The sequence below is a fragment of the Elaeis guineensis genome, chromosome 6 (assembly GCF_000442705.2).
Source record: "Elaeis guineensis isolate ETL-2024a chromosome 6, EG11, whole genome shotgun sequence".
Lineage (NCBI taxonomy): Eukaryota > Viridiplantae > Streptophyta > Magnoliopsida > Arecales > Arecaceae > Elaeis > Elaeis guineensis.
In genome coordinates this window covers 33090628-33162716 of record NC_025998.2, presented here as the reverse complement: position 1 = coordinate 33162716, position 72089 = coordinate 33090628, and the positions used below count along the sequence as shown (strand labels likewise).

Genomic DNA, 72089 nt, shown 5'->3' with positions numbered 1-72089 from the left:
TTTTGATTTGCTCCTTGGGATGCTAGACACACCTGCAGGCAAAAGTCAAGTTTTTACTTTAGGTACCCAAGCTTTCTTGGGTCCTTTTTGGTTAGTCACAATGGTTCCTTTTAGAACCCATATTTTCTTTACATTAGAATTTATGGATTTGTTAGAGAGATAAGTGTGTGACTTGTGACCTATTCTACTACATTTGAAGCAAGTAATGTTTGAAAACTTGTTGCTTGAAGAGTTTATATAGATATTTTTTAGAAATTTTTATTTCTTTAAGGGGTTGTAGCCAAGACCAGTCTTATCATAAACGGCCTTTTGATTTTCAAGAATCATATTAAGTTTATTTGAACTTAAGGTAAATTTTTCAACTATTGGTTTTAGCTTGGCAATTTCATTCTTTAAATTCAGATTTTTTTGAAACAGGATAGATTTTTCATTTGAAATACTCTCATTTTATTTTAGTAAAGATTGATTCTTTGATTTTAACTCTTTGTTCTTTACCCCTAGCTTTTTAGTTCATCAATTAAATCATAAAAAACTTTATGAAGTTCTTCAAAGGTAAAATCAATAGGAGTTTCAGAATTTATCTCATTTTCATGTGCCATAAGGCACAAGTTGGCTTGTTTATTTGAGTCTTCTTCTTCGAAGCTTGACTCATCACTTTCACTCCATATAGCCATCATGGCCTTCTTCTTATACTTCTTGGGATCCTTCTTCAGTTGTGGGCATTCAGACTTAAAGTGTCCCGATTTCTTGCATTCATAGCAAATGAGGGGTTGGTCTTTATCCTTTTCTTTACTATGTTTTCCTTTTGTGGCTGGCCTCTTTCTCATTCCTTGTTTCTTTTTCCTCAGAAACTTCTTAAACCTTCTAGTAATGAGAGCCATTTCTTCATCCTGCTTTTCATTTTTCGTATCATCAGTTTCTTCATCAAGTTGAGCCGTAGATTTGAGGACGATTGTCCTCTTCTTTTTGACTTCTTTTTGTTGATATTGTTTCATGCTCAGCTCATGTGTCATCAGTGATCCTAGAAGCTCTTCCAAGGATAGGATGTTCAGATATTTGGCTTCTTGGATAGCGGTCACTTTGGCTTCTCAAGTTCTTGGTAAGGACCTAAGAATCTTTCTCACGAGATCACTGTTAGAATAAGACTTATCAAAATTTTTTAGACCATTTATAATATCAGTAAAATGAGTAAACATTTCAGTTATAGATTCATCATGCTCCATTTTAAAAAGTTCATATTTATGCACGAGCATGTTAATTTTGATTCATTCACTTGATTAGTTCCTTCATGAGTTACTTCTAATCTATCCCATATTTTTTTAGTAGACATGAATATTGAAATACGATTGAATTCATTAGTATCTAGAGCACAATACAAAACATTCATGACTTTAGCATTTAGTTGAGCCATTTTCTTATCAACCTTATCCCATTCTTTTTTGGATTTGGTTGATTTTACACTATCAATTATTTTAGTAGGTGTGTGTGCTCCATTTACTATGATACTCTACATATCATAGTCAAGTGCTTGAATAAAGATTTTCATCCGAGCTTTTCAATAGGTATAGTTTGATCCATTGAAAAGTGAAGGTCAGTTTGTGGACTGTCCCTCGGCTAAAGAAGTGCCAACTTGAGTTGCCATAGATCTTTAGCTCTTTGATGGTTAAATCAAAATAGGACTAAAGTATCGGACTCTGATACTATTTGTTGCCCAGCTATGGAACCCAAGAGGGGGGTGAATTAGTTTTTTAAAACTTTAAAATTAACTTTCAACTATGAGGATTATTTAACAATGAACAGGATAAGTTTGGAAAGTGAAGTTTATGCAAGGGGTAGAAGTTGGATGCAAGAATGCAAGAGAATAAAGAAGTTTAAAAGGAAAGCAAGTAAGCACAACATAAACAAGAAGATTTATAGTGGTTCAGTGCCAACCTTGCACCTACATCCACTCTGCAAGCTCCTACTTGAAAATTCAAATTTACTAAACTGTATTCAACCCGAATACAATCGTCAGAACCTCCGACTCTAGCTATCCCAAGCTAGAACACTTGTTTTCTGAGTACAAACCAACCCAATACAATCCGATTCAAGATTCGGATCAACCTTTCCATGTTTTGAAACCATTCTAAAATAAAAACAACAACTCAAAAAGAGTATAACAGTTAATTGCACAGAAATACAGATGTAGCTCCTTTAATGAGCAAATAATATTTTAAATACACTTTACACAATTAGAAGGAAGCTCTTTCTGATTTTCTCAAGATGGTTGGAGACTTGAATGAGCTCTTGAGAAGTTGGTGAACTTGAAATAAAAGCTTCTTGAACTCTTTAAGTGGGCTCTTGCTTAGGGTTGAAATGAATGCTTAAAGAGCCTTTTTCAAATCTCTTTTCTTATTTTTGATTCCCTCCTTTAAGTCCCTTTTATAACTTCAAATAATGGTGAAGAGTAATCTGGACTGAAATAGAGCCATTAGAGTACATTAAATGAGCATTAAATACAATCAAAATAGATTAAAAATTAGCCATTACGGAAATTTTTCGTCATAGGGGTCGACTCATAGGATCGACTCATGCTCATGGGTCGACCTCTGTGGAAAAGAGCAGAAAACGACTGTTCTATAATTTTAGCCTGCAGAGCAGCAGAGGTTGACTCATGCCAAGGAGTCGACTCATGAGGTCGACTCACAGAGTGTGTCAGTCAAAAATTTCGCATACCGTTCAGTCCTTTTAGCCATGAGTCGACTGATGGGGTCGACTCAAAAATATAAACCCGATTTTCTTACAAAATATACTTCCAAAAATATTCAAATTACCTCCAATAGATTACACATCTTTTGTTCTTGCTTTGAGGCTTCCGAATCAGATCTTGATAAATTTACGATTTTGCCCATGAAATACAATAAGTCTTTTTCCAAACCAAAATCATTAGTAACCCCCTCAAATGCTTTGTAATCATCAAAATCAATTCAAGAAGCAACAAACATACTATTGGAAGAGCCTAAATCCTACAGAAGTATTTTTCCTTTGGATGCATGAACTATACTTTCTATAAACATAGAATTCTCTCATTAATATCAAATATATCAAGATAAACCTCAAGACAAATAATAGGAATCATATCAACATTTATCCATTGCACTGTTGTTTTCCTTTTGATCTCTTTTTCTCGTAATAAGAATCATCAATAATTGGATGCACCTTTGATATATCAGCATTTATTTATGCTTATAGAATGCTATTTCGTGTACCAAAAAAAAAAACACTTTCATAGGGTGGTGTGCTCTTCTCAGCAAAAACTATATAAATGTTGGAAAAGAGCAAGGGTATTTTAGTAATTCTATTAATTAGGGTTCAACGAACTGATGAAATCCCAAACGTCTTGTTTTTTCCATCCCAAATAATTTAGATGGAAGGCTACAGCAATCAGTAGAAAGAGCTTCTCCAGTGTTTGTTTTAGGTAAGCCTTCCCACCATTTCTCTCCAACCATCTGTTATTTAGATTCCATCCATATAAAACTCTCTCTCTCCACTCTCTTTCTCTATCTATGCTCTCTGAATTCACTCATTTCTTTGCCATTAATTGTGGATTTGGGTTCTCATCAGGATGGCAAAGTTGAAGAACTACACGACTGAACCAATCCTATATGACCCATAAGAATGGGATCAAGAAGCCATGGAGGCACATGCAAACTTCCACCAAAGGGGTAAAATTTATTTCCCTTTCTCTCACCTTTTTCTACGTATATGGTATCATGTGCCTCATTGCTTTGTATCATTGTTGATGTTCCCCCCTTTTTTTACTTTTGATTTTATTGTTGATTAGCTTGTATATCCGAGAAAGAAAAGAAGCATCTTCTGCTGGTTTTTTTGTGGACATGGATTTGGTTCCTTAGTAATATTTTTATGTTATTTTGTGTCTATGAGTGTACAGATGAATCCCAAGTTTTTGAGGAACTAAATGTATGCAAGGAAGCACAACAAGAATGGTGAGGGGTCAGCAATGAGGGAAAAAGGAGTAGATGAAGAGCTATGGCAATTGAATTGGGTCTTTTCTAAGATTTCAAAAGATTACAATTTTATTTCTTGTTTTGATTTGCTTGAGGATTATTTGATGTTGTATTGGCTACAATTTTGATCATCTTTTAATTCAACTTATAAATAAGTAGTCGATGCTATGGAATGAACTTTCCCTCATTTTAGAATAGAACGAAATATTTGTAAGTGCCAATTATTGTTGTTCTTGATTATTTTATGATCGTGATCTCATGTAACATTCTTCCTCTAGGTCTTATCATCCATTCTAAATGAAAAGTAGGATACTTCCTATCATATCCTGAACCCAGCACTCGGATCAGATATGTGATGGCCGCACACTCTTTAGGATGCTTTAAAGAATATGCAAGGCCTATAATAATTTATTACAATATCTCAATATCTATAAATAATAATGATCTATTTTCATAATAATAAGCAAAATTTATATAATTACAAATTCAATTCCTTCTATCATCCGACTGGATATCAATAATGCTCTATCTATTCATCCGCTCACCTACAAATACAAACCACAACCAATCATGAGCATTCTGTAACTCTAAGAAGAAAAAGAGAAATGAGGGAGTGCGAGCTTTATAGTCCCGTAAGAATTCTGCATATCACACTAATATAATAATATAATATGAAAATAAGGATAAGCAATAAAATATAAAATCTCATGTTCAATATCTAGAATACTGCAAACATCTATAGATTATCTATCTTGTCAAAAGAGATGCATCATTATATGTTAATGGATGAAATACTTTTATTCAGCATTAGTTTCATATCTTGTCCTTTATTTCTCTTTTCATATCACATGATCTTTAACATTTTTCTTTCCGGCTCTAGACTAATCAAGATCATGCCTCAATCTCCATCTAATCCAAATGTCTCACTTAAGTCATGCAGACTATCCCAGGCGTAAACACCAAGCGAACTATCCTAGGATGAGCTCCTGACTGGCTGTCCTACGTATAAAAGCCCATGGAGGCTGTCCCAAGCATGAGCTTTTGGTGGGCTATCTCAGACATAAATCTTGATCGACTGATCCACATATAAGACCATAGAGGCTGTCCCAGATATAAGCTCCTGACAGGCTGTCTCAAACATAAGCTCCTGACGGTGTCACGCCCCCGACCCGAGATTGTGAATCGAGGGTCATGGCAACCGCCGCATACTTATAGAATACTTTTTCCATAAGCATGCAAGGCATCTCATCATGATATCTTCACAAACAGTTAAATAAATTTTTCTTCATTCAATAATCAAACCTTGGTTCAAATAACAAATCAAAACTAAGTGTTCAAAAAAAAGTAACTGTCTGACAATGCCAATACTAAAAGCAAAACTAAAGGTCTTGAATCAATTCTGAGAAAATCCTAAATCAATGAGTTAACTCCATCTCTAATCGCTCTCCCAACCGAAATCCCGCATCATGCTAATTTTCTGGATCTGTAAAAAAAAACATAAAACTTATCATGAGCTAAATAGCCCAGTAAGCAGTGTATACCTTTAACTGAATAATCAAGCAAATAATACTATGCATAACAATTCAATATGTAATTTCATGAAATCATATTCATACTGTCAATCATATTTAGAAGTCAATTCATCATAATTTCCAATTATGCTTTTCTTCTTAATTTCATCAATTTCTTAAATTCTTCTTACCAACCATGACTATGACCACATTATCCCTGTGGCAGGGTCATAATACCGCGTATCTGCTTGTGGTGGGCTGCTTATCATCTGGCAGCCAAGTTCTTTGGAACCGCTGGTCTAACTGGCGGTTTTGTCGCTGGTCTATCTGGCGACATGTCGCTGGTCTTACTGGCGACGTAAACCCTCAGGACAATCAATTGCCAACGTATATGCCCCCATTGGCGGGGTCCTCAACACAGTCAGATTGTCAATTTCATATTGTCTTCCAATTCATATATTATTTTCAAGAATAATAAAATTAATTGATATTCGAATCAAATCAATTATAACATTCTTTGAGATCATATATCATCAAAATAATTGTTCCACAAATAACTTCAATCATAAATAATTTTCTACAATTAACTTTTATAATAAATAATTTTCAACAATTATTTCAATAAATAATTACAATTGCAAGCATGCATAAATTTATTTAATTCATAATTTATCAGATAAATTCAGTAAAAGTAAACACTACTTACCTCAAAAGAAAGTCCAACTAAAAATTCTAGGGATCTCGAAAATCCTTCTCGAACCTGATACGTCAAATATCATATTTTAAATCAAATTTTCATCAAATTAAAAATAACTAAATTATTAAAATTTAATGTCTCCACTAGGATCAATTCGTCGACAGCATCCCGATTTTCGAATTAACCCATGGACACCCTAATTTTTTTTTATTTTTATTGCTATATATATATATTTTTTAATAATAAATTAATTCCATAAATCCTATGATCTAGAGAGAGAAAGAGAGAGAGAGAGAGAGAGCAAAGAGAGTTTCTCTCTCTCAGCCCCCTTTTTTTTTTTCCTTCTTTTTCTTTTCTTTTTCTTCTTTTCTTCTTTTTTTTCTTTTCTTTTTTTTCTTTTCTTCTTTTTCTTCTTCTTCTTCCCGCGCCGGAACAGAGGACTCTTGTCCTCAAGCCTCAATCGGCTGTTCGGGCCGTGGCTGCCACGGCGGAGGCCGACGGCCGACGGGCCATCTCCCCCGATCATGGAGGAAACAGGGCCGGCGGTCAATTCCGATCGCCGGCGTCGGAGATTTCAAGGAAAATAAGCCAAAAAACAGAGTCTGTTCCCGACCAAAAATCGGCGACGCTCGTCGCCGGCCACCGCGCACAAACGCACGGGGGAAAGAGGAAGGAAGGGAGGAAAAAGTGAAGGACTTACCACGACCTCCTGGGACCTCGTCGGAGAGAAAACACGGCGAGGAACCAACTGCGCCCGCGGCTCTTCTTCGGGAAAATCGGAGAGAAAGAGGGGAAGAAAAGACCGATGAATCGATTCTAAAGAGAGGGGGTCTTCTTATAGGAATTCCTAGGACTCCGAGGGGTCTTAGGAATTCGATCTTTGCTCGGATTTCGCCGGAGAAGGAGACTCCTATCGGGAGTCTTCTTCCCGGTTTAGAATTCCTCTGTTTTTTTTTTTTTTTTTTTCGTTTTGGGCTTTGTGGGCTGAAACGGGTTTGGGCTATAACATTCTTCACCCCTAAAAAGAAATTTCGTCCTCGAAATTTTTCATACCTGTAGTCTCGAAGAGTTGGGGATATTTTTGCTTCATTTCTTCCTCTAGCTCCCAAGTAGCTTCTCTTTCTGAATGTCGACTCCACTGTACCTTGACATAAGGAATGTTGCGACGTCTCAGCACCTGTTCTTTACGGTCTACGATCCGTATCGGGTATTCTTCATATGTTAGATCCTTCCTGGCTTGTACTGGTTCAAGTTCCACGATGTGACTTGGATCTGGTAAATATTTCTTTAACATAGAAACATGAAAAATATTATGTACTCCTGCAAGTGAAGGGGGTAAGGCAAGTCGATAAGTCACCTCACCAATTCTTTCCAAAATCTCAAACGGACCCACATATCTGGGATTCAATTTGCCACGAATGCCAAATCTTGAGATTCCTTTTGAAGGAGATACTTTGAGAAATACATGGTCACCGACTTGAAATTCTAATTTCCGTCTCCTGTTGTCTGCATAGCTTTTCTGTCTACTTTGTGCTGCCTGAAGTCGATCTTTAATTAATTGAATCTTCTCAACTGCTTGTTGAACAAGTTCGAGACCCAATATTCTTCGCTCACCGACATCATCCCAGTGAATCGGTGATCGACATCTTCTACCATATAAAGCTTCGTAAGGTGCCATACCAATGCTAGCCTGATAACTGTTATTGTAAGCGAACTCAATCAAAGGTAGATGCTCATCCCATGAACTCTTCATATCCAAAATACAGGTTCTCAACATATCTTCTAAGATCTGAATAGTTCTCTCTGACTGACCATCAGTCTGTGGATGAAAAGTTGTACTGAAGTTCAATTTTGTTCTAATGCCTTGTGTAAGCTCTTCCAAAATTATGATACAAATCTGGTGTCTCGATCTGATATGATGGTCACTGGAATTCCATGTAACCTTACAATTTCTTTCATATATAACTTTGCTAGTCTTTCCAAGGTAAATCCAACTCTAATTGGAAGAAAGTGTGCAGACTTTGTCAATCGGTCCACAATCACCCAGGCTGCATCATTTTTACTGGGAGTCTTCGGTAGTCCAGTTACAAAATCCATAGTGATATGTTCCCACTTCCAAACTGGAATATCGAGAGGTTGAAGTAGTCCCGCAGGTCTCTGATGTTCAGCTTTAACTTGTTGACACACCAAACATTGAGCCACGAATTGAGCGATCTCTCTCTTCATATTATTCCACCAGTATATTTCTTTTAAGTCTCTATACATCTTGGTACCTCCCGGATGAACTGTATAACCGGTCTGATGTGCTTCCTGAAGTATTTCATGCTTGAGTGCTGAATCATTGGGTACGCAAATTCTGTTGTCGAACCTTAACGAACCGTCTTCATGTATCTTGAATTCAGATTGAACACCAGCTTCCACTGAATCTCTTATTTTCATTAGTTGTGGATCATTATTCTGGACAACTGTAATTCTTTCTATGAGTGTTGGCTGAACCCTCAAGTTGGCTAACCGTACTGTTGAGTCATATATTCGGATGTCTAATTTAATTTTCTTATATCCTTTAACAATTGACTTTGGTGGGTGATTAAAACTGCCATATTTCCCACAGATTTCCTACTAAGGGCATCAGCAACAACATTAGCTTTTCCCGGATGATAATTGATTGTTAAATCATAATTTTTTAATAGTTCTAACCACCTTCTCTGTCTCATGTTTAATTCTTTTTGTGTAAAAATGTACTTCAAGCTCTTATGATCTGTAAACACTTCACACTGCACACCGTATAAGTGATGTCTCCAAATTTTTAGGGCAAAAATCACTGCAGCTAATTTTAAATCATGTGTCGGATAATTTTGTTCATATGGTTTCAGTTGTCTTGAGGCATAGGCTACTACCTTACCATGTTGCATCAGTACACATCCGAGTCCCTTTTTAGATGCATCACTATAAATTGTGAAACCTTCATCTCCTGTTGGTATAGTAAGGATAGGGGCTGACACTAATCGTTGTTTTAATTCTTGAAAACTCTGTTCACAAACTTCAGACCACTCGAATTTAACCCCTTTTTGAGTAAGACGAGTCAAAGGTGCAGCTATGCGGGAAAATCCTTCTACAAATCGTCTATAATACCCTGCCATTCCCAGAAAACTTCGAATCTCAGAAATATTTGTAGGTCTGTTCCACTGCATCACAGCTTCCACTTTTGCTGGATCCACAGAAATTCTATCTTTAGATACGATGTGTCCTAAAAAGGCTATTTTGTCCAACCAAAATTCACACTTCTTAAATTTGGCATAAAGTTTTTCTTTCCTCAATATTTGAAGTACACACCGTAAATGTTCTTCATACTCCAATTTACTTCTTGAATATATCAGGATATCGTCAATAAATACGACAACAAATTTATCAAGATAAGATCTGAATATTCTGTTCATTAAATCCATAAAGGCTGCTGGAGCATTGGTTAACCCAAAAGGTATCACTAAAAATTCATAATGTCCATAACGAGTTCTAAATGCCGTCTTTGGTATGTCCTCGATTTTAATTTTTAACTGATGATACCCTGAACGAAGGTCAATTTTAGAAAAGACTTGAGCACCTTGCAGCTGATCAAACAAATCATCAATACGGGGTAGAGGATACTTATTTCTGATAGTATTTTTATTCAATTCTCTATAGTCGATACAAAGTCTCATACTACCATCTTTCTTCTTCACAAATAAGACTGGAGCTCCCCAAGAAGATACACTAGGTCTTATAAAACCTTTATCCAATAAATCCTGTAATTGATCTTTTAACTCCTTTAATTCCATAGGGGCGATTCTGTAAGGAGCTTTGGAAATCGGATTGGTATTAGGTGCCAACTCAATAGTAAATTCAATCTCTCTATCTGGGGGTAGTCCGACTAAATCATCAATGAATACATCCGAAAATTCATTTACGATAGGAATATCATGTAACTTCAATTCATCACATTCTTTATTCTTTATTAATACTAGGTAACCTCTACATCCTTTCTTATCATCTGTCTAGCTTGTTCAGGTGAAATAATACGTGGAGGGGTGGTTCCTGTACTTCCATCAAAACTAAAAGTTAATTCTCCCGGTATGTGAAAGTTCACTCTCTTTCCATGACAATCTACAGAGGCATGATAGGTAGCCAGCCAATCCATTCCTAGAATGACATCGAAATCATGCATATCCAGGACCACCAAATCTGTCGGTAATTCTCTTTCTCCTATCTTGATACTATATGACTTGCACACACTTTCGGTACTCAAAATACCGCCAACTGGTGTCTCAACATATAATTTGGTTTTCATGGGTTCACAACCTATATCATGCTGTTTAATAAAAGTAGTGGATATAAAAGAGTGTGTAGCACCAGAATCAAACAAAACTAAAGCATGAATATCAGATACAGGAATGATACCTGTCACCACAGCATTTGAGGCCTGAGCATCTTGTTGTGTGAGGGCATAGATTCTTCCTTGAGTTTTCGACCTTTGACTTCCGTCCTTTGCTTGTGTTGATCTATTTTCGTCCATCTGGGGGCAATCTGCAATCTTGTGTCCTTTCTGGCCACATCTAAAACACGAACCAGTATTCCATGGGCAATTAGAAGTCTCATGCTCTCTTCGGCCATATCTCGAACATTTAGCTGCCTCATTCTCACCATTCTTATCAGTTGCTGGCTTCTTTGCTGGAACCTTATTGTTCTGGTTTCGTCCTTGAGTTCCACTAAACCTATTTCTCTTCTTCTGATTCTGTTCACGCTCTGCATGAGCTTCATTAGCTTCTCTCTCAATTATTAGAGCTTTGTTCACAACTGAGGCATAGGTAGTTAGCTTATAGGGTACAACCTGTCTCCTGATTTCTGTCTTCAGTCCCATTTCAAATTTATGTACTCTGTCTTGCTCAATCTCTACTAGTCTCGGAACAAATTTGGCTAACTCCGTGAATTTGGCTTCATATTCTGCAACGGATCTGTTACCCTGTCTCAGGTGAATGAACTCCTGTTCTTTCTGTATTCTGACACTTCGGGAGAAATACTTGTCAAAGAATTCATCTCGAAATCTCTCCCAAGTGAGTGGTATCCCATCGTGCTCATATTTTTGTTCCAGTATACGCCACCAGTTGTATGCCTCGCCTTGTAACAGATATGCTGTAAAGCGGATCTTCTCTTCATCTTGGCATTCTTGCACGGCGAAGGCCTTCTCCATTTTCATAATCCAGTTATCTACTTCTTGTGGCTCGATGGTCCCTTTGAAGGCTGGAGGAGCTAGCTTCTTAAATTCGACGATATTGTTTCTCTGCATCGGATGTTCTCCATGTCCAGGTGCCGGTGGAAAATGCTGATGTGGCTGTGCATGTTGTTGTTGAAGTAACTGTTGTTGTGTTTGAACTACTCCGATCAGAGTTTGCATTAGTTGAGTCATGTTCGGCTCCTGTGCTGTCGGAGTATTTCTGGTAGGATCATGGATTCCCTCCTGCTGAGTTTACCGCTGTTTAATTGGGGAGTATTATCGCCAAGTGGATTTGATGTCCCTCCTACCGTTCTTGAGTATTCCTCGCTCGTCGCGGAGGCATATTGACCTATGTTAGATTTGAGATAATAACTTATCCTTAATAAGGTTATAACTTGTGACAAGTCAAATCATAATTATCATAACTTAACCTTTCAATTTCCTAATGTCTACCCATCACTCTCTTTATTCTACATGTCTCTATCTATCTACTTATGCTCTGATACCATATTAATTGTCACGCCCCCGACCCGAGATTGTGAATCGAGGGTCATGGCAACCGCCGCATACTTATAGAATACCTTTTCCATAAGCATGCAAGGCATCTCATCATGATATCTTCACAAACAGTTAAATAAATTTTTCTTCATTCAATAATCAAACCTTGGTTCAAATAATAAATCAAAACTAAGTGTTCAAAAGAAAGTAACTGTCTGACAATGCCAATACTAAAAGCAAAACTAAAGGTCTTGAATCAATTCTGAGAAAATCCTAAATCAATGAGTTAACTCCATCTCTAATCGCTCTCCCAACCGAAATCCCGCATCATTCTAATTTTCTGGATCTGTAAAAAAAAAACATAAAACTTATCATGAGCTAAATAGCCCAGTAAGCAGTGTATACCTTTAACTGAATAATCAAGCAAATAATACTATGCATAACAATTCAATATGTAATTTTATGAAATCATATTCATACTGTCAATCATATTTAGAAGTCAATTCATCATAATTTTCAATTATGCTTTTCTTCTTAATTTCATCAATTTCTTAAATTCTTCTTACCAACCATGACTATGACCACATTATCCCTGTGGCAGGGTCATAATACCGCGTATCTGCTTGCGGTGGGCTGCGAATCATCTGGCAGCCAAGTCCTTTGGAACCGCTGGTCTAACTGACGGTTTTGTCGCTGGTCTATCTGGCGACATGTCGCTGGTCTTACTGGCGACGTAAACCCTCAGACAATCAATTGCCAACGTATATGCCCCCATTGGCGGGGTCCTCAACACAGTCAGGTTGTCAATTTCATATTATCTTCCAATTCATATATTATTTTCAAGAATAATAAAATTAATTGATATTCGAATCAAATCAATTATAACATTCTTTGAGATCATATATCATCAAAATAATTATTCCACAAATAACTTCAATCATAAATAATTTTTATAATTAACTTTCATCATAAATAATTTTCAACAATTATTTCAATAAATAATTACAATCGCAAGCATGCATAAATTTATTTAATTCATAATTTATCAGATAAATTCAGTAAAAGTAAACACTACTTACCTCAAAAGAAAGTCCAACTAAAAATTCTAGGGATCTCGAAAATCCTTCTCAGAACCTGATACGTCAAATATCATATTTTAAATCAAATTTTCATCAAATTAAAAATAACTAAATTATTAAAATCTAATGTCTCCACTAGGATCAATTCGTCGACAGCATCCCGATTTTCGAATTAACCATGGACACCCTAATTTTATTTTTATTTTTATTGCTATATTTTTTTTTTAATAATAAATTAATTCATAAATCCTATGATCTAGAGAGAGAAAGAGAGAGAGAGAGAGAGCAAAGAGAGTTTCTCTCTCTCAGCCCCCTTTTTTTTTTCCTTCTTTTTCTTTTCTTTTTCTTCTTTTTCTTCTTTTCTTCTTTTTTTTCTTTTCTTCTTTTTCTTCTTCTTCTTCCCGCGCCGGAACAGAGGACTCTTGTCCTCAAGCCTCAATCGGCTGTTCGGGCCGTGGCTGCCACGGCGGAGGCCGACAGCCGACGGGCCATCTCCCCCGGTCATGGAGGGAACAGGGCCGGCGGTCAATTCCGATCGCCGGCGCCGGAGATTTCAAGGAAAATAAGCCAAAAAACAGAGTCTGTTCCCGACCAAAAATCGGCGACGCTCGTCGCCGGCCACCGCACACAAATGCACGGGGGAAAGAGGAAGGAAGGGAGGAAAAAGTGAAGGACTTACCACGACCTCCTGGGACCTCGTCGGAGAGAAAACACGATGAGGAACCAATTGCGCCTGCGGCTCTTCTTCGGGAAAATCGGAGAGAAAGAGGGGAAGAAAAGACCGATGAATCGATTCTAAAGAGAGGGGGTCTTCTTATAGGAATTCCTAGGACTCCGAGGGGTCTTAGGAATTCGATCTTTGCTCGGATTTGCCGGAGAAGGAGACTCCTATCGGGAGTCTTCTTCCCGGTTTAGAATTCCTCTATTTTTTTTTTTTTTTTTTTCCGTTTTGGGCTTTGTGGGCTGAAACGGGTTTGGGCTATAACAGACGGGCTGTTCCACATGACGAAGTTAGTCCAAACCATATCTTTTTCATCTAGTTATTTAAGTTGCTTTCATCATATCTATTTCTAGTTTACAGTGGACCAAATTGAGTATATCATATCCACATGCTCATATAATCAATCACTGATATATATATATATATAGTCCACACATAAGGCATTCACGCTGAAAATTAATAAATAATGGTATCTCAAACACGATAAATCCATCAACACGAGTTCAACAACATAAAATCAATGGTACAAATCCAACAATAAAAATAGTATATATAATGATGTATAAGGATTCTTACCTCTATCGATGATTGATCCAAGCACAACAATCAATGAACTCTTTGATTTATAAATTCAAAAAATAAAATATTTCTCTCGACATCTTATGTAGATAGTTACATCTCTACACTATCAGGATCAAATATAAAAATTATATGTGAAAAAAATTATGGATAAACGATCTTAATATCATAAATTCAAGATCTCTCCTAGGATCAACTAAGATCAGGATTACTTAAGTACCTAAACCCTTTATTGGTTCGTAAGACTCCCAGAGAGAGAAATCTACGAAGAAAGAAAATTTTAGAGAGAGAAAATCCAACATTTTAGAGAGAGAAAGTAAGGGTTCAGATTGAAGGGAGAGAGAAATTTTCTCTCTTTTTTTTCTTTTTCTTTCCTTCTTATTCTTTTATTTTATTTTATTTCCATGGTGAAATAGAGGACCCATGTCCTCTTTCGTCTTTTCTCTTCTTTTATGGAACAGGGGTGCTCCCCCTTGTTTCTGAACCAGGAGATATTTTTCCCAGTCAACAACCATCACGGTCGGAGGGGCAATCCCTGACAGTGATAATCGGTCAGGTCCAACGATCGACGGTAGCTCATGGCAACAGAAATCAGAGACAGAATGCAAAAATAGAGGAAATAGAAATTTTCAAGGGATTTTTCAAATATTAACTTGGTAAAATTCAAGATTAAAACCCATAAAGATTGAAGAAAGATAATGGAACATATTTATCTAGTTTTTGGATGGATTTGATTTGATTTCTAGTGGCAAAAAAAACTATGAACAAAATGGGAAAAAATGGGGGTTCTAAAATCAGATTTTTTTAAAAATTTTTGACTATAATTTCAGCAAGAATCCTAGCTTATAACCTATGGAGAACATAGGGAAGATGGTTAAAATGATTTACCTAGTGTTTGGATGGATCTTGATCTGACTTCCAATGGTGAAAACAAGATTAACCTCTACTATATCAAGAAGAACAAAGAAAAAGAAGAATGGCAAACTTCGGTGATTCTCAGTGAGGAAAAAAAAATCAAGGGATTAAAGGCTTTTATGAGGGAATTTGAGTTTGTTTTTAACTCAATTTTTTGGGTGGATTAGGACTCTTATCGGAGGAAGAACTCCCGAGGAGTTCTTCACGTTTTTCCCCCAATTTTCCATGTTATTCCAGCACGTGCTAGTCAAATAATTTTTTTTTAGCTACTTCAAAGATTGTGCAGGGGCTTTAGGACATCACATTCTGTCCTTCTCAAAATAATTTTATCTTCGAAATTAAGTTGTGTTGTTTAAGGTACATACTTCAAAAGTATACATTCTTCATATTATTCTTAAGCTTCCTATAATGTCTTATATATTATTTATTTCTCATGATATTGATATACAAAATTATTTGAAATCTCAAATTCATTTCTTTTATACTAATTTATCAATTTTTTTAAAGAATAGTAATATTTTGACCTTGTATTAAAATACTACAATTATTTATCTAATACATTCTACTCAAAATTCATAATTATCTCAGACTACCTATGATAGAAAATAAAGAAAGATCGAACATCGGACACTCTTCACAATCATCGATTTCTTTGTTCTTTTGATCTTCCAACAAATTTAACAGGTGGATTTTTATTTTAAGAAAACTTCAACCTTTTATATCAGTTCGAGTAACAATGTTAAATTTCAAAAAAATGAGATCTATATCAAGACATTCTAGGTTTGAACTAACAAAAAAACTATCAAGCTATTAACAATAAACTTAAAATATCTAAAATTTTTTGGCATTATCTATAATAAAATAACCTACTGGCAAAAATTATACGGCTATAATTAGATTAGATCAAAAATCAGTAGCATCCTTTTATTATCAATAAAATCTTCTTTATTTGCAACTAATGTATTCCGTCATAATATCTTTTGAATCAAAGGATTAATATTTCTAATCAATTTAAACCATCATACTTTTGCTACACACTTTGATCTTAATTTATCAAATTATATAGATTTATCGAAAGATAAGAATATCCTTGTATATTAGATCAATCAAAGATAGATTCAACCTTCAAATTTCATATAAAATTGAGAGCAAAACTTTAAGTCTCTTTATTTTTATTATCTCTTGGGTACAGCACATCAAAATTAAATCTTTATCCACTTTTTATATTTGAAATCATTACATAAACTTCACCACTCCTCAAGAATCCAACATATGTAGAATTAATTAGAGTTAACCTTCGATTTACGTTATAATTATTTAGATAATTTTCAAACTAATCTTTTTTTTATAAAAGAATTAACTCCAACTTGAACAAACTCGAAGAACTCAAGTCAATATCTTTGTAAGTAAAATCAACTTGGTTATTTCTTGCAAAGCTCACTTCATCATAACTCTTAGCATCAATCGATAAATCTATGTAAAATATTATCCCTATATAAGTCATTCAAAATTTAACAATAGTAGGATATCTTAGATCAGCTCAGAAATCTAAATTTTAACTTGAATAATTAGTACACTCTACTATCTTCAACAATCATAAAAAAAATTAAGAAATCTAATCCAAAGATGATAATATAAATTACTAAAGATTCCATCATAACATATATATCATACTCTAATAAAATTAATTTTTTTATTTAATTTAACAACAATAGCAAAATACCTTAGATCCAGTTAGAAAAGTAAACTTTTGACTTAAAATTCAATCCAATTCAAAAAATTAAAGAATCAGATCCAAATATGATATTTTGAATAACCAATGATTTTATCAAGTTATGTATCTTATATTCTCATAATAAAATTCAAGTATATTTATTTATTTATTTAATTTTTTTAAATTTAAATTTTATATGTGATCCTCTTATAGGTTCAATGCTCAAAATATTTCTTTCTCGTATGATGCAATTTTTTCTTAGACCATATCCTAACTAACTTCTTTATGATAAGTCCAAAATTTGTAATGCTCAGACAATTAACATCGAAATCAAAAATATTATCATGATCTTCACTAATATATGTTTAGCATTCCAAAATTATCTAAATAATAATTGAACGAGTATACTCAATACAACATATCAATACCTTTCACTTCATTTCAGGGTTATACTTCTCATACTTAGGTCAATCCAACTAATTGAAATCCAAGATATAACTCGTCAATTCTATTATAAACATCATATGCCACTTATGCATAAATTTTATCATAATATCTATTTATTTGAAATTTAAATATTGAATCTTTTCTGCTATGTCTATCATGTCTTTAATCATCATAGCCTCAAGTTCAAATATCACTAAAGTCACAATCCCAAAATATTATAATCTTAAGCTCAAATATCACTACAGTCATATTCCCTACTGATCATAATCTAAACTCTGATATCATTCAATCACATCCTTAGTGATCATAAGCTTAAGCTCCGATATTATCTATCATACTCTGTTAATCATAATCTCAAAGTTTCGATATCGCTTATGCGCAGTCCATAGTGATCTTAAATCTAAGCTCCGATAGCACTCTGTCAACACTCCGAACCCAGTATCCGGATCGGATATGTGATGGCCACATACTCCTTAGGGTGTCCTAAAGAATATGCAAAGTCTCAAATAATTCATTACAATATCTCAATATCTATAAATAATAATAGTTTATTTTCATAATAATGAACAAAATTTATATAATTACAAATTCAATTCCTTCTATCATCTGACTGGACATCAATAACGCTCTATCTATTCATCTGCTCACCCACAAATCCAAACCATAGCCAATCATAAGTAGCCTATAACTCTGAAAAGAAAAAAAAAATAAAGGGGTGCGAGCTTTACAGTCCAGTAACAATTTCACATATCACATCAATATAATAATATAATATAAAAATAAAGATAAGCAATAAAATATAAAATTTCATATTTAATATTCAGAATACTGCAAATATCTATAAATTATCTATCTTGTCAAAAGAGATGCATCATCATATGTTAACGGATGAAACACTTTTATTCAGTATTAGTTTCATGTCCCGTCCTCTATTTTTTTTCATAATCACATAATCTTTAACATTTTTCTTTCTGACTCTGGACTAACCAAGATCATGCCTCAATCTCCATCTAATCCAAATATCTGGCTTAAGTTATAAAGGCTGTCCCAAGCGTAAACTCCTAGTGAACTATCCCAGGATAAGCTCCTGGCTAGTTGTCCCACGTATAAAAGTCCATGGAGGCTATTTCAGGCATAAGTTCCTGACAGACTATTCCAGACATAAACTCCTGGCCAGTTGTTCCATGTATAAGCCCGTGGAGGCTGTCTCAGGCATAAGCTCCTGACAGGCTGTCCTAGGCACAAGCTCCTAACGGGCTGTTCCACATTATGAGACTAGTCCAAACCATATCTTTTTCATCTAATTATTTAGGTTGCTTTCTTCATATCGATTTCTAGTTTACAGTTGACCAAATTGAGTATATCATTTCCACATACTCATATAATCTATCACTGATATATATATATAGTCTACACATAAGGCATTCATGTTAAAAATTAATAAATAATGGTATCTCAAAAATGATAAATCCATCAACACGAGTTCAACAACATAAAATCAATGGTACAAATCCAACAATAAAAATAGTATATATAATGATGATCATATACAGAGATTCTTACTTCTACCGGTGATTGATACAAGTACAGCAATCAATGATCTTTTTGATTTATAATTTCAAAAAATAATTTGTTTCACTCGACATCTTATGCAGATAGTCGCATCTCTACACCATTAGGATCAAACATAAAAATCATATGTGAAAAAAATTATGGATAAACAATCCTAATATCATAAATTCAAGACTTCTCTTAGGATCAATCAAGATCAGGATTACTTAAGTACCTAGATCCTTTATTGGTTCGTAAGACTCCTAGAGAGAGAAATTCACGAAGAGAGAAAATTTTAGAAAGAGAAAGTAGAGAGAGAAAATCAACATTCTATAGAGAAAGCAAGGGTTCAGACTAGAGGGAGAGAAAGAAGAGAGAGAAATTCTCTCTTTTTTTTCTTTTTCTTTTCTTTTTATTCTTTTATATTTTATTTATTTTCCATGGTGAAGCAGAGGATTCATGTCCTCTTTTGTCTCTTCTCTTCTTTCACAGAACAGGGGTGCTCCCCCTTATTTCCGAACGAGGAGGTATTTCTCCCAGCCAACAACCACTCTGATCGGAGGGGCAATCCCTGACGATGACAACTGATTAGGTTCGACGACCGGTGGTGGCTCATGACGATGGAAATCAAAGACGGAAACATAAAAATAGGGGAAACAGAAATTTTCAAGGGATTTTTCGAAGATTAACTTGATAAATTCAAGATTAAAACCCATAAAGATTGAAGAAAGATAATAGAATATATTTATCTGATTTTTGGATGGATTTGATCTGATTTCTGGTGGCAAAAAAAACTATGAACAAAATGGAGAAAAACTGGGATTCCAAAATCAGATTTTTCTAAGAATTTTTTACAACAATTTCAGCAAGAATCCAAGCTTATAATCTATGGAGAACATAGAGAAGATGGTTAAAAAGATGTACCTAGTATTTGGATGGGTCTTGATCTGACTTCCAATGGTGAAAACAAGATTAACCTTTGCTATATCAAGAAGAACAAAGAAAAAGAAGAATGGCGAACTCCGGTGATTCTCAGTGAGGAAAAAAAATCAAAGGATTAAGGGCCTTTAAATAGGACTTTTATGGGGAAATTTGAGTTTGTTTTTAACTCAATTTTTTGGGTGGATTAGGACTCTTATCGAAGGAAAAAATCCAAAGGAGTTCTTCACATTTTCGCCCCAATTTCCCACATTATTCCAGCACGTGCTAGTCAAATAAGTTCTTTTTTTTTCTTTTTTTTTTTTTAGCTACTTCAAAGTTTGTGCAGGGGCTTTGGGGTATCACACTTCCATTTATTAATTATGTAAAGGTATTTTGCACAAACAGTTAACATGACAAACATTCCAGGCTTTTCTACCACCCAATGGATTTTTTCATAGCAATATGGTCAAATTAGCCACCACGCACGCTCATCTTTCATCGCATGATTTTTTTTTATCTGGATAAAGTGAACTAGTAAAGAAGATCTGCTTACGATGTACCAAAAAAAAAGAAATATGCTTATAGGCCTTAGTTTAAATTTTTATTTATTTTCCTCATTCCTATAGATTGATATAACATGATGTTGGTTCTAATGGCTTCAAACTCAGTTGTCGTAATTGAATATATTTATCAAGTAAGCACGAGAAAGAAGACAAGCACACATCCTCATTCTTGATATGTGATGCAAATACTAATACCAAACTCTGCTATACTTGATACCCTTGACCCCTCTACGATGAAAAGAAAGTTAAAATCTTTTTCTCACTTACCATAGCTCCCTTCCTTGACCTCCTTTTTGAAACATGATCAATGAGAATCGAGTCCTCCACAACTTCCAAATCATCACTAGCAAAGAAAAATTTCTTCGTGATAATATGGTCTATATTTCCTTAATAATGGTATTGAACAAGATTAGATGGTAAAATTCTGCTTCACACAAAATATTCCATATATGCAAGAGAGAGAGAGAGAGAGCTACCACCAAGGATACAATGGAAAGTCATTGAGATCCAAAAGCTACTTAATGGAATTAAATAGCAAAATATTTAGCCTTCCTCAATAACCTCACAACATTGGGCTAACATTTTCTATCATATAAAATATATCGAACAGAATTAGATATCAAGATTTTGCCCAACTAGAAATATTGTATAGATTTCATAAGTACTTTAGAGGGTATTTGGCATGGGGTGATCCAAGAACTATATGGATTGAGATGCTGAGATCATCATATTTGGTTACACCTCAATGATCCTACATGACGTTAATTTTAGATCATTTTCACTTCTCAAATCCCCATCCAGTCTCGTGATGGAAAATCTGTACCTCAGGATGGGCATCCAAAATCATCTCAACACAATGAGTTGAGATTGAAATATGATGACCATAATGCTCTTTATAAAACTCCATACGATGAAGTCTCCATATGAACAAAGGAGAGGAGTCTTTATGTGTCCTTCATAATTAACATCATTAGGAAGATGAGAGAAAGATTCATAACCATCCTTTTTCTCAGTAGCATAGAGATTAAGGAAGAGGAGATGAAGAGCAGGAGGAAGAACCATCTCCTTTTGGATGAAATTTGCTTAATTAGATGTGTTAATGCTAGATCTAAAATCATATTTGTTGCTTATTCTGGGGTTTTTGATCTATTATTATTTTGATGAAAAAGATTTTATTATAGAGGTTTTGATCTGATTAGGAATAACATTGTTCATGAGGTATACTTGTTCTAGAGGATTTTGTTCTGGATTTTCTATTGATTTAAATTGGAATTGTTGTAGGAGATTAGTATTTTATAAAAATCTTATTTTGAGTCATTGAGAAAATTGGTGACCTTTCTGTCACCCCATCCTCAACATGACAAAAAAGAATGAGGTGCATGAATGGTGTCTTTCTAGTATTTTCGATCTTAAGATGGAGTCAACGATTGGTGGTGAAGTTTGGATTAGTTTCATATTTTTGTTGTCGTCATTTAATTTTTTTTCTTTATCCGCTTGCATCTTTATTGTAGCATTACAAATTTATTATTTTTATAGTTTTTAGGCTGTGATACATCCAGCATAAATCATTGAATTGCTAAATTAATAGACATTTTTGAGAGAAATAATGGAATGAATTACCTGCTACAAATTCGTATAAACTATGCCCAACCTTACTAACTACTTGATTATGCATCATCTTTAGACCACTTGAATTACAATATCTTCTCAGTTTCTACTTTCTAATTTACTGTCATTCTCGTTGCAGTGATTATTGAAGTAATTAAAAATTAAAAAGATCTCAAGATGGGGAACTATTTAATAAAAATCATATGAAATTCTAACACTTCTCAAATTTAAGGAAAAAATACCTCCCATGCGTTTACTTAATAATTAGGTCACGAACATGGTCCATCATGGAAAGCATATACTCTACGTAATCAATTGAATGAGTTGTGCTAATTCTACTTCGAAAAGACCATCTTAGGCCCTACAAGCCCCACTAGTGACATAAGAGGAAACAATACCTTGATGTAGCTTAAAAAGAAAATGATAATAAAAAAAGTGAAACCCTATTGGTCAATCTCTTTCTCCTTCTTCGATGTTCCCGAAGCATATCATATAACTAGGCTAACATACCACCATGAGCCCACTACGCTAAATGCTTACTGCTGCATCAGGAGTATGAGACGATGTTTGCTCATGATATAGTAGAATGTAAATATTATCCTCCTCATTGACTATTGAAGAAACTCTTGATCTGGATGGATGCCAAGGTTTAGATAGTGGTTGTTGATGGTAGGGATAAGTTGGAAGCAACTAATAGAAAGAACCAAAGGATGATATGGTTAAAATGGTAAAATTAGAAGCAAATGTGGCACGGGGCATGGATATAGAGGCTTGTAACCAGTGTAGGAGTGAAGGGTCAAATATCTGGCAAGATGACATGGATGGATGGGTGGTTGCTAGGAAGTGGGCCATGAAAAAGGGGTGTAGGGGGGCAAAGAATAGGAGGTAGGCATCATTACTGGTGATGAGGTGATCGATCAAGATTCAGATGGCAAAGGTAGGCTTGAGGGAGGCATGGCAATGATGGTAATCGAGGTTGAAGTTGGTCATCGCTGAGTCAAAATCAAATATGGAGAGGCCAAAGGCTATGAATCTGAGGTGGGACGAGGTTGAGCTCCATATTAGGCATCATCGAGCATGATCACGATGGTAGTTAAGTTACTATTCCTCTTATTATATTTTTCTTTGAAATTTGATGAAAATATTAGTTTCTTTGTAATTCTTTTTAGTTATTAAATGGTGGGTCTCACAGCTACGTAGCCTAGTTTGTTTCCTATTCCAATGAAAATAGTTGAATCTAATTGGGTGGAACTGCAATTAGATGATTATCTCGGCCAACAAAATAACTGGCCATTTTCACGATAGCTCTACTTCATGATGTTTACTTCCAGGGAATCTAATAATATCCTAATATAAAATTATTAATAAAAGCAAATTAGTTCATGAATTTTAATAGAGTATTAGGTTAGTGAAAAGTGCCGTATTTTTTAAATCACACCCTCCATTTCCTGTTGCTTGAAGGAAACGCTAATTATCTGTTTGCCAGAAAAAGAACGCCAATAATTTCACATTTTTCTATTTTTAATCCATAATTAAACTTCTATTCTTAAACTCTTGAGCTAAAAATTCCGAAATTTTGCGTCATGGTCCCGAATTACCTGCCAAGCTGGCTGGCAGGCTCGAAGTTGAAGTCCATTGTCAAAACTGTCACTCAGCCTTGACTCAGTATGCGTCGATAGAACGCTAGGGGTATTATTTCCATCACCTTGAAGACCCCAAGCGGTCTCCCCACTCCGCAATTTTGTCGAGGGGTCGCGAGCCCCCTGAAGAGGCGGAGGGAGGGAGGGGAGTGGTGATAAAAAGAGAGGAAAGTTAAAAAGAAAGAAGAAAGGGCGAAAAAGGAAAAGGAGGCAAAACCGGTTCGAAGCTTCTACTTTTTTTTTTTTTTTTGTTTTCCCCACTTTCGCTAAAACCTCGCCCGCTCTCGAGCCAACGCGCACTAGAGCTAGGGTTATCTGTATTCCTTCCCCGCTTCTTCCTTTTTCCGTGCTTTTTGATTCGTCTTTGGCTCGAAAGAGCGCGACCTTGGCATTGCTAGGGTTTGCGCGTGCTATTTTTCGGGCTCTCTGCTGCCATGGCGGAGAAACTGAGGGATTTGAGCCAGCCGATCGACGTTGCTCTGCTTGATGCCACCGTTGCCGCCTTCTATGGGACGGGATCAAAGGAGGAGGTGAGCATTCGTTTTCTATCCCTCCATTTCCTTCTTCTTGGGTGATTTCTTTTGGTTTTTCTTTCGATGGAGTTCGGTTGCTCGTCTTGGTGGTTTCTTGGGAAAGTCGTATGAATACGATACCTATGCGTTTTCTCTGATTATTCGAGTTTGATCACTTAGTTTGGAATGGAAGACGACACTTTGCTTCAAATTCATGGTTCTTTTTTTTAATCTAATTCCTGTTTAACTATGGGTGTTTGGTTTCGGTACTATTAGTGATTCATGGGCCTTCCTGGAAAAGAAGCCTTTTGTTGGGACTATAGTTGGGTTTCGGATGAAAGAGAGCAGCTTTCTCGAAATTTATGATATTGTCTTGCACTTTTTCTTTAACTGATGTTCATGTTTCGTTTTAGGGTTGATAGTGATTCAGTGACTATTTTGGTTAGAAAAGGAAAAGTTTATTTTCCCACTCTTGTTGGATTTCAAATGATAGAAGGCTGCTTTTTCCGAAAATTCTAGATTTCTTTTTCTACTTTAACGATAATTGGATGTTTAGTTTTAGGGTTCATACTGAGTCGGGTTTCAATTTTTGGATGTGTTGTTCTTAATAAATGTTAGTTGAGAAATTAGCTAGTGGGCCCATGTACCTGAAAATTTATCTCTTGGTCACCTTGAACCTACTGTATAAACTTTTTTTAGTTTGGCGTTTTTTCTGTTCAGCATTGCTGGGTAGTTCTTTTGGAGCTTCCTGAAGAATAACATGTAAACGGTACTAAATCTTCTGTCTTTTCTGGCATTGATTTGCATCATATTTTATTTCAATATATGTGGTTGCTGGAGTACAGTCAAGCATATTATAGATTCTTTTCACTCTCGGCCCTTTTTTTTGGTTTATTTCCTTTCGCTTGTGAGCTCCTCTCCAATCTTTGGCTTTGCCCAAAGCTGTATAGATCTTGTGTTGACTGACACTGCCTTTTGATTTGTTGGCAGAGGACAGCTGCAGATCAGATACTGAGGGAGTTGCAGAACAACCCAGACACATGGCTGCAAGTGGTTCACATTTTACAGAACACACAGAACTTGAACACTAAATTTTTTGCTCTTCAGGTAAGTGCTGCACTTCATCATGGTTGATTAGTAATTGATACAAGTATATCACATGGTTAGATTGACTACTGGATTTGAATAGAAGTCGTAGTTTAATTTATACCACAACGTTCTTACAGTTTCCACTTACCAAACAGTTCCATCTATGGGTGGCTTTTGCCTTAGACTTTTTATTGTTTTTATTCATATAAAAAAACTGAATTGCAAAGTCAAATTGGATCTATGGTTTAAATACCCATTTATATGGTGGTTGAACTGTCCATAAAAGTTCTCAGGTTGTTGTCATCTCTTCCTATGGACCAAAAGATTTTAGGTTTATGACGCATGATTCAGAGGAGTTGGATAGGTGTAAGAGTAGATGCTTTGTCCAGTTTATTGGTTGGAATTTTGTGGTTTTTAATTTCCTTATTCAATGAAAGATGATTTATTTTTTTAATATATATCATAAATAAAAGCATGCCTGCCTTTTATGATTTGTTACATTAAATGATTCTAGAAATTCTACTTTTATTTTCCTGTAGGTTTACTTGTTTAAAAGAAGTATTTTCTTTGACTGAGATAAGTTTCTTGTAATTGTTGATTGGGAATTTTATTTTGCTTCAACCCGCTTTAAGGATGAGTTAAAAAAAGAGATGGCAGGAAAAGCTTCCAATTTTTTTACTTTTGAAAGCTGATGAGAAAAAGGTGAAGAACAAAAATAACGGAAACAACAGAACAAGCATTTGACGGAAAACTTATGAAGGTTTCTGAACAAGTTTTGTATGTATTCAATCTTACAATTTGAGAGCCACATTGATGGACCAAAAGTGCCATATCACTTTCTATACTGTATAATGTGTTTTTTTTGATTATATTCATTTGATGGATCCTGTTCGTTATGTCATCCTACACCTACATCACAATATGTGGAACCATGGTCCAACCTTCATTCTTCTCCTATAACCTTTGCTTCTTTATAGGTACTAGAAGGTGTCATAAAGTATCGTTGGAATGCTTTGCCAGTTGAACAACGAGATGGAATTAAAAACTACATCTCAGAAGTTATTGTGAAGGTATATGCTTATCTTCCTTACTCTTAGCCAATGCAAGTTTGCACCTATAAAATATAGTATCTCTTTATGTATTTCCAATCCACGTTTGCCCTTGTTAATGCTTGTTTTATCACCAGATATCAAGTAATGAAGATTCCTTTCGGCAGGAGAGGCTATATGTGAACAAGTTGAATATCATATTGGTTCAGGTAAATTGGTGGCTTGTAAACTTTTGGTTTTAGACATTCTATTTACCCATTATAGATAATCATGGTATTATAAGTTGGACAGTAAGGTGTTGAAAAGTTTTCTTTCACTGTTGTATTATTTATATTTATTCTTTTTACTCATTCAACCCAATGATGTTACAGCGATCGCTTCAATATTAATCATTTTATTATACCTTTCCACCTTTGGTTTAAATATTTCTGATCTTCTTTATTTTACCATGTGCAATCTCCGGAAATACAGGTTTTAAAGCATGAGTGGCCAGCCAGGTGGCAAACTTTTATTCCTGATCTTGTATCAGCAGCAAAGAGTAGTGAAACAATCTGTGAAAATTGCATGGCTATATTAAAGGTATACACCCTTATCCCTAAATCTTTGTTGTGGGGGCACACTTTGTCTATTTTAAAATATGAATCAATATCGATTGTTAACCATGCAGCTTCTTAGTGAAGAAGTTTTTGACTTTTCAAGAGGAGAAATGACTCAGCAAAAAATCAAAGAACTTAAGCAGTCGTTAAACAGGTAATATATTATGGTGACTATAAGCACTTATTTTCTTGTGTTATTTGTAAATTATGATCCAACTTTTTTGCGTTGCAGGCCAATTTTATTAACCTTATGACTTGAAATGCTAATAGAATTCTCTCTATTCCATTGATCAAACAAGGCTTAGATGCCTTGAAAATCGGCAAATGTTGGGCATTAAGTCACATTTGTACTATATATAAGGCAATCATTCCAGCCAGGAGTGAGCTAGCTGAAATTGTCTTTCACACGGTCCAGCATGAGATAGACAATGAAGCAATCTCTTTAGATGAATTCTTATGCTGCTTCTGCACAAAAAAAGACATCTTTAGTTGCCTTTTGCTCATGCGTGATACAATTCTGTCTTGTATAATGATTCACATGTAGTGCACCCCATGCCTGGTGAAGCAAGTTTAGATGTGCATTTATTGAACCGTATGTGTTTATAATTCACAAAAATTATACAAACAATAAAAAATAGCAAATAGTAATGGTACAATGTAGTATAAAATTGAATCAATCTGCCTGCTATATGAGAGTCTCCTATAATATTTCAAACACCTTCTATTACTCTAACTCATGCATCTAAAAGTAGATTTAAGATCAATTCTTGATAACCAGGAGCAAAGAAAAGCTAACAGTTAACAATGGCATGTCAAGAACTAGATTAGGAGTGCAGGTTGTGACCCATATGATGAGATTGGAAAATTCTTGATAACAAATGCCTAAAGGTCTGAAAGTTGTGAGCATGTGGAAGCACTGATTCAGCTGATAAGCTTATTCTGGAAGGTGGATTGCAAATGACAAGACATATTGATGTGGGTGGACTTAATTGTACAACAGGAAGGTTGGAAATGTTGTATGGCTCAGAAAGTTGGGCAGTAAGGAGGGTCCAAGAAAACAAATTAATTGCAGTAAAAATGAAAATATTGAGATTGGCAAGTGAAAAATCTTGGAAGATTACAATGAGGAATGAGTATAAACTTAGGTTAAGGTGATGGAGAGCCTATTCAAAAGATATGGGCATATAACAAAGATCCAAGGAGGTTCTGGTAAGGAGATGTACTCAAATCTTTGGTGAAGGCTTTAGAAAGTGGATATCATTTAATATAGCACAGCTAGAAGCCGTGAGAAAGGATTTTGAAGAGCTTGCAGTAACATCAGAGGTAGGCTTAAATAGAAATGGTTGGTGGGTGAGGATTTGCGATGGTGACTCATAATAGTTGGGATACTTGTTTTCCATGAGCATTTATCTGTTTTTATGCTGAAACTTTGCTATCATTTTGCTGTAGTGTCAACATTCATAATATTTTTTGGGTAATTGCACCTGATGGAAGCTGTAGGCCTGTAGCATGAGTGCGATGATATTTCATGGCAGGAGATATCTGAAATTAAACTTTAGTGCGATGTCACTTGCACCCTTAGCCCAATGAGTTTCTTTGCTTGCTTTATTTATTTAGTCTGGCTTCTCTACCAACTTCTACAGTTTTTTGAAGAATAAAATTTATTTGTCTTTTGAGACCAATGTTGCTTCTCTTGCCGTCTTCATGTTAATCTTTGAGCCTGTATGTTTAATCATCCTGATCATGTTTGTCTTATTTTCTGTTTATTCGGGTGACTTATGCAATATTTATTTGATTTGTTAAACAGTGAGTTTCAACTCATTCATGAGTTATGCTTATATGTACTATCAGCATCTCAAAGGACTGAACTTATACGGGCTACATTAGCAACACTGCATGCCTTCTTGTCATGGATTCCTCTGCGTTATGTGTTCGAGTCTCCTCTGGTTTGTCATAGGAATTCTTTTTTGATCAACAAGTGTGCGGTCAATGCATTGTTTGTTTCCCGAGTTCAGTTCAAAACTGACACATCTCTTTTTGTTTGATCTGTGATAGCTGGAGACACTCCTGAAATTCTTCCCTGTTGCGTCATATAGGAATCTTACACTTCAATGTTTGACAGAGGTATGTCCTTTTTACATCTTTCCTTTAGAGTACAGTATCTTTCTTTGCCCATTCTTCACACATTGTGCTATGCATTGGAGTCAGATAGCACCCATTGTTTTATGAGCATCTGATACTACATAGTTGCAGGGACATGTTATAGAACCAAAAACATTCATACTTTTTTGAGGAAGCCTTGAGATCTGTGTCTGTTAAGATTTGTACATATAGTGCGCATGGTACATGGATCCTTGTTCATATGCTTTTCTGCTTGTTCCAAAATAATCTAATTGTGCCATTGTGCATGTGGTTATGTCTTGGTATTCACAGATTGCAGCACTTCAGTTTGGTGACTTCTACGACATGCAGTATGTCAACATGTACACCATATTCATGGTGCAACTACAGGCATGATTTTTACCATATTATTGAATAAAATTTTGAATTTGCCTAACGTGTTCTTTCTGATATGCATTGCTTTTATTCTTCTGAATATGCCTTTTATTTGTTTTCATGTGTAATGCTGAGACCATCTCCTATGTTTGTCAGTCTATCCTCCCACCTGGAACAAATATACCGGATGCTTATGCAAATGGTTCTAATGAAGAGCAGGTACACCTTTGTTAATTACATAATCTTTGTCCAACTTTTGTTTATTGCAGATTGATGGTTTTCTAGTGTGCTTTTTGATGCCTACTGATACATTTTCCTTTTTCATCCCTTGTTAACAGGCTTTTATTCAAAATCTTGCACTGTTGTTCACTTCTTTTTACAAGGTAACTTTTTTTTTCCTCTGTTAAACGTTTGAAACTATAGGAAATTAATGTGCTCGTGAAAGATGAATGTACTCAATTGAGAAGCTATAATTTGTAAGATAATATATATGATGCACTAATAGTTAATAGATGGGACTTGAGCTGTATCTTCAGCTAGAATAATGTTGATAATGGGCATATACACATTTGGAAGTATTGGTCTGTGCTGTGACTTGAGCTGTATCTTCATCTGGAATAATGTTGATAATGGTCATATACACATTTGGAAGTATTGGTCTATGTTGTTCTCTGATGCAGCTTTTTGTTCAGGATTAAAGAACTAAATATGGCCTGAAATAAGCCTTATGCCTTCCAAACACCTTTCAGAAACAGGCATAACCAAGGAATAGTTCTGCCTGTCTTGATTGTGCTAGACACAACTTTATTGGAAATGCTGTCATAATTTCCTGGCATACCTCCATTTCTCTAATGGACAAAAACACCCTCAACCACATGTTATTCCAGAAATTGTTGCAAAATAGAAATATGAGTAACTTGTGGCCTAACTATTCCAGTAGGCATATTACCATTCCTATTCTACTTTTTCTTATTCCCAATCAAACACAGCCGAGCCAAATTCTGTTCTTGGTTTCACTTTTGAGTTTCATTTAGTTTATTTATTAGGACTGATTATGAGTTTTCTTTATATCCTATGTCATTGATTGAGGTTCTCAAAGTTTTGGGACTTTTGCATGCGTGACTTAACCATGTTGTCACATTTAATAGTTGATGGATTGAAGGCAAATTTTTGCTGCAGGCTCATATTCGAATATTGGAATCTACTGCTGAGAACCGAGCTGCTTTGCTTTTGGGTGTTGAATATCTGATTGGTATATCATATGTTGATGACACTGAGGTTTTCAAGGTATCAAAGTATCATCTGCTGTTCCTTTTTTACTGATTGAATGCACAGATTGGTGAGTATCGGTACTAATGATTTACCAAGTGAGCATCAACAGGTCTGCTTAGATTATTGGAACTCCTTTATCCTGGACTTGTTTGAGAGTCACCACAATTTGGAGAACCCTTCAGTTGCTGCAAGCATGATGGGGCTCCAGGTATGTTTGTTTCATATTAATCACTGGTATTATGGATTGCATAGTTGCATGTGTTGTTATTTCTTGTGTCACATGTTTATCTTTCAGTTCGCAGCTAATTCCACTGCGTACTGTATGTATTTTGCTTTTGCAATCTCTATTACCATGTAGTCTTTGGAGTTACTTTTCCAGACAATAATAAGTTCCACTGGTTATTGAATGAAAGTTAAGGTGATTTTTGTAATTGTCCTTGTCAATATGGTTTATGATGGCTCCATGTTACTCTCCATTGGTTAACTTAGAGGGAGCATGGAGAATTCCAAGCAGACCCTAAAAAAGTACCAGCAAGTGTTTTAAGACTTGAAGACAAAGGAATGAGACCTTATATTCAACTCTGTAAGAATTTTTCTAATACCAATGGGGACCTCTATGTGGTGGAATATGGTTCCTCTCATATGAGGAGTATATACGTGGAAAAATGAATTTCAATTTAAGTGTGAAAGTCCACACTTAGGGGTGTTATCATGTCAGGTTTACTGCAGGTTCACTAAACCCAAACCCAAAAGCATTGGGGTTTCAGGTCTAACTTTTGCTCCATATCCAATTGAGTTTTGTTTGGGTTTGGCTAATAAAAATATGTATTGGGTTTAGGTCAGGTGGGTTAGGTTCTGGGCACCCATCTGGTATCAAATACTATATCTTGAAGACTTAATCAAACTAAAATAATCTATGCTCTGATAAGTTTATCAATGAAACATCCAATGCATGGTACAAAAATTAAATCATCAACCACAAGCACTTAAAGTTTAACCATACAAAAATGATTGACCAAAAATTGAAAAGGTACAGTTGAAGTTATAAACACCCAAACATGTTCTAATATGTCATTACTTATTCATTCCACTTCCCTAAATCATAGAGGTGTCATATTGCTAAGAGTTTAGAAATGGAAGAATATATCAATAAAACTTATATTTTATTTGTATATATGTGTATCTATGTGTATGAACATGTATACATTTGTGTAATGTATGTATGTATGTATCTATTGATCTATTTATCTACCTGTGTGTGTGTGTGCGCGTGCAGTGAACTGTGTAATTATTCAGCTTGGGGTTGTGTGGGTTGGGTTTAAAAACTTCAAACGAAGAAGTGACCTGAAAGTTTCAACGGGTCTAAGTCTGAGCCATTCATCATTGGGTCCAGGTAAGGGTTGGGTTGTGTACCAGGTTTGCAGGTTGGATTGGTTGGCCTAACCACACTCTCAATGTTCCTCACATTGTTCCATGCAAAATAATGACCATGCCAGTGATTAGATTTCAAGCTTTAGGGCCTGAAGAAGAAGAGATTCCCTATTCCTGTGTACCATCATTGTTGCACAGGAGCTTTTTTAGTAGATTGTTCATTGGGAAAAGAAAGTTTGGTGGTTTAAGCATGTGCATATTTGATTTTCTTATCTTTAGAATGTTAGTTACTTTGAAATTTGTTTGCCATGTTACTTTTTGAATTAAAATGATATAGCATAAAATTGTATAAAGTATAAGAGGAATCAGGACCATATTGAGAGGATTAACAAGGGTACGGATATCAGTGAGTTTTTTCCGTATATGTAGTATTACAGCATACACAAAGTGGATAGGGGAGTTTACATTCACTAACAAATTTGAAGATATAAATGGATCAATGGAATTCCGAATGGTTGGTTATGATCTACAAGTTTTAAGGCTCTCAGCTGCCCATGAAGAAAAAATTATATGATACTGAGATGCATTTCCTATTCAGCTAGTCATCCCAAAATTAAACACTGGATGATGCTTATAAAACTATTAATTTGGGAGAACTTGATACACAAGCGAAGTCTGTAAACAAATGGATTTTGTGTTCCTAGATGTTTAGCCCTTCTAGATCATACTCACTGGTTTAGATTTCTTTTCTGAAATTCATCTTAAAATTTGGTATTCTCTATATAGTTATTATTGCATGTATAGTCCCATTTTTCAATATTTTTTGTGTTACTATATCTCTGCCCCTGCATGCGCATGCACAAACTGTTGTCTTGACAAAGCATTTCCAATATATTCATCCTACCTACCAATTCTGCAGGCTCCACTACTGCGTGGGATGGTTGATGGGCCTGGTTCACAGCTTTTGCAACGACGGCAGCTTTATTCTGGTACATTGTCAAAATTAAGAATGCTCATGATATGTCGGATGGCAAAACCAGAGGAAGTCCTGATTGTTGAAGATGAAAATGGCAATATAGTTCGTGAAACTATGAAAGATAATGATGTCCTTGTTCAGTACAAGGTCTGTTGGATACAAGAACCGCATAAGCATTCCAATTTTTGTTAATTCCTTGCATGATCATCATTTAGAATTATGCAGCTGATTATGGCTTTTTTTGAGGGTTATCGTTTCATTTTAATTCTGGATGGCCTGCTGGTGGACTTGTGGTGATTCGTTTTTGTGCTAGAGAATAAAAAAGAAAACATCAACTCAACTTTTGCTTGGGTATCACAAATATGGGTTGACAAGATGCTATAAAATCTGAACATTGTATATGCATGGCATTAATAGAATATCAGTTGTTCATTGCGAGGTTCGCAGTACTGGAACGGGTACTTGTGCCGGTAGGTCGGCGGCAGGTATAGTATGGTACCGTGCTGTCCTATCCCAGCGTGAACCGAGAAAAAAAATCAGAGGGGGAGATGGAGAGAGAGGAAAAGAGAGGAAGGGAAGGGGGGGGGGGGAGAGAGAGGGGGGTTGGAAGCCCTCCTCTCCCTTTTCAGTGGTCAAGCCCTGTTTCGAACTTCACCTTCTTCTTTAATTTTTTAAGGTTTCGTTAAGTGAAGTTGGCATATGGTGTGTGGACTACACTTAAAGAAGCAAAAAAATATTAAACCCCTATTTTTTTGGCTTTTTAAAGTGAAGTTGGCACATGGTGTGCGGACTTCACGTAAAAGAAGTTGAAAGAACTTGTAAAAAGTGGCCAAGCCCCTATTTCATTCGAAACAGGGTTTAGCCACTAGAGGAGGAGAGGGCTTCCGAGCCGCCCGCGCCCCCCCCCCGGCTCGCGGTGCGGATTGCCGGTCTCGTTCTTCTTGCCGGAACCGTCCCGGTCTGCTGCTAGTATGGCTCAGCACTCCCAGAACTAGATGGTTCGGGGTGGTTCCCCTGTCTATGGTTGATTGCTTTTATCTTTATTTGGACAATATTCAGCTTACCATCTGGGAGAATTGGCTCTGAGCTTTTCAATGTGGGAAAATGTTATATTTAACTGCAAAACTACTGAAGAAGTGCTTGGATAATTTTGATACTGGTGTAAATATTTTATTATGTGTTTTTATTCTTATTTTTTTATGATCAACCCTGCTTATGCTTAGCTGAAAATCACCTTTACAGATCATGAGGGAAACATTAATTTACTTGTGCCACCTTGACCATGTGGATACTGAACAACAGGTATGAATTGGTTGCTGAAACTTCATTATTCTAATGTACAACAACTCTCTTGAGGTATAATCACCAAGAGAACTGCCTCTCGTGATTCCCTTATGTAAGCCCTGTCTATTAATAAATAGCATCCCATATTGACATGATAAACAAGAATTTGTTCTCTTTTTTCATTAACTCTATATTGTGAGATTTCAATGTCAAAACAAGACAGAAGAAAGAAATGACATTAGTCTAGTTGGTTGTTACATAACACAGTTTGTATGTTTTTGCACCATCTTCATCTTCATGTTGAAGTCCTGCTTGCAAGTCTTCTAGACAAGTGGTAATGCTTGCACAAATTTGTGCTTTCAGTGTTGCATCAGGTTGTTTACTCGAGCTTTGTTAGCCTATGCGTGAAAGCTAGTTGATCGGAAATTAAATTGGACAAGAAACTAGAATCACTTCTACAAATTTGGGAATGATGATTAAGTTAGCAAGGTAAACATTTGCAACAGGAGAAATATAGGGGAAATTGTAGAATCTGAATATTAGAGCAAATCTGTAGATAAGGATTTAAGGAACATGTTGTAAGCTCAGAGGTTCAGTGACTGTATTCATTGTGTTCACAAATAACAATCACTACTGAACTATTCATAAAATATGTTAAAATAATCTCATCAAACTATGATAGATGAACTGTTATGAAAAATTCTGTGATTAGGCAATTACATGAAACTGATCATGACGTAGTTGAATTTCATTCTGCTTGACATCTCCCTATTCTAACTTAAGTGGTTGATATATGAATCCAACTTGTCTTATGAATCTTATGGTCTTCACTGCACCAGAATCTGTTTACACTGGTGCCCTGCAGTGGCTTAAGTTTATCATGGAATGTCAAATTAAAGGGTATATTCTTAGTGAAGGAAGAAGGCCTTTATAAGTAATGTACATGGCAAATATGTAATTAACATGTATTCCATAATGAAGATAGAAGACCTTTATGAGTAACGTACATGCCAAAAATGTTATTGCAAGACCAATAGTAATTGTAGAATTTTGCTGTTCATTGTTCTTGTTTTTGTCTCTTATGTTCCACCTGCTTTATTGGTGCATTGAAAAACTACTTGCAAAGAGGTTATACCTGAGCATGCACTGTGACTGTTTCCATCTGATTGGTTTCTCATACTAGTATTTTTGTTATGTTGTTTCTATTCTGCAATTAGTCTCTCTTGGAATGCAGATATTGTTGACAGTTTTTATGCTTTGTAACTCATTTTTATAGATCTATATTACAAAATACTTTGGTCATATATTTTTTGATTGGTATTTTCAGATGTTGAAGAAACTAAATAAACAGTTAAATGGTGAGGATTGGAGTTGGAGCAATTTGAACACCTTATGCTGGGCGGTTGGTTCCATATCTGGGTCTATGATGGAGGAGCAGGTATATTGCTTCAGTTTGAACCATTAATTCATGCAAACATGTATTTTGTATTTTGATCAATATCTTTCAACATGTTAGAAATGATGCTGACAAGCACATTATTCTCCATTGTTTCTTAGCTGGTTGCTTAATAGGGGTGGCTGTTTTGTTTTTCTTTTTAATTCTACATCAAATGAGTGGGAGTAAAATTGAGTTGTTATTGATTGTTCCATTGATCTTGTTGCACTTTTGTATTATATTGATGCTGAATTACTCTGTAATTTGACAGTAATAATTAGCTGACTGTTTTGTGGCTAGATGTCCGTTGGTTGAAAGGCTAGACAATAGACATTCCGCTTGAAAGAAAGCAGAGGTCATTTTTATTCAGAAGTTTAGCTTTGACTCCATGGTTACAAGTCTGCCATTTTGAGTTTTCTCATTTCTTCTTCTTGCTTATCCTAGCCTTGTACTTTTTGCTTTTAATTTGGTATTAACTCACTAATAAAAATATTCATATAGAACTGTCCTTGCTAATATTATATATTATTGCAAATTTTATTATTTTCATTACTAATATTAATTTAATTTATAATCTGAGGAGTTTCCATCTGTGACTATGTTTTAGTTAGGAAGGTGGTATGAAGAATTATACTTTGTGGAATAAGGTTCAATTGTGAGATAAATTCTCTGATGCCAGAAGGTTTACAAATCCATGAAGGCCTTTAATGAAAACTTAATTAGAGGACTAAAAATTTTTAGCTCTCCGTAGGGATATGGTAGGTGCAGTGCAAAGTTTACAAATCGGTTAGCGGATGTATGGCTTGCAGGATGTGGTAGGCCCTTCGTCGTGATATTATGCAATGAGTATAACAATACAAAGCAGGGAACATGATTGCTCTTTTTGATAAATCACCATGATCGCATAGACTACATGCATAATATGAGAAAAATATACCTTTTTGGAGACACTGAGGCTGCGAAAGTATATGACCGTTTGAGAATTACCATCCTAAGTACTTCTATCCATGTGCCTATCTAGAGCTTTGCCTAGCTGTAAATCTTCAGTACCACAGGCCCAGAGGATGTTTTGCAAGTTAAGGTTTTCTTACATGCTTTCTCTCTTTCCCTCAAACTGAACCTCAGAAAAGGAAGAACCCTAGCCATTGAGCGCCTCTCTGTTCCCTTTGGCAAATATGTGGAGACTTGAGTTGGATTCAGACTCCCCATGTTGGAGGCCCTTCTTATTTATAGAGGTGGGGATGTCTCCTTCTATTAGTCCTAAGAGAACTTAACCAAGGTGAGGTGGCATCCTATCTTGGATGCTCCTTATCTAGAGTTTTGGACAGATTTTGAGTTAAAGGGGAAGAGGAAAGGGGTGTCAGCCGTAGAGCCCACCCCTTTTTTTTGATGTTGCACAATATGCGGCCCCTGGGATGCCCTAGAAGGTAGGCGCGCTGGCCCAAGGGCTGCTCCCTCATCCCCTAGTTGCGCCCTATGTAAGGTGCTATAGCTAGCAGGCATAGCGGCCACCTGCCTTGGTTGGCCGCCCCTACTTGGATCCCATTCAAGTGGCCTAAGGTTGACACAGGTCTAGTCTTACTTGACCCAACTTAGCTCAGTCCTTGTATCAAGACTATTTGGCTATCCCAATTTCTTCTTCAATTAAATCCAGATCTTTCTTGATGGTGATTCAATAATCAACTGGAATCTCATTCCAATTGACCTATAGACAAATGATAAATGCTAGATACGTTAGTGGGATAGGTCAACTCGGGTTCTTGCTCCCAAATGACCTGCCTTTTCGATTCTTAGTCACATTAGCTGCATGGTCCAACATGAAGATATGGATCCTATATCGCATTATTGAACTTTTGGGTGAATAGGATGAAATCAATTGGTTTTCCTGTTCTTGCACGAGCTATGTCTTGCAATCAATCCCTCAGCATTCCATTATCCCTATACGGTCATTGAGTATAACATTGTTAGATCCTTAGTTGTACTCTGCATGATTCATTGAAACCCTGGATCATATTAGATACCCTTTTATGAAAACTGTTCATGGTATCTCTCATGGAATTAATTAATTATTAACTATAAAAATTTTGAAAAATAATTATTTTCGAAATGGTTCAAGTTACTACTCCATCGGGTTTGATATATCTGTCTCTATTCTAATATAGACTAAATGCCAATATGATGGTTTTCATGTTGGACATCTTGACCCTCAGTCGTGTCCAGATTCATTTAACTACTATGCTCCCTATCAAGGACAATTCAAGATGTCATGGCCAATACATGGGTTTGACCACAAATTTATCAGTCTCTATATGCAGCAATGTCTCCTGTCTTTCAGTTCAAGAGATCACTTTCAAGGTTATGCACTTGGTTCACACCTCTACCCTGACAATGCTTTGTGATATGGGTCGCTGGTTTTGACTGTTCATTGTGACAGGACATCTGGATATTAATGCAAGTTCTGACCTAGATGAATGAAAAACTCCACGCTATCACTGTCAACCTCGGGAACCTTTTAGGTGTGATACACAACCTCATCCATGTTTTTGTGAACTAGTTTCGAGTACATAGGAGTCTGGCTCTATGGCCAATGTGTGGTGGATATCATATTTTATATATGATTGTGTTGATAGATGATAGCTGATATTCTTAAGAGTTAAATATGCATATGGCTTATAGGGTATATCCCACTTGTAACACTGCTAACATATCGAGCATTCATCTGCTCCACATGGAGCTATTGCTGTAAACATCCTGGAGTAAGATCTATCTGATGTTTTCTTGATTATAGGTATAGTATGTTGTTGTCTTTTTATTCTAAACCATGTATTTTAATCTTTTAGTTGACTAGACTGCAGCATTGTGTCTACTACATGTTTTGATGCTTGGCATAACATCCTATGCATGAATACCAGGTAATATTGTGCAACAACGTAGAAGACCACATTCTAATAGATGATGGAGATGGTAGCTAATACATATATGTGGAAGCTCCTTGCTCCACAAATCAAAACTAACATATAATTTATTGAGCAGTAAGTTCTGAGTTCTGATTAAGGTTTTTCAAATCTGGAATGGTTGTCAGATACATTAGTTCACTTCCTATTTCTGATTTCCCATTTTTTAATACATTTTCACCAGTTACAAAACTAGAGGAGGTAGCTTTTAAAATTTTTACATCGGATTTTGTATTCGCTCGCATGAAACGGGAAAAGTTGGTTTATCCTGGGGGTAATTTTAAGTATTGATGCATATGAAACCGTTTAGTACAATAAGTCCTGGCTTTTTTGAGTTGTTGGGAATAGCAAAAACTCTATTTTGGTGGGTCATATATCAACTTGATATTAGTTGGTGTCACCTCCTGCCTAGTAATTTAGATAATATGCTGCACTGGGCATTGATATATAGTTGTTTATATTGAGAAGTGCTGTGAATAGTTAGTAGCAGATTTCAACCTTTCCCCATTTAAACAACAATCCTCATCAGTTTTAAAATTGTTAATCCAGCAGTTAAAGTTGTTGACATGATTTAACATGCATATGTTGCTGGCACTTGTTGACTAGATATTTTTTTACTTGAGGATTCATGGATGCATTTATAAGAGTTAAGATTGTTCAAATTCTCAAATTAAACAATGATTACAGAAGCATAAAGAGAATTGAAATTAGAAGAAGCAAGTTCCATTCAAACGAGTTTACTTCTTTTTTTTCTGTATTCATGAAGGGGGTCACCAGAACCCATTGTTTTTATTTGTAATGTAGGATGTCTAGCAAAATGGTCGGGGTATTCTGTGGTGCCTGGTAATCCATATTGGGAGCATTTGATGTTCATGATCTTTGTTATTCATTAATGTGGTTTTGTGTATATGTACATCGGTGATGTTTATTAAATACTTTCTGCTTATCCGGGAACAAGTGTGGAGTATGATTTCTTATAAGAATCTAATATGGTAGTATGGTAGCATCTTCAGGCTGAAGTTTTTCATGAATTTCTTTGTAAATTAGTTCCGACAACTTAGGTTTCCTATGTAGCTTTCACATGCTAGCTAGTTGCTATCCTTTTATTTCTACTAATTCATTTCATCATTTTCTTGTAAATTTGCTTGCCTTCACTTTCGTCCATAGATTAACAAGTTATTTTTCTTTCTATAGTGTACTGAGTGTTTTTATTCCTTGCATGTGATATTTCATATCATCCATATCTTTCACCAATTTTTCAAATAACTCGTTTTGATCTTTTGATTCATGTGTGACAGGAAAATAGGTTTCTAGTTCTGGTCATTCGTGATTTACTGAATCTCACCGAAATCACTAAGGGAAAAGATAATAAAGCTGTTATAGCTAGTAACATCATGTAAGAATCATTAACATTTTGTACCATGCATCTTTCACAATTCTATTTTCTTTCTCATTAACTTTATTTTAAATGATCAGGTATGTTGTTGGACAGTATCCGAGGTTTCTAAGAGCTCACTGGAAGTTTTTGAAAACAGTTGTTAACAAGTTGTTTGAGTTTATGCATGAAACACATCCAGGGGTTCAGGTCTGTATTCTGTCTCTTTCTCGGTCTCTCTGATTTTTTGGACGTCTGATATAATGCTGGTGGTCACTGATCATATAGGATGTCATTGGAAAATAATTTTTGGCTCTCTGACTAATACAATGATTCTCTGGATAAACTACCATGGTGACTACATTTATGGAATCCAATGTTTATTATTCATTTATTTTTAGAAAGCTGGTTGTTGTATTCAAATCTAGTTTACCAATGAGACATAGTTGTGTGAAGGTTCAGGAAAGTACTTAGATTTGCTTGGTTGATGTTGCATCCGATTTATGTTTGAAGAAAGGTTTACTTGGGTTCCTTTCAGAAAAAAGTTCTTTTTTAGTATATTGATTAGGCATTTTTATTCCTTTTTGGTTTAAATTTGTTAGGCTATTCACTCAGTTATTACACAATTTTCCCATATTAGCTAATAGTCAGTTGCATGACTAAATGAAATGCGGAGTCCAATTTGATGGTCATACATGGCCTGCATACTGGTTGTCATGGAAGCGAATGAGGTAGCAGGAGATGAGGGCCATGGTCTTATGACACAGTTATTTCCATATTCACTAACATCATGCAATCTTCCAGTCCTATATGCTATGAGTTTGGACTGCTCTTATTCTTATACAGAGAAAAGTACCACAAAAAAAAAAAAAAATCTTTGATGGTTCTGGCGTTCAACATTCTACTTTCTGGTGATTTCACCAGTTCATGACAAGGTGATGATGGAGTAAATAATTGCCATGAACTAGTAGGGACTAAGTTGGAGAAAGAGCAGCATACTTTAGTGAAAATCTGCATAGTTTATTCATGCCCCAATCTTAGGACGCATCATTTAAAATTAGATATGGCTAATCTGTGGAGTGTACTTTATATGCAGCAAATATTAAGCAAGAGAGGGTATGAATGGAGAAGATGACAATGAAAATTTGTTTGAATTTATTTTTTTAGATATCTCCTTGTATTGTTTTAAGGTTCTGGACACTTTTCATCCATTTTGCAGTTTGTCTTCACTTTTCAGCATTCCATACATTGTGAGCTTTTCAGATGTCATTTCACTCATCTTTTTGATTTTCTGATGTTTGAACTTTTCTCATCTGCTTTTAATTTCATGTGTTCGGTACTAGGACTGTTGAATAGCATTACCGATGGTGAATAAAAAAGTTCAGTCAATTAAGTTCAGATTTTATTGTATTGGGTTTTTTACATTTATACCCTCCCAAACATTCAAATTTGCATAAATATTTTTTTAAAATTGATATCTACGTATATATCCTCATAAAATCCTTTTTTTTTGCATATGCACCCATATCATCTAACATCATTAAAAATTAACGATTTAAAATTTAAATGACTAAAATATCCTTATGGATAGATGTGCAAAAAAAAAATTTATAGGGATATATATGCAAATAGTAATTTTATGAGGGTATTCACGCAAATTTGAATATTTGGAAGGGTATACATGTAAAAAATTCTTAACATAAATATACCTCTCTTGGTTTGTTAATTCTTTTCTTATTCTAATAGAGAAAAATTAACATGTACAACTAAAATAATAAATTTACTTAATTTATTAATTTACATAGATAAAATGATCTTTTTGAAATGATAGATCAAAATTATTTTATTTAGAAAATAAACAGATTGTAGCCATCTATGTTTCCTCTAATGTATAATAATATGCTTCTAACAAAAGTATCTAAACTTGATATTAGATGAATAGCTTGTACATTTGCATAGAATGGACATAGTTGTGGATTTTGGTATTATGTAACAATAAAAATTTATAATCTTATTATATTTTGTTTTAAAACTTTTTATCGAAAATATCTTTGTGAAGTGTATGAGGTATATCATGTTGTTATAAGATGGACATAATCATCTCATTTTGCATAAAAGTAAAATATAATATAGTATTCTAATATATAAAATATTATATAATATCGTCATCTTGTTGTTATATTATGTAATATGTTGCTACATTGTAGAGTAAGAGGGTCTGAATCCATCTAGATGAAATAGATAAAAATTAAATTAGAATTTTTTGCATGTATATCCTTTTAAACATTCAAATTTGCATGAATACCCTCATGAAATTGCTATTTGTATATATATCCTTATAAATTTTCTTTTTGTACATCTACTTATAAGGATATTTTAGTCATTTAAATTTTAAATCATTAATTTTTTAACGGTGTTAAATGATATAGGTACATATGCAAAAAAAAGAAAAAAAGAAGGATATACATACAAAATAAGTATTTTATGAGGATATACATACAAATATCAATTTTGAAAGGATATTCATGCAAATTTGAATGTTTAGGAGCGTATACATGCAAAAAACCCTATTGTATTTTCTGAGCTTCTATTTAGATAATTTTTGGTGTGGTTTTAGAGACCTATTTCAAGTGGAATTGGTGTTGAGGAGTCCTATTTTAGGTGCATATTGGGTTGGGCAACTTATAAGGTATTAAGATTTGATTTTTCAGCTGTTTTGAGTGCATATTGGGTTGGGCAACCTCTCTCTCTCCCCCCCTCCTCGCCCCCCCCCCTTCCTCTCGATCTCTACCCCAACTTATATGTATTTTTGCAGTCTTCTAAACCTTATCTTTCCTTATATTTTATCTGAATTTCTGTTAGAAAATATTATGGATAATCGTCAGTCACCATATACCATAGAGACCTGTTATTAGGACCCATATCTTGTACAAAAACCTAAAACAGAATTTTTTTGGCCGCCTTGAATTTTAAAATTTCTCTGTAATAGGACAGCAAGGAGATTTCTTGATTTAAACCCTCATTTATTTACCTTTCGTTCACGAGCGCATTGTAGGCCCTCTCTAGTTGGTCATGCATTAATTAACCTGTGCTGTCCTGTCTCTTTGGTTTGCCTGAAAAAAAAACCCCTGTATTGAACACTTGAAAATGAGTCTGTGTGAGACTTCGTCATGGTTCCACAGGTAAGAATTCTTAAAGATTAGAAGGTCCTGACACTAGGCCTTTACCTGCACCTGGGACTTTGTATTTAGGTCCTGACATGGATTTTACCCTTGGAATTTCCCCTTATTTTCCTTTATAAGGCCTTATTTTGGTCCCATGATGACACATGACCATCATGATGTTGGATGCCTTTTGCTGGCACAAGCTGCAATATTTTGTTGCCTTTCAGCAAGTTTCCTATCCTTGAGTGAAATTTTATAGCTAGCCAAGTCCCAAAAAAAAGAAAGAAAAATTGACTAAATAGAATGCTTTGGAGTAGGACACCTTTTTGGTGAAGAATATTCTAGTTGAACTCTGGGGAGAAATTATCGAGGAAGAAGGTGTCTTTTGTGGATGGGATTCCAACTGTTGAAGATGCTATATGGTGAAAATTGTCTTCAAGCTCTCTAAACATGATCCAACGGCCATTTAGTTTCAATCACCATAAAAGTCAAGTATATTTCCTTGCTAGCTTTTACCTACAAGGACCTTTTTTTGCCTAAATATGGAGAAAAGTATGCACCAATTGATTTAATGTTTGTATGGCAACGTTAAGTCTCTGATGTTAATAATACTCATGTAATAGTTAATTGACATTAAGTTTTAGCATACAAATTCTTTTTTATTCTTCACAGCAACATTGGAAGACTTATTTAATTTCAGAAAGTATACACATTTTTCTAAAAGCTTTTGATAACTGCCCAAAATCCTTTGTTAAAATGCATACCTTGGGCATGTTATGATAGTGTGCTTCTTTCTTTTTGCATTTTTATGCATCTTTGTTTTCATTTTGCTTATTGTGCTTTATCATACCTTTACATTGCTCTTGTGGGTGATAACCTAATTTTCTAGGCAGTCAAATTCCATGATTTACTCATCTATGCTATTGTTTGGCATGTATTATTTTTTGTCTATGCATAGATGGTTGAAAGTTTATGTGTAGTCTGCCTTCTTTGATTTTGATTGGGGCATGGGGCGATTATTGTGTTCTGTACTTGTTCATACTTCATTTCAGTGTTAATGTCATTATTTTCATTTCAGGATATGGCATGTGATACTTTCTTGAAAATTGTTCAGAAATGCAAGCGTAAATTTGTGATCACACAGGTATTGCATACAGTCTTACTTGAAGTTTGATATTTATATAAAACTAATTATCTATTATTGATGAGAAGTAGCTTGGTAAACTGCTTATCATAGCTTGGTAAACTGCTTATCATAGTTGAACCTATGTTCCTAGTGACTCATTAGAACTAATGAAAGTAATTGATGCAATGGCATTGGTAATCATTTATCATCACTGTCTTTCTCTTATTAAATGACATTCATTGGGATTGTCAGGGAGTGATAAAACAGGGGAAAATTCATAGTTATATGCCGGGCCATATTTCAAAGATTTGAAAAGTTTTGATTAGTTTGTGTAGTTCTTATTCACTGAACAAGCCTGTGATGTAAAATCAAAACAAAATTATTCGGGAATTATTTAATGTCTCAGGTAGTGTATGGATTTCATAATCATTCATGCCATGTACATGAAATAATCAGTCAAGAAAAATGTTTATTTTTCCCAAGATGTCTTGTAATTTGTATAATTTGCACTTAATTCCAAATGAATATTCGTAGACATAATAACATATCTCATTGTTGTCTTAGCTCAAGTGGTAGAGATTGCCTGTTTCCGAGCCCTGTTAGTTGTTCCTATTGCTATGGGTATCTCTGGTGCAGGCTCTTGAATAAAAATACCTTCTCTGGATGCTTGTTTGACATGTAAGCCCAAGTTATTACCAAATTTTTCAATATATTTGACTGTTCCTTTTCCAATCTGATGTATCTATCGTCATTATATCAGCATCCTTTTTCTGTTCATGGAAGGAAAATTATTATTTATTGTAAATGTTTTCATAAATACACTATGTAACTTTGTGTTTTTATATGCGCCGCGTGTGTTAATGTTTGTTTTGACATACACACATGCTTGTGCACACACATCTGCACATAAATAGTTACATAATGTAGTTGATGTCAATCCTAAATCTTGTACTTTCTACCTTTGTTTTACCTTGCTGTGATGGACTAATCATTATTTTTTCGTGATAAGTAATCCTGCTTAATATCGTGTGAAAAACAGTGCTGTTGCTGGTAGGAACCTACTTTCGTTTGATCAGTATCTATTATAATTATGTGCCTATTTTTACCTCAGGTAGGGGAGAATGAGCCTTTTGTTTCTGAACTTCTATCTGGTCTTCCAAATACAATTGCAGATCTTGAGCCTCATCAAATTCATATATTTTATGAATCGGTGGGTTTAAGCAAAATCCACTATCTCGGCGAATTATATATTTATTTTCTTTACTTTTCACCATATGTCAGTATTGTAAAATGCATTGTTTGTTATTACTTTGTGTACCTGTAGGTTGGCCATATGATACAAGCAGAACCTGATCCTGCAAAGAGGGATGAGTATCTGAGAAGGTTAATGGACCTTCCAAATCAGGTAAGTGATTTAACACAGACCTGACTTTGACCATGATAGTCTAGTTTCTTTAAAAACTGTTTACCTTGTTTAGTCTGTTTCCTTTATTGATGGTTTCAACTTCTGACCTTCTGATGATCTATGATGGGTATGCAAAATTGTGCCAGAAATGGGCAGAAATTATTGGACAAGCAAGCCAAAGTGTTGATGTTCTGAAGGATCAAGATGTTATCAGAACAGTTCTTAATATATTGCAGGTATTTCTGTTTTGCTTTGATTAGGGCACTCTGTCTAAACTTGTGTCATATGCCTCAACATGTTCTTTGAAAATGCATGATGTATAATGTTGCTTGATTGTATATTTTACCGGGAAGATTTCTAAATTCTGTAAATGAGACTGTTGACCATACAAGTATATTTAAGTATCTGGTGAAATTGGAACCGATGGAGTAACACTTATTTTGTAAATCTGAAGTTTTAATACATCAGTGTCCAAGGTATAGAATGTTGAAGTCTTGTTAGGAAAGTATTTCTAATTTGCATTGCACAATCTTAACTTTCTTTATGAACCTTTCACGAATTAAACGGGTGTAACACAGCCTACTGATGCTTGACAGACAAACACTAGTGCTGCTAGTTCTCTTGGGTCATTTTTCTTTCCACAAATATCCTTGATATTCTTGGACATGCTAAGGGTATACAGGTACGGTATTTAGTTCACATCTTTTGGTGATTTCAGACTTTTTGGCCGAGAAATAGTTCATTTCTTAATGTTTTATTAACTTGTTCTTTGTTTATTATTATTATTTTTTAACAGAATGTACAGTGAGCTTATATCTAATAGTATAGCTGAAGGGGGGCCTTTCGCTTCAAGAACATCTTATGTAAAGATTCTTCGGTGAGGCATCAAAGTGGCAACTCTGCTTCATCATGTTGCCTTTCACAATTTTTCTCATTGTTTAGACTTCTAGGAATAATTTTACCAGCACTAATTTATTAATGATAATATTAGATCTGTTAAGCGAGAGACTCTCAAGCTGATAGAGACATTTTTGGACAAGTCTGAAGATCAACCACAAATTGGGAAGCAGTTTGTGCCACCAATGATGGATCCTATACTTGGTGACTATGCAAGAAATTTGGCTGATGCTAGGGAATCTGAAGTGTTGTCACTATTCGCCACAATTATAAACAAGTATGCTTTACAGTGTATTTTTGTTTTATTTGCTGCTTATTCTAGTATGAGAAATATGTAGTATTAATTTTTATTCTTATTTTGGTTACCCTGTTTACCATAGGGTTGACTTTGGAATGAGTTGTGAAAGAATAAAAATCAGAAACAAAGCTGATTTCCTCTTATCTTAGCCTAAAACTCTGGTCTCTTCCTTCTAACTATTAGATGATTCAAAAAATTGGAAGTGTTGTTTTTTCATTTCATTATTAGGACAGATTGGTTTAGTGTTCAATTTATACATCCATATTTACACATTTGAGTGGGTTAACACTAGTTACTTTCATTTTAACCAAACCAGAGGTTACTTTAGGTTATTTTTTGTACTTGAAGATTTTGTATTTTAAAAACTAGTTTCTATTTTCATTGGAGGAATTAGTTAAATTGGTTTCAGCTTCCAGACTTCAGATCTGAAACTATGGCTTTCTAATGGTAATTTTGTAATGGAATATCAATTTGTAATGGAATATCAATTTCTAATGGAATATCCAAACTATGGCTTTCTAATGGTAATTTTACTGCAAAAATGGGTATTGTAAAAACTGAAAGACTACATTTTGATAAGAAACTAGAAGTTGAACACCACTGAAAATTAATGTTTTCTTCAGGAACTTCATTTTTTCCATGGGAATTTTTTTTAATTGTCAATTGCTTCTGAAATCATATATACAAATAAATACATTAAAATACCTCAAATTAAATCGTGTATTATATGATTTCAGAAACAATTGACGATTTAAAAAGAAAATTTAAGTTCAATGAAATTGATATTCAAAATGTCAAAATTTTATCTTGTGGAGAAGATGGAGAAATTAGGAGAAGGATTAGAAGAGGGAGTAGTAGAAAGACAGAAGAGAGGAGGGGGTTGGAGATCTCACTGTATTATCTCCAATTACATATCTGATGCTCAAGTCCCATATTAATAAGACTCTTGTACTTCAAAAATATCGCACTGTGAACTTGAGACTCCCTTTAACTGATCTATTCATTAAAGTGGACACTTAAAGGTTTGAAAATTATAGATATAAGTATCCCATGCTAATGTCATGCCAGTCACAGGCTGGCACCACACATGGCATTGCCATGTTGTGCCAAGCATAGCGACATGCCAAGGATCATTAAAAATAGTGATCTATGCTGGTCTTCATAGGTTCATGCTGGTCTCTATTGATTTGCATGTGTTAATGCTGGTCTACATTGATTGGCATAAGCAACGATGAATTGGCATGAAATGGAATGGACACAAACATGCACATAAAATGGGACATCTTGCCTATAGCACTGCACTTGTATCTACTGAGAATGGTATGAACTGGAGCAAATTTATAGTACTCTCTAATGAAAAATAGTTTTATAATTAACTAAAAATGGAGTCCTTGTTTTCCAAACTTCTCTCCTATCATGACTCTATCAGTGAAGCTATTTTCTGGCCAGCCCACACATTGGGCTATGCTTCAGGTTAGGACTTTTGTACTTCTTGGATTAACTCAACCTAGTTGTAGCTCACTAGTAGCCATATATATGTATTGACCTTCTTAACTTCACCCTTATAACAAAATTGGTATAGAAAATATAAACATAAATAATTCCTAAAATTTAATGTTTTAGGTTGCATCATTTCGATGTTTATGCAAGTTTTGTATCATCATTCTTTTAGGGGTGTCTCCATAAATTGCATGATAAAGGATGAATTCATTTGTTTGATTTGTGTGGCATTCTCTAATTACCCTTTTATGTCTAAAATTTGCTAGCAACACAGTATGCCGTAATAGTCATTTATGTGTTTCACTCTTTATTGGTAGATATAAAAGCCTAATGATGGAAGATGTCCCCTGTATATTTGAAGCAGTTTTTCAATGCACTCTTGAGGTGAGAATTAACAGATTAAGATTTGTCTCTTTGTTGTTTAGGTATCTGTCTAATAATGTTACCATTTCCTGTATTTTCTGCAGATGATTACAAAGAACTTTGAAGATTATCCTGAGCATCGTCTCAAGTTCTTTTCTTTATTACGTGCAATTGCTACACACTGTTTTCATGCTTTAATCCAGTTATCAAGCCAGGTTGGCATCCATATTTTTTTAAGTAGCTTCCACATTGCCTAATCAATGCAAGTGCCCATGCATGTTTTGGATACAATTCTTATTAGTTGCCTGTCTTGTCCGCCACTTTTGCCTGATGCAGCAATTGAAGCTTGTCATGGATTCTATTATCTGGGCTTTCCGACACACTGAAAGGAATATTGCTGAGACTGGCCTTAATCTTTTACTGGAGATGCTAAAAAACTTTCAGGTTGGATTCATTTTCACCCATTTTTGCTGTCCGTTGTTCGGCTGAATGAAGTTAACTCACCATGTGTATATGGTGTATTGACAGGTTTCAGAATTTTGCAATCAATTTCAAAGGACTTACTTCTTAACGGTTGAGCAAGAAATATTTGCTGTCTTGACAGACACATTTCATAAACCTGGTTTCAAGCTACATGTTTTAATACTTCAACATCTGATTTGCCTGGTAATTAGTAAACTTATGTTTTGCAGTTTTTGATCTTGCTGTTCCTTTATACTAACTGAATCTTTTGTTGCCATTTCAGTTAGATTCTGGTTCATTAACAGAGCCCTTGTGGGATGCCTCGGCAGTTCCTATTCCATACCCTAGTAACACAGTATTTGTTCATGATTACACTGTAAAACTACTAGGGACATCTTTTCCAAATATGACACTGGCAGAGGTAAGAGATCCAAGTTCTAGTTTTCATTATTCTGTTCTCTTTTGGTTGAGTATTAAGTTTTCTGCAGGTAACTCGGTTTGTTGATGGGCTGTTTGAGTCAAGAAATGATCTCCATGTATTTAAAAACCACATCCGAGACTTTCTTATACAATCAAAAGAATTCTCAGCTCAGGTAATCTGATGACTAATGATGCTATATGCTTCTCTTGCACTGCTCAAGTGAGCGGTAAGTAGGCTGTTTGTTTGTCTGTTCAGGTAGTAGCATCCCTCAGGGCTTAACTGTGCCAAACCTGAACAGAGAAAAACATGGAGGCCTTTGTCAAACTATTTACTAAACATTCTGAATAAAATCAGATATGTATTTAGTATGAAACTTTTGATATTTTTATGTTTTGTCTGCTGATTTTTTTGTCATGATTAAAATGTACTGAAATTTAGTTATCTATTTTGGTTGTGTAGATTTTCAGATTTAGAATATTAAATACCTTTACATTTAGTAGATAAATTTGCAAGTAATGGGTGGTGACTAATTTGTTAAATGAGGGGTAATCTAAAGAATTATTCAAAGCAATAAATAACAGCTACTAAGATTGTTTGCTGCAGATGACCTTCCATCTGCATCCACTGTTTGAAATTTGACATTATCTCTTCAGGAAAATTTATGAGTTGCCTTCTGTTTTGACCTTCCAAAAACATCTGTCATTATTTTCACCCTTCAGTTAAAACGCAGATTTAGAAAACTGCTACTTGTTTTGGACTGTATAATGTTTTACCAATAACTTATCCAGTCCTCATTTCAAAACTGGTGAAGTATTACTAGATACTAGTCGGAGTGTATACATAGTTTCCTTTGGGGTATCCAAGGGGCATATTACTATAATTGTTTAAAGCCTACTTAAAAGATGCAGTGCTTACAATAGTACAACAAGGGCTTAAGTGAGATGTGTTTACTGCTCTTTTATGTGTGGGCACATGCACACAAGGTTGCTAGTCATATGATTACTGGTTTCAATTTAATAATGATTGTTTATTCAGTTGTTATTTATTCCACCATCTGATAAAATAATTGGGCTTTATCATTTGCATATTTAGTTTAGCCTATTATATTAAGTGCTAAGAAAATAATCAAATAACATTGGGGAAAAAAAGAGCTTTGTGCTCTTATTAAGGAAGAATACTAACATGAAAGTTATTTTGCTTTTTGGCCTTGCCAAATTTATACACATATTGCTCTCTAACTGTTCATTTTGTCTGCAGGCGTATGCGTGTGCATGCTTCATGTGCACACACATGGATGTCCATGCACATAAACACAGACAGATGCACACAAACACACATATACATATATAAAAGAAACTAAGAATTAAAGATACAAGCAATTGATGTAGTCACAAACTATGAAGTAGCTTGGAGTAGACCCTGTATCTCCCCATCTCCCTTCCACATACCTAGCTCTGTTTGCCTGGATGGACCACGAATAGTGTATGTTTGCACTACAGGACAACTGAATGAGATTGAAAGAAATAAGGACCAGTGTGCAGGGCCCAGCAGGGCATGGAGATTTAGATTGAAAAGAGAACATGCAAGAGAACAGCTGAGATTGAAAGCAAAATAGGTGTGGGACAATGGTTGAGATTGAGAGGGAGGATTAGAAGTCTCTATGCACAGTCAATGGGATTTATGGAGGGATTACAGGTTAAAAGTTCTTTTTATGATATCATTTGAGGCAATTAAATTCTATTTTATGATTTGTTATGGAGCAGTTATGGGAGACCAGCTATTATTAGTTACTGGAGCTCTCTCTCGGAGAAGCAAGGGGCATTTGATGAGAAATGTCGGAAATGTGTCCCTCCAAACATACACAGAAATAGAAGAGATAACTGACCAGTCAAGGTCCACATTTAAGAGGGGTGGGTGGGGGAAGTAAGGTGTTCTTTTTTTCTTCCATTCTGTTATGTGTGGGGAGGGATGGAGGTCTTGGGAGGAAGTGATTGGTGGTGTGCAATAGGAGGGAAATCACTTCCCTTGGATAACAAATATTTGAAATTTATTGGGCGGGGCCTCCCCACAAACACCCCATCCCCTGCATGATGGGGCCTCCAGAATTTATAGTTTGGTGGTTAGGCAGTTGTCTAATGTATATTTATGTTCCTTCATGTTCAAGTATGCACTACAGTATGTAATCTTGGTTGCTTATCAAGAACTGACTTTTACAAAATGACATTAGCTCATTGAGATATTTTACTCATGGGAGCATAGTTTGATATTTTCAGTGGCTACAAATTTCTTTCAATAATTTGTCTGAACTTATGGGCTTGATTCCTTGTAATGATTACAACACTATAAATCACTTTAATCTATGGGCGGTATAATGCTTTCCTCTATTGTTAATATGTAAAACTATTAGAATTCCATGCTTCTTTTTGGTCACTTATCACTTTCATACATATGCATAATAAACCTTTGACTATTTAAAATATGAATGCGTTCATGTCTTGGATAGATGTCAATCCTTGTTCTGTATTTTGATCATTGGACCTAGCCATGTCCTAAACCCATATCCAAGTCACCATGCTATGCTATATATATAACTTGACAATTGTACACAAAATTATTATTTGATTGCTTAAACTTTGGCCTATGGCTGAGCAAATAACCAAAACCCGAAGAAACCCTCCCAATCCGACCCAGCAAACATTAGTTTCGGCCGGTTGAAAGACATAAATCGGATGGAATCGGGTTGGGGTTTGTAAAAAATTGGTTATTTATGGTTGGATTCGATTCCTACACTTTTAACTTGTATGAAACCGAACTCAACTGATGTAATATTTCGTAAACTCATTTTCATTTTTGGGACGGCGTCGTTTAGACTTCAATACTTTATTTTAAAAAACACCCAGTCATCTATTTGGATTCATGGGAATATTAATGTTGAATTGTTGATGGAAGCACATCAATTTGAGACAATTTTAAAGTAAAAGTTTTCAGATGTAGTTATTTTCAGATGAGTAAATCTTTCCGATTTCTGTTTTGTTTTGTACATATTCAAAAATAAGCCCAAAATTTATAACTTATAAGGTTTAGACTTTTTTTGCATTAAATTGATTAAAAAAAAAGTAAATAAACTTAAATGGATCAATATTGGATTTAAAAATTAATATTGGGTTCACATTGAAGCCCAAATCGATACAACCCACCCGAACCTGCTATAAACCATTCATTTCGGTTTCAAGCAGTTTATACATGATAAATTGTTGACAGCGGGTTGAATTTTCTTCAACCCGATTTGGTTCGGTCGGATGAATTTTTCTCTCAACCCAACTGAACCCAACCTGTGCTCAGCCCTACTTTGGCCAATCACAATCATTGTTTCTTTAGATTTAGATTATCTCTCAAGAGTTAAATATAGCTTAGCTTGTTGTCAACTTAGGCCAGTTAAAATCTGACTCTTGGGGTGTGGATCTTTTGCTTTGATATTCTTGAGGATGATGCTTATTTGCTCTGCAGGTCAGTAGAAAACAATGCTTTGCAGCTCAGTTGCTGTTAGATGGGGCTTTGGGATGCATGAAAGCCTCTTTGTGATTAGTGCTTTTTTTTTTTCATGGTCCTGAATGCTTAATCCACTTTGTATGGCATGAATGGCCGATGGAATCCTTTGGAGAGGAAAGTGGGTTGAGCATGACCAGTGCAGTTGTTTCCCCTAGTGATACCAAGTGTGGAGGGGTTATGCACTTGGAATGGTTATTGAATTGGAACTCTCCAATCACATCTGCATATAGATAATATATTTCCATAGGTGGTTTGCCATGAAATGTTTTAATTGCAGAATCAACGAGCTTGGGAAAAATTAAATATCAGCTTAGACCATGTAGCTGTGTCTAATGCTTTCTACCTTTGCATGCAGGACAATAAAGATCTTTATGCAGAAGAAGCTGCTGCCCAAAGAGAAAGGGAACGGCAACGTATGCTCACCATTCCAGGGCTCGTTGCCCCTAGTGAGTTGCAAGATGAGATGGTGGATTCATAGTGTTGATACAAGGATGTGATATTTCTGCAGTTTCTTCAATCTTGGGATGGTGCTTTAAATAATTTTGCCAAATTCTCTGTCAAGTGGTTTGGAGATGACCCAGTTTTCTTTCTCTGATATTTTTTATATGGTCAGAGAGAGACGAGACACTGGTCTGTCGCAGCACTCTTCAGACTGCTGGTGATATCTGGAGAATGGTGTTGATGCCAGTTGAAGTAGCCGCAGTTTTTATGCAAGTTAATTTTTTCAAATATAGGGTTTAAATTGTTGTTTTCATCAGTTGGTGTTGGGATGATTGTTGCTACTTTACCTACTGAGGTTCAAGTGGCTTATGTATTTGAATATTTGCAGGCTTGTGAAAAGGTTTTACGTTTTTGTGTAACTGCCTGTCTGAGTGGTTGTATATCCTTGTTTTGTTTCTACGACGCAACTATTTTTTTTTTGGTTTCATGATAAACAAACATCTGATCATGAATTCTAAGAAAAAATTGCAGCGGCATCTTCTGAACTTTTTTTTTTAAAAAAAAATTTATATTTTGATTCCAAAAGTTTAATAAGTTTCGAGTAGATCTTAAAACTTTAAAATCATTGTAAAGTGGTCCGGTTGCCTGTTTTTGGCATGAAATGATTAGAATGTCGTATATCACCTTCAATTAATATTTTTGGTTAAGAGGTATTAATTAATATTTTTTTATTTGATGTCACGGGAATTGTTAAGATCCATTTGGAATCATGATCGAGAGTGTTGAGGAAATAGGAAGCATCCCATTCCATTTTTTATCTAAAAACAAGATATCAAGAACTTTGAATACCTTCTCTGACTCTAGTCTCCTATTGCTGTGTTAGATTTTGGGATTGAAAGCTCATTGGTTTTCTTTCTAATTTTTTTAGAGCCTAACAAATTTTTTCTGAATTATTTTTAATGAATTTGTGAAGGTTTTTTAGCTGAAAGTTTAGTAATTTTAGTTAAGTTTTAGATTATTTGACTTTTTTGTCTTAATAGACTTGTTATATGTATTGTTGTCGAGGTTAGAGGTTAAGAGAGGAAAAGAGGTGCCTTTTTTTTTTGGGATTAAACTCAACAAGTGATTTGAGTGATATGTAGAAGAAAGATGCTTGCTTTTTAAGCTTTAGAGTTTTTGATTCAATTCTTTATTTTTCTTTTCGTAGATATAGTTCTATTGTTTAGAAGTGAGGAAGGAAATCTGAAATCTATTATGAAATTTTCTGGAAGTTGTTTTTGCTAGGGGAACTAGTACTAACTTGGGGGAGGTTTTTCATTGGTAATAAAAAAAGAGACTCTTTTCTTTGCTATCTTTTTTGGTATATGGTATTCTAAAAACTTGTAAGAAGATCTATTTAGAATTGTGGAGATTTCTATTTTTTTTTTTTTTGGTTTGATATAATGGGAACCATGAAGATTCATTTAGAATCATGGTATATGGATCTTCATGACATACACAGGCTACAAAGAAAAATAGAAATGAGCAACAGAAACAAGGCATGTGCATAAGTTATGAGAGATTAGGGATTTTACTCAACAATGATGAGGAACTTCTTTTTCTCTTATTCCTCCTGCAAGGAAACCATATTCCATGTTTTTAATTCTCAATCATGATTTCAAGTTGAAAGAGGGAAGTTTTCTTTTCTTTCTTTTTTTTTTGACGTGAGACAGCAAAATAGAGAAGAACATAGGTATTTCAGAGAAGAGTTGACGTATGAGACGTCGAATCTATGCTTATTTTAATTTCATGTGCCCTCAATCTACAGTTACAATAGAAGGTAATGTTTGGCTCGAGTATTGGGTGGAGGCATGGTTGCTTTTAGTGCTTGAAGCTATTATAATTCAGATTTCTCCTTCTCCCTTCGATCTATATTTCTTTCTACCTCTCCATCCTATTTTCTTCTTTGTCTCTCCAATATATCATTCTCTCTCTTCTTTTCTACTTCTTTATGTCCGATGGGGAATAGAGACCAAAGCAAAAAAAGAGAAAAGATAATGGTTACACGAAAATCATGTGATTTTTCTCTCTCTACTCTATTTTGTGTGAAAATCAAGAAACTTCGAGGAAAGATATTTATAACATTTCGTAAAACTTAATCTCTCATATGGCCCTTACGTCATAATGTTGTCTAATGCAGGTAGACGTCTGGATCTCTTTATAATGTTTTTAAAGTTTGGGGGTCTGTTTAAAACTTCTTTCTTTTAGGATTTAAGTGTAAATGGATCAAAATTGAAGAAGTCTACCTCTTTGGTTCTGTGGTATTGTTGTCAACTGGTTGTGTCAAAGGGCCTTGGAAACAAAGTGGAATCATGATAATGTTTGTTAGAGGGATTCAAGGGAATCTGCAATATTGTGATATGGGCAACAGAACTGGTGGTGGGTTTAAAATGTGAGGTTGAACCATTCAAAAGATCACGAGGGATGCCAAAAGAAGCACGACTAATGCTTACCGGTGGATGGTTTTACCAGAGTTTATAGGCGAAGCTTGATAAATACTATGTGAATTCTTACTCCTAGCCACGCTTATAAATCCCGTGAATGTTACTCCTGGAAAGTAAGGCTCATCTGTGGTACGGTTCTTTGATGCGTTACGGCTTGAACACCAAATTTGATTCTTTTTAGCTCTTAACCTGTCATATTTGTACCCTGTTCACTAATGTTAAATTCCTTCAAGCCTACGGGAAGCACACTTGGAAAAGTGAAGCTGCCAGGTGCTCGATGTGTGTTAAATTACAGGTTTACTAGGATTCGATATAGACCTTCTCTAACTAGTGAAATTAACTTGTAATCTAGGTCCTTACAAAGGTCTAAAAGGAGACTGATTATCCTAACACCTGGAGGTATCGTAAATCCAAGGTCTAAAAATGTAGCATATCATTCTGTTGTTTATAATTTCCTGTGTAAACCACGACGAAATGGGGAAATGCTTTGATTAAGTAATTATATAAGCCAAGCTCATGTCGTCTTAATTATCTCCTTGAGCCACTGGTTAGATCGGAAACCTCCCCTCACCCCACCTTTCGTCCTCTTGGAAGATAGAAATAGAACCACGCGAGCATTCACCCCATCGACTTCCGTACCATGTTGCAGGGATTGGCATCAGAGCCATTCAAAGGACTTGAGTGTAGAAGAGAAAGGGCTCTCGTTTCTGGACCGGCTACGACTGGTTCATCATTGGATCTAGATCTATTTGATGTGAGCACTTCTCTCGATCTATTTCTTGACCACTCTTTCCTGCAGCTGCGTTTCTTCTTTTAGTGATGCCTGGTAGATTTTCCCCTTCTCTCTTCTCTTTTCGTCAAATCTGATTATATCGTTGTACTATTGTTGAATTATCTGCATTGATTGGAGATTCTAGGAATCCATCGACGTTTGCAAATTTTAGTCTCTAACTAAAGGGGGACAAAATAACCGGATTTGATTGATTCATATTTTGATAATTTAGCGGGTGAATCGAACCCTACAAGTTCCTGAAGAGTGTTCATGATTTTGGGACATTTTTAGAGCCTGGTTTTTCTTTTTCGTCTTCTGTAGATTGAGGTTTTCAAAGGATTTTTGCGGGCTTTTGGGGTTTCCAAAGAAATTCGAGAGTGATCAATTGAGCCGAAAGATCTTCACTTGGTGAGCGATTCACCGAGTCTAGTGCTTACAAGTTGGAGATTTGTAGCTTCTTTCCCCCCAACTTTCTGATAAAGGTTTGCTACCATGGAGACGCACCTCAAAGACCTCTTTGCCCGTTTCCAAGAGCAATTTGGCTCCGGCCCGGGCCTCGGCCCGAGCTCCGGGACCTGCCTCCTAAAGGTAGAAGGAATTGCCCCAGCATTTATCAAATCCCTTTTCCGGGCCTCCGCCGCTCTCTACCGTACCGACCCATGGAAGAGGCTGCGACCTGGCCATCTATTCGGCATCCGGATTGGCAAGGACACTGACTGGTCGAACAAGAAGCAACTATTCCCTTGTGCCCAGTTTGTTGGTGGGGATGGAGGAGACCTGGGCTTCCACTTGTTCAAATCCGAGCAGGATGCTCAGAAGATGACAGGCGTAAGGGAGACGGTTCGGGTTCCTAATGTGGAGCTCCTGAGGGTCATCTTTGAACCAGCATCCCTGCTGTCCCCCCCAAACAAGAGGATGGTTCGGTCCCTATCATTGGAGGCTTCCGGACCTGATCGGTTTCCCGTCATAGATGTCGCTAGGTGCACTTCAACAGGAGGATTGCGGTTTCGCAACTCCACTCTTGAGGAGCTCTGCTATGTCTATGCTTTCATGAAAGCGATTGCCCTTGTGCATCCATTGCTTGAGTGGGCAGATGATGGAGCGCTAAGAAGAGGAAGGTTGATGAGCTTTGAGCCCTTTATTGAGACAGTTGATGTGCAGTGGCCTCCTGAAGTCGCCAAGGGTGGAGACCTTGTAGCAGTTACAATCTCGCATCCTCCCGGTCAGGTTTATGTGGAGAAGAAGCTTGTTTCAACTCCACCAAAGTATGCCGAGCCACCAAAGGAAGAGCTTCCACCAGTGGAAGCATTGGCTAATTGGACTACGTTAAGAAAATGTGCAATGTGTGAGAAGGAAGTCCATGGAGATCAGTCTTTGTTCTGTGGCCGGTGTCGTGCTGCGGTTTATTGTGGCCCGGTATGCCAGAAGCAGCACTGGAAGGAAACTCATAAAAGTATATGTGGACTCTACCAAGCAATGATGGAAAGGGAGGAAGAGTTGGCTATGAAGATATTTATTTTCCCTTGCTTTGTTGATCACCCTTGTAAATGGCTTGAGTCAGTGGGTCTCCATCAGAAAGGGATGTGGAGAAGGAAGTGCAGCTGCTATTCTCATTGCCCATTTGGCCTTCTCCCTTCAAAGGCCAGTACAATCTCTGAGTCATGGGGAAGTTTGAGTGATGGGGAGTACCCTCCTGATTCTGCATTCCCAAACTATTTGAATGGAGCTTCCAACCCGATCCTTCTATCCGGTTGGTCAGAGTACTACAGTCTCCGCTCCCTCCCGATGACAAGCCCGGTTGCCGCCATATTGTCCCATCCTTTGACAGTTTATCACATACTGACCGCCCTTGTTATAAGCTCCAAGAACCGACTTGTAAAGGGAAAAGAAGTGATTGTGCATTACCTTGGCCCTGCTGGGGAGCTAGATTGGATGCCTGCTTTCTCAGAGATCAGCCATTTGCTGAATGGTTCAGGTAACATACAGATAGTCATGATTGGGCCAGAGGTTCCAAGTAATCTATCAGGAACAGTGTCAGGAATCAGTGGTAGATTGAGAGTGAACTTGGTGAGGGGCATCTATCAGGAACAGGCCTCGTACCTTTCCTCGCCTCATGCTGTCATTGCTCTGAATTGTGGGTTGGAGAACTATGGGAGCTGGGGGGGTGCTCTTGAGTTGATTAAGTCGATGAATGTGCCGGCTTTCTTCACTGAAAGGTCTGAAATCTCATGTGCAAATGCTAAGCAGGTGCTTCGTGGGGCTGGGCTGCAGGTCACTCACCCTGTGACACCAAACCCTTTTCGTTCACCGCTGCGAGATCAGATACCTTCCAGTAATTTACCCTCATTCAGCAATGGTTTTGTTTTTGGGGTGAATACATGAAAAGCAGACCATGGCACTGGAAGGTTCTTCAGATTGTCTTCATAATTCTCTTGATTTGTCTGCTTGTTTGATCCTTAATCCCCAGGAATTCGAAGTTGGAGAGCCAAGGCGCCAAACTTTTCTTTATGTTTCGTGGCATGTGTCCAATTTTAGTGAGGTTGTAGACTACTAAGATTTTGTGCTACTGTTAATTGGTATTTGGATATGATGAACCTATTTACATGATCTTAGAACCTTTTGTTTTCCTTTCTGGTGATCAACCAGTGACCACTGCTTCTTGATGTGGATTGTATTATGTTAAAATTTGTCGTGGTCAGCTTGAATGTTGCACCATGAAAACTAGTTAAATTTTGCTGAACATAAAATTTGGATCATGATCTCGACAAATCTGGTTTTCTGATGTCCACCATATTGGACTGTCATCGACGTCGAACTTATACAGGACCTCGAATCCAAAATTTCGAAAGCGGTGGCACTTTTCTGGGTTGCTTGGTGTATATGATTGAAGATCCTACAAAATCGCCTTTGTTTAAACCGGGCGGTAGCCTGGTGGTCACACTAGTCGTCCATCTGGAGAAGGACCAAAGTTTGCAAATTGGATGGAGGTCCAAACTTCTGAATGGGGAGTGTACACAGAGAGTGAGAGAGAGAGTGGGCGCGTATCCTGCCAGATCCGGCTGAATGTTGCCAAAATAGGCCCTCGGGATTTTCTTTATGTTCTCTCTTTGTTCTTTTTAATATTTTTAAATGACGAGAAGACGATCCTTGGCTGAAATTTATTAGAGTAAATTACACTAATCCTCTTGAGGTCTAGGTAATTATATATTTCCACCTAGGGGTGCTTGGTTGGGGGGGCGGCGGTTGAGATCTGGAATGAAATTGGAATGAATGATTCTCATTCTAGCCACTTGATTGGAGGGAGTCATATTTCGATTTCGGAATGGAATGGAAATTGTCCAATCTATCTAAAACTTAATTCCCATTCTCATCTATAAATTCAAATTTTCATTCTGATTCGATTTTTGGTCATAAACCAAATTTTTTTGGAGGATTTGATCATTTTCATTCCGATTTCAATTCCAATCTCGAACCAAGCACCCTCCTAATATTTTTGAAATATACATTTCATTACTTAATTTGTGCTATGTGCATAAAATATAATCCATAACTATTATATTTATTTTAAATAAGCCAATGCCTTAGTCCCTCTCTAGCCCATTTGAATCTTAAAATATCTTAAATTCTTTATTTTTATTATTCTATTATTTTATTCTTTTTGTTATTTGATTTTTTTTAAATTTCAAATTTTTATTTTTGATCAAATTATTTCTAAATATCAAACTTGTGGTGGTGATTAGAATAACTAAAAAAGTATGTGTTGCTGCAAGACTTTGATGGTTGTTGATGTGGCTAAAGGTGGGAGGGGGGCAGGAGTGGGGTTGGGGGGGGGGGGGTGGTGTGGAATCCAAGCGTCGGGACATTGAGATGGACCTGTAAAAGACATCCACACTTGCTGGGGTTTCTTCGGCATGGGACCCTCTAATGCACAAGTCAACGGAGCTTGAGCATATTAGAAGGGAGAGAGAATATAAGAGCTTAGTATTGCTTAGCTTAGCTTACATCGAGGGTCTCCTTATTATCTCTTTATAAAGGAGTTGTAGACTATTATGCCTGAACTTATCGGCTGTCCTACTAGGCCATGGTTTGCTAGGCCATTAGAATAGGAAATTTGTCAGTCAAAGGTCGTCAGTCACAGGTAGTGGCCATGTTTTGATAGTTCATTAGGAGATTCTTGGCTCACATGGCCGAATGACCGATGACCTAACGTCAGTGTGCATCCAAGGTCTTGGCCTGAATGTGTCCTCACCGGTATCAGTCGTAGAAAGTCATCCTATGTGGTTGGCAAAGTCCCGATCTTAAGGTCGGTAGGCACCTGAGTGGTAGGGTCGGACGGGAATCGATGAAGTTGCATGGATTAGACCCCCGAGGGCGATCCTAATAAGTCTTCGACAGCGTGTTGATGTCCTCAGCAGGTGGCCGAAGATGATGCCTGGGGACAAAGTTCAATAAAGTTGTTCGGATATCTAGATGATGTTCGTCGTTCAGAGTTCACCTTGATACCTCAGTCAATCCAAAGAGTATGCTCGAGGATGAGTCCTAAGGTAGTATGACCCCATAACACTTGCCCCCCACTTCTAAATTCGAGATATTTATTTTGGACAAAGGAAGTAGTAATCTTCAAAATATATCCTTGGCATATGTCCAAAATGGCGAATCCAAGTTGCTCGACTTTCAGGTGAACTGCCACATATCTTCGCAAAATCCAATATTGATTTGACAAGTCATTTTGCAAATTGTGCTTTAATTATTTAGAGAGATTTGGCACTTTATGGATCCTAGAGCATTTATGAGGGATGGGCGGCTCAAGGCAGATTATTATTTCAACATCGAAAGATACTCTTTGATGGTTATAGGCTAACCAATTGAAGGTTGCCACATGTCAGTAGTCGATTGACTTGAAGTTGTTTCATGTAGATCGATTTGCATGGTTGAATCAGAGCAATGGACTGTTGAAGGGTTGTGAGATCGGATGGCTTTGATTCGAGATGTGGTGAAGATCCATTGGATCGAAGCTTCGATCGGAGCCATTGTGGCATAATATAAATAGGCCAACTCTCCTACTGTTTCTATTTTTTCTGGCTGCTTGTCGCTTCTGCACTCTAGTCTGCAGTTTGCTAGAGGTCTCCCTTGTTGTTGTTTGCTCTGTCTTCTTCTCCTACTCCGGCAACTTTTCTGGTCCTTTAGAGAGCTTGTTGCATCCACAACCTCCTTTTCTGATTAGTTTTTTTGCCTCTTTCTCAGTCCCAATCATTTTTCTTCTTGTTCGTTCCCTTTTTGGTCTTTCTTTTTTCTTATAATGTTTTTCAGTAGAGAGGATTGGGTTAAAAGTCGTCGAGGTAGCCAGGGCTCTTAGTCACCTTCTCTCCAGTCTGGATCTGAGGGGGGTCCTCAGACCACTATCATAAGAGCCTCTTCATTTGGTCACCAAAGTTCTTTTGATGCTAGGGAAGAGGAGTCATCCGTTATTGAGGCTGACCTTCTAAGGTTTCGATCTCAATATTCTATTCCTTCTGCTTTTTAGCTTGAAGTCCTGAATCGGGAAGATCACATTTCTTGGGCTCTGAAGGGTTGAGTTGCCCTTTACAAAGAGATTCTGTGAGCAGATCTTCGATTGCCTTTCTACTCGTTTGCTTCTAATATTCTTGATTTTTATAGCATTCTTCTGATCCAAATCATCCCAAACTCCATTTGGATGATTTCTATCTTTATCATCTTATGGAGTTGATTCAAAATCCCATCGAGGACTTGTCTTTTCAAGGTGTTGTTCATTCTAAAGAAGTACCCTTACGACAAAGGATAGTGGTATTTTAGTTCTCAGTATGGGTATAAATTTATCGATGGCTTTCTATCCTCCATTAAAGATTAGAAGGGTCGATTCTTTTTTGTGTCCTCTGACCTTCATGGAGGCTTCAGTTGATTTAGAGCGATCCTTGGCTTTTCTCAAACAAGAAGTTGGTCCTCCCTGAGGATGAGGACCATCATAAGTTGCTCAATGTCCAAGTACTGAAGTTGAGTGAGCTTTTGGCCGAGCAGACTCTCTACGATGCCAGCCTTAGTCTGACTTTTCTTGGGATATGTCTGAGTCTTTTGCTTTGTTGATTATTTATTTTTTTTCTTTTTGTGCTGACTTTTTATCTTCGATGTTGCAGTAATGAAGTTGTCACTTGATTCTCTCAAGGCAACATTGCTAAAGAAGAGGCCATCTGGATCGTCCGATGGGGAGTCTTCGGCAAGGAAGAAATCCAAGTCAATTCCAACTCCTCCAGCTCCATCAGCTCATCCAACTCCGATGACTTCTCATTCTATGGGGTCTGAAGCACCGATTTGGTCAAAGCCATCGAGGCTCCCAAAGTCATCGTTGCATTGTTGTTGAGGGTAGCTCTTGCCAGTCACATCGGAATTGATCTAAGCTTCGATTTTGCCACCTCCTCATCAGACTCCATCCCCCACAAGGTTGGGGTCTCTTCCCATATCTCCTGCCGTGCTGACTGCAGCTACTCGACATGAAGTAGGGCCCTTGTTGTCTACTACCGAGGAGGATCTAATCACCCTTATCAAAAGAGTTCGATAGGATGACTCTATTTTTCGAAACCAGCAGCTTGGTAAGGAATTGATGGGCATGGTGCTGTTGCTACCAGACTAGGTTAGGACCAAGTCCTAACATTTTGACAACGTGTTGACGACCTCAGTCGAACACTTCTTCAAGTTAATTAAGTTTATTTTGACTTGTCTCTTGTTTCTAATACTTGCAAAACTCTTGACTTCAGTTTCTCTTAGTAGATAATGTATGATATTGCTCACCTTGGTGATGTAGTCATCTGGTTAAACCTCATCAAATGGAAGCTTGAAGGGGAGCTGCACGACGTCGAGGCCCAGAAGAAGGCAATAGTGGAGCTAAGTGAAGGCAGAGGAGGAGTCTTCCAGGATGAGGTCTGATCTCTTCGAAGTTCGGGAGAAAGTCAGACAGCTTGAAAGCTGCTTGGTGGTGCAACACAACATCGTCGAGGTGCAGCGAGAGAAGATTGCCAAATTGGAGAAAACCTTAGAGCTCGGCACCGAAGCAATCCAAGCTGCTAAGGAGAAGGTCAAATTGGTAGAAGATTAGGTAGTGGTCAAGAAGGAGAAGGTGATTGCTGAGGCTAAGATTAAGATAATCGATGAGTTTCGATCTTCACCCGACTTCGAGGTTGAGGTTGCAAGGGGTCGATCATGGCCTTTGGTTTCGAATTCAACTCATATAAGGCTCAGGTTACTCGACTCTTCCCCAAAGTTAACGTCAGCCATTTGGACCCATATGCTCTTCTGGAGGGAGTTACTGATGAAGAGCATCTCAAGCATCCTGAGGCTGAGGTACCATCCGAGCTTGTTGCTGAAGCAAAGATTGTGACTGAGTTTGCGATTGAGGCAACTCATGAGTCACCTACTATTGAGGCCTTTGAGCCGATCTCCAAAGCCGAAGCAGTGGCCAATCATAGATCCGAGGTCCCACCTGAAACCCAGATCTATGTTGAAGACTTGTAGAAACTTTTTTATTTTTGTTCTACATCAATCTTCAGTGTCCTATAGCTAAGCTTTTTAAAGAAGTAATGAAATGATTTTACTTTTTGGAGTCCGATGTCCTTGTTCTGAAGTCGATTCTGACTTGTGTGGTCTTAAAACTTTTTCAAATTATAAGCTTTAGTGGACCTCCGATCTTTTGGCATGTCTTCTAATTTTATTTCTTTTGGATGTTGACTTTGCTAAGCTTATCTTCCCGTTGAAAGTTTGAAGATTTGGTCGGACGAGTAACGAAGTAGTTTTTTGAGATTTGCTTGGACTTTGGTCTTTAGAAAATTTCTTCAAATTGTTAGCTTTGGTTAAATTACTGATGCAGATTTGCTAAAGTTTGTTTTAAAAATATTGGATAGAATTTATCAAGCCGAAGACTTTGGTTGTGTCCTCGGATTTATTCTGAGGATTTCATTTGCAGGGATCCTAGCTTAGGCTAGGATATTCCCTAGTCATCTGCATCATGTCGAACAAAATTTTGAAAGTCTCAACTGGAGTAGGGATATCTTTGAGGGATTAGCCCTCCAATATCGTTGTCGAGATTTAGTTTGGTGTCTGAATATCTCATAATCATCATTATCAATGCTGCATCGAATATAATTGTAGAGATCTTAGCCAGAGCTAAGATCTTTGAAGGGTTGGTCTATTCCAATCCGATCATTAGGGCTCTGATGACTAGGGGCCTAGAGGAGTGTGACATTTAATGCTGCTGGCACCTCTTGATAATGATAGCCTATTGAAAAGTATGATTGGGACTTTGTCTCACGGGAGGCATGATCTCTGAGGCCTATCATAAGGCGACATGTGTCGTGCGGTCAGAGGAGGTGGTTGGAGGCATTCAGGTCCAGCCTATATAAATAGGGCTCCTATTGTTTCAAGGCTGGTATCCTTCTCATAAGTTTTTTTGCAATGTCATGGTTGCACCACCACTCCAGGTGTCGCGAAGTCACCGATGGTCCCTTCCACTTAGAGGAACCTCCTCCTACCTCCAACCAACCGCAAATGCCCCATGGGATCAGTTCTCCAACTTGACATAGGAGGTATTGAAAAATCCATTGTTTCGGCAATGTAGTAGCGATGGTCGTTGGAGGCTGCTTCAGCATTGTGCTTCAAAGAAGGGTCTTCGATCTTTTTAGGGGATTGCTCCTCCCTCCCGATGAGCTAACCTTTCGACTCTCCTCAGAAGAATATTTGGGAGATGGGACATGCCCTTAGGAGGGGACATGCTGTGCCATCCTCGATGTCCTTTATCAAGGGTCGACGACCTTCAAAGAAAAAAGGGGGTTCTTTGTGCACAAATGCTATTGAGGACCTCACTGGGCGCAATTCAGCTTTGTGCCCGAGGATGATGATTAAGATCGAGGACGTCGATCGAGCCCCAATCTTGTAGCTTTTATAACCTCTGTACTAACGAAGTTATCTCATGATGGACTTTTCTTTTTGAATAAAATATCCTTCTATTTTTTTTTTTTGTGTCGTGTGATTTTTGAAATCGTTCCTATAGAGTTTTGTCATCATTTTTGGCCTCCGCTCGACTTACACATAAGCAAGGAGTGGTAGATGGCCATGTGGGATCTCTAGAGGGCTAGCCCCATCATCATTATCTTCAGCTGCCGCTTAACTCACCTATGGGAGGAGAGCGTCACTTGGCTATGTAGGATCCTAGAGTGTTAGCCCCTTCATCGTTGCCTTCGACCTCCGCTTGACTCATCTGTGGGTGAGAAGCATCAGATGGCCATATGGAGTTTTCAGAGAGTTAGTTCCTTCATTGTCATCTTCGGCCTCTACTCGACTCACCCATAAGCAAGGAGCATCATATGGCCATATGGGGTCCTCAGAGGGCTAGCCCTTTTGTTATTATTTTTGACCTCCACTTGACTCACCCATGGGTGAGAAACACTAGATGGCAATGTGGGGTTCCCAGAAGGTTAGCCCCATCATCATCGTATTATGTCGTCGGGGTGTTTCTAAGACGTTTTAGATGGTGGAGGTCCTAACTTGGGTTGGGATAACTCTGTATTGTTGGTGCCTTGTCGAATAAAATTTCAAAGGTCTTAGTCTAAGCCGAGATATCTCTAAGGGATCATTCCTATAATCCAATTGTTGGAGTTCAGACTGATGTTTGAATATCCCGCAATTGTAGTTATACCCAGCCCATGTTCGAGGATATATATATATAATCATCGACGATAGTTTTCTGAGCTTTTTGACCTATATAAAATTTGTAAGAATTTGATAGAGCAAGTCTATTAATGAAATTGAACGTTTATAAGTCTTACCAATAACATATTCGAAGATTCTCTAAGCTCTATGCCCAAGAATTGGAGGTTTCATTGAAGCCTTTAATTGGCTTTTGTTGTTAATATGGCGACAACATCGTCATGAAGATTCTAAGCTTATCAGAGATCAACAACACTCCTCAGTCACTCTTTTCATCTCTTTTAATTTTTGGCATTATCTTTTGTCCTCCTGCCACCTTCGAAACCCAAGATCACATTAATAATGTCGATCATTGGCCGGTTGTTGTTGTTGTTTCATTAGGCAAGTGCCGAGGTGGTTCCTTAGGTGAGGGGCTTTTGCCTGTTATGGGGGATTCGACTTCAGGACTGGTTTGAGCGTGTGCTTCGGGGAGCATAGTCCGAAACTAGGGAAGAGTTTTAGTAACTATGCCGAGATAGCACAAGTTAGGAAATGGGTTGTGGAGGTCATCGTTGCTCCATAGCCCATCGTTGATGTTAGACGGCATCGATCGGTATCCAGATCTGGTGGACCAAGTCATGGAACTACTGCAGGTGAGCCATCTCGGGCACTGGTACCAACTATGTAAGCCCGATTTGGGGTGGACGGCTTGGTGGCTCCACCCTGGCTTCATCGGGCGAATTGTTAGAGGAGAAAGAGAATATGGTGACTAAGACAGAGGTGTTGGAAAGTCCTATCACTCTAGCTATAGGGTTGTGACGGCAGCTGTCCAGAGGTTGCTTCTTCTTTCTTTAGGTGGGGTCTTTGGATGAGTTAGCCTTTCTCTTGTTGTCATTGCCGGCTTTTGCTGGCAATGTGGGGTTCTTGGTTAACCCTGTTGCTTCAGTGGGCTATGTGGCTTTAGTGGGCCGCATCAGCTATAGTGGGCAGTATCGGCTTTAGTGGGCTATGGTTGGCTATGATGGACTAGGTTGGCCTCAGTGGGCCATGTCGGCTTCAATGGGCTATGGTTGGCTTCTATGGGCTATATCAGCTATAGTGGACTATGTCAGTTATAGTGGGCCATGGCTGGCTACAGTGGGTCAAGTTGGCTTTCGTGGGTCATGTCAGATACAATAGGTCGTATCGACAACAATAAGCTAAGGCTGGCTATAATGGGCCATGTCGACTATAGTGGACCGTGATTGGCTATAATGGGCCAGGTCGGCTTCAATGGGCCATGTTGGCTATAGTGAGCCGTGTTGACTGCAGTGGATCAGGTTGGCTTCAGTGGACCATGTTAGCTACAATGGGCCATATCAGCTACAGTGGGTTAGGTTGGCTTCAATGAGTTATGTCAGCTATAATGGGCCATGTAAGCTATAGTGGATCGTGGCTGGCTACGATGGGTTAAGTTGGCTTCAATGGGCCATGTCAGCTATAGTGGGGTATGGTCAACTTTAATGGGTCATATCGGATATAGTGGGCTACAACTGGCTTTAGTGGTTCAGGTTGGCTTTAATGGGCCATATGGGGTCTTCGAAGAGTTAGCCTTTGGATCTCCATTATTGTGGTCTCCACTTTGACTCGTTTATGGGCAAGGAGCATCACGTTGCCTGGTAGGATAAGGTGTTGGCTCGGGTGTCCTTGGATTGCATTGGTAAGACCTTTAGATTTGAAGAAGCCTTGGTGAGCTTTTCAACCTTTCTTGGATGCTGAGCCATCTTTAGTCCTCGAGCCTCAAGATGTTCAATGCTTTATCCATGCGTGAGGTCCAGCAAAAGGACCCAATTTTCTTAGTTGGGTCGTTGGGAGCCTTATGAGCTTTTCGTGGTTGCCCTCGAGGCATTGTCACGAGGTCGAGCCTCATTTGACTCTGCTTCGGCTCTGTCTCCTCTGCCTTGGGTTGGCTAGAAACTTTATCCTTCAAAGAGCATTATAAAATAAAATATCTGCTAAATTTTTATTATGAACTGAAATTGTATTCATATTATGGCTGCTATCATCGACAGTGCGATGACGATGCCATTGATTTCCCTTTAAAATAAAAAAGAAAAATGATGCTCACAAAACACCATCTCCTTTTCCTCCTTAATTTGGTCTCCTGCCCCTCACACCACCAGTTAGGGTGGAGATGGTGTTGATAATGCCAGTGGTCAGTCGGTTGTTGTTGTTCTCCTCATTGGGTGCTTGATTTCATCACTCTCAAATATACTTGCTTAGATAGCTTCCTCAGATTAAGATATCGATCTCATCCTTGAGCTGGTGGCATTCCTCAATATCATGGCTATAATCATGGTGGAAGCGACAGTACTTCCTCTTGCTTCTTCTATTTGGAGAGGACTTCATTGGCTCAAGTTATCACAGATATCTTTGACCCTCCATCTCCATCAGAATCTAGGATTGAAAGATGGATAGAGGAGTGTAGTTATCGAACCGCTGGGGTAGACTCTTCGATCAATAACTTTTTTGTGGTCGAAAAGATTTTTTTCAGCTTGGGCCTCTCGAGGATCTTCTTAGTCTTTCATCTTATTGGAGATCTTCTTTCCTTCTGCTTGCTTGTGGAGCTTCCAGGCTTCTTCCGCTTGGGCATACCTTCGAGCTTAGGCTAGCAGGTCAGTGTAGTCCCTTGAAAACTTCTTATTGAGGGAGAAGATAAGGCATTCATTAGATAGCTCTTGCTTGAGCACTGACACCGCCATTGACTCATCGAGGCTTTGCACCTCAAGCATGGGTGTGTTTAAGTGCATGATGTAGTTGCGTAGTGACTCGCCATCCTCTTACTGGTGAGAGAAGAGTCTGCCAAAATTTTTTGGTTGAGATCGACAACTACTAAAGTGAGTAATGATTAGCCTATCGAGCTGCTCGAACGAACGAATGGATCCTGGTTGGAGTCCAAAATACCATGTCCATGCTAACTTTTTGAGGGTGGCCGGGAAGGCGAGACAAAGGAGGACATTTGAGGTATTTTGTAGCATCATGAGATTTCTATGACCCTGTAGGTGATCAAGAGGATCTGTGTGTAGGAACCAGATCTAGGGTTTCAGGGTTAGATCTTGAAACTTTTTCAAGATCATACAGCGGAAGACTAAAATAAATCAAAATTTATTTTCTAAAATCAGAGAATCCCTAGATCTAAGATCCTATTACATGATTATTACATAGCATTAAATCAGAAATTAAAATATATAAATATAGCATGAACTACATGTTGATCATATCAACATGTTTCTATACTACATCTAATGTATGTATTAAACAATAGATCAGATCTATTACCTTGCAAGTTAGACGTTCTAACCTCGCTGATCCGGGCTTGAGGATGATGTTGCAAGCCGCACACGCGTTCAACCTCTAGGAGTCGTCCACACGAGCCCACGAATCTCGATCAGAAGTTTTGCTTCAGGAAATCAGCACAATATGCTAGTACTGCGCTGATCCTTTTTTGATGGTTGATCAGGTGCCTCCTTCTTCTTGATTTGGACTCTTCCAAAGATGGAAAGTAAAAGGAAGAGTTTTAGATCTGAGACGCTCTAAGGAAACTCAAAATGGAGGGAGGAAAGATATGAAAACAAATAACCCTAGAAGAAGACCCTCTTCTTCTTCTCGTTTCTCTCTCTAGATACCCTAACTTGTGTCTTTTATATCTCCACGACCCAAAGGTATTTCTCTCTGATTTTTGGATGGTTCAAAGGTCTCTCAAATCTCTATCTTTTCTGAAAATTTTATGAAGAAACTCATCTTATATAGAGAGATATGATAGAGTCTTTGTCTAGGTCAAATACCTAGTCAAGGCTTATCCAAACATGGCAAGTTAAGGGGCACCCAACTCTTGAGCACCTCCATATTTTCGTGCATGGATCACCAGAAAAGGGTGCAAAATGTGTACCCTAAAAGCCATAAAAATTCTAAAAAAAATTTGGATAAATTCGATGCAAAATTGAAAGAGTTTTGGATTTCTAAAACTCTATCTCATAGAATTCGAAATCCAAACTTATTCCTTTTTGATTTGATCCAAACCACCTTTCATGTAAGAAAGAAGAGAGGAGACCTTTTGGGAATGTGGGAGAGACCTGGGAGAGGGCTTTTGTTGCACAAAATAAGTGGAGATTGACGTTGAATAAGAGAGAGGGCGTGGGGAAGGCTTATGTGGTGCAAGGTGGAATCCTAGTCTTACTAGGATTCTATCTCATGACTTGTTTTAATTTGGTTTTTCAAACCAAATCAAACCAAAATTAGATCAATCTAATTAAAATAGATCTTAATCCAATTAAAAACCTAATTTAATCAGATTAAATTAGATTTAAATCTGATTTAATTTTCTAATCAAATTAGAAATTAGATTGACCCAAGTCCTAGTTGAACTAGGACTAGTTTTTCCTTGCACTTGGCTTATCCAATAAACCAATTGGACTTGATCCAATCAAGCCCAAACTAAATCTAATTAAATTATATTTAACTAGACTTAATCTCAGCCCATTGGCTTAATCAAATTAAGTCAATTAGCAATCGAATTGCTAATCGATCCTCCTGCAACACTTGCACTGGGTTAAATATCAATCGTATTGATCATTTAATCCTAGAACAATTCTTAATCGTTGATCAACCATCCGATCAGATCATGAACTCTAATGTGTGTGACCTCATAGGTCCGAACCTAAGTCGGTAGCATAGAAATAAATTTCTGTACCAATCGAAGTGACCATCTAGCAATGATACCCGACGACCGGATAGGTCGAATGTGTAGAACAACATCCTTAGAACCCATTCGGATATAGTTTTCATATAATTCATCCCCTTGACCAAAATGATCATAGGACACCCCAGAGTTCAACTGTCAACTCTGATCAGGTTGTCCACATTGTATTTCAAAATATCAAATCCATCTAATGGATTATCCTGGCCAAGGTTTTGCTAAATTGAAATACAACGACTCATTCTTCTCCAACTCTTGGAGTGGTCAATCCCATCTCGATCACACTCTGACTTCGCAAGTACTTGACTGTGCCCAGAAGCCTTCCGTTTCTGAATTAGAAATTCAGTTAGTCCAGTACCAAAGCACAGTGAGTTGCTTGCAAGTCACTGAGGCGATCTCAAGTCTAAGAGACACTTATACCTATATCCCATCAGAGACATTCTCGACAGTAGAATGCTTTGGAGTTGGTCACGTTCAATGACGATGTACCCTTACATCTCACCTGTATGCCATATCAGTGTCTCCACACTCCTTGGTTAAGAGGACAACCAACCCATATGGCCTACAGCGACCTATGCTTGATAGAAGCTGTCGTCCTTATTAACAGCTTATCATTTGGTCGTGAACAGTTTTAAGGACTAATCGATAAATCCTCTCTTTATCGAACTTAAATAG

At 36.8% G+C, this 72089-nt stretch overlaps 2 protein-coding genes and 1 pseudogene across 3 annotated transcripts; all 3 read left to right on the top strand.

The window, feature by feature from the left end:
* Nucleotides 1-3604: 3604 nt before the first annotated feature.
* On the top strand, nt 3605-4135 carry LOC109505101 (large ribosomal subunit protein eL29y-like; annotated as a pseudogene).
* Nucleotides 4136-23804: 19669 nt separating this feature from the next.
* Nucleotides 23805-54153, top strand: LOC105034729 (protein EXPORTIN 1A). The gene is made up of 32 exons (XM_010909985.4): nt 23805-24229; nt 25202-25318; nt 26278-26370; nt 26487-26558; nt 26821-26928; nt 27017-27099; nt 28753-28891; nt 29001-29069; nt 29379-29456; nt 29598-29660; nt 29780-29824; nt 30621-30728; nt 30823-30921; nt 33004-33207; nt 34303-34362; nt 35672-35782; nt 40032-40129; nt 40210-40318; nt 44351-44416; nt 45510-45608; nt 45723-45803; nt 45950-46039; nt 46400-46485; nt 46600-46680; nt 46795-46977; nt 48816-48882; nt 48966-49076; nt 49198-49305; nt 49390-49527; nt 49607-49744; nt 49812-49916; nt 53649-54153. The coding sequence occupies exons 1-32, from the start codon at nt 24134-24136 to the stop codon at nt 53769-53771; spliced, it is 3228 nt and encodes a 1075-aa protein (XP_010908287.1). The 5' UTR covers nt 23805-24133; the 3' UTR covers nt 53772-54153.
* A 2586-nt stretch (nt 54154-56739) lies between these two features.
* Nucleotides 56740-59616, top strand: LOC105034730 (uncharacterized). 2 transcript variants are annotated; one of them, XM_010909986.4, is made up of 2 exons: nt 56740-56971; nt 57311-59616. In XM_010909986.4, exon 2 carries the CDS (start codon nt 57482-57484, stop codon nt 59369-59371), a length of 1890 nt encoding a protein of 629 aa, XP_010908288.2. In that variant the 5' UTR covers nt 56740-56971; nt 57311-57481; the 3' UTR covers nt 59372-59616. The 2 variants fall into 2 exon arrangements, with proteins under 2 accessions (XP_010908288.2, XP_010908289.2); XM_010909987.4 differs by having other exon boundaries at nt 56740-57043.
* Nucleotides 59617-72089: the final 12473 nt, after the last annotated feature.

Coding starts and splice junctions, on each gene's coding strand:
- LOC105034729 (XM_010909985.4), top strand. CDS start 24,134: ATGGCGGAGAAACTGAGGGATTTGAGCCAGCCGATCGACGTTGCTCTG. Junction 24,230..25,201: donor GGACGGGATCAAAGGAGGAG/GTGAGCATTCGT, acceptor ATTTGTTGGCAG/AGGACAGCTGCAGATCAGAT. Junction 49,745..49,811: donor CAAATATGACACTGGCAGAG/GTAAGAGATCCA, acceptor AGTTTTCTGCAG/GTAACTCGGTTTGTTGATGG.
- LOC105034730 (XM_010909986.4), top strand. CDS start 57,482: ATGGAGACGCACCTCAAAGACCTCTTTGCCCGTTTCCAAGAGCAATTT.